Here is a 60,948-nt window from a genome sequence, read left to right as displayed (position 1 = left end):
GGCTTCAGCATGCCCAGCAGCAAGGCAAGAAGAAGAGGAAGAAAAAGAGGTTAGGACTGAAAGATGAGGAATGGGGATCCATGTTGGTAAGAGCAGGAGGGACCTGGAGCGGGGCGGGCCTCGGCTGCTAAGGAGTGGGTAAAGGAGAAACTGTGCGGAGTAAAAATCACACCACTTTTGGTTCATATAAAAAGAACCCACTTTTGATCATCTGTTTTATAGAATCAAATAATGGTGTGTAATATAAAACCGTGCCCGTCCTAATCTTCATTCTATTTGTGTTTAGAATCCCTTTAAAAAATTGTGTGGGGAGAGACGATGGATTTCCTTGTTTTAAGAAAGTACTTAAAGTACTTGTAACAGAATCACGCCGACTTCTTAGGATCTGACCGCAGCTTCCACATTCTAGTTCTTATTTAATATTTTGCCATGCCTTTTGCTCCATTCTGGAGGGGGAGTGAATTCCTCCTCAGACTGATTGATGTCTGAAAGCTTGTCTGCTTTCTAACTCACAGCTTCCCTTAATGGGGGGGCAAGAGGAGGGAGGCCATGAAGTATTTTGGCCAAAAAGATATTCACTTCCCGTTCCCGATGGGCCACTGGAGTAAAAGGATTGAGGAGGCGATGATGTTAATATGAAGCTTCAAGCAAAATCAGCTATAATCACAATACAGAATTTCTAGCTCGTGGGCAGAGTAACAGTACTCTGAACCCATGTTTTCTGTCACTCTGCAACCCTGGGGATTTGTGTCCTCAGTAACAGGGATGGTCAAACCGGGCTTAGCGGGACCACTTAGGTATCAGGCAGCTCCACGTGGGACACGATGTTTCTACGTGCAGCCCCTTGTTCTGGCATGTGTGTCTGTCTCTGTCTTGGTGCTTTCCCCTTTCTCTTTTCCAGATGATTGGTGATCAATCTATCCAGCTGCCGATATGAGAGTGGTGAGCACCTGCATTCAAGGCACCCACCATGGGGACCCACTGGATTCCCCCAAAGAGTTGGGAAGGCTCACTCATATATTCTTCTTTCTTTTTGAAGGGTGATTTTTTTAAAAAAATTATTTATTTTATTTTTATTTTCTGACTGCATTGGGTCTTTGTTGCTGCCCAGGCTTTCTCTAGTTGCCGCGAGTGGGGGCTACTCTTTGTTGCGGTGCACGGGCTTCTCACTGTTGTGACTTCTCTTGTTGTGGAGCACGGGCTCTACACTCATGGGTTCTAGAGCGCAGGCTCAGTAGTTGTGCCACATGGGCTTCGTTGCCCCGCGGCATGTGGGATCTTCCCGGACCAGGGTTTGAACCCGTGTCCCCTGCATTGGCAGGCGGATTCTTAACCACTGCACCACCAGGGAAGTCCACTATTTTCATTTCGAATTTGGGTGCTTTAGTTTGGTCCTGACTCTCCTGGTCACTGCAGGCCCTTCTTTTTTTCCAGGCTCTTGAAGGCATTTGAGTTTGTGTTGGAGTCAGCTCCTAGTTATTAAGATTAATGGGGACCGGGGAAGAAGGACGTGATACCATGTATATGGTTTTGAAATACACTGCATAGTTTTTTTTTTTTTTTTTTTTAATTTTATTTATTTATGGCTGTGTTGGGTCTTCGTTTCTGTGCGAGGGCCTTCTCTAGTTGCGGCAAGTGGGGGCCACTCTTCATCGCGGTGCGCGTGCCTCTCACTATCGCGGCCCCTCTTATTGCGGAGCACAGGCTCCAGACGCGCAGGCTCAGTAATTGTGGCTCACGGGCCTAGATGCTCCGCGGCATGTGGGATCTTCCCAGACCAGGGCTCGAACCCGTATCCCCTGCATTGGCAGGCAGATTCTCAACCACTGCACCACCAGGGAAGCCCCCACTGCATAGTTTTTTCTGTCAATTTACCTTGCTAATTAAGCTTGGCTCTGGTCGACGTTAAGGATTAGTTTATATCCCCTGAACATTCAGTGCTAGTGCTTGGAGGAAACCCAGAGGCCTACTTCCTGGCAAGGGTGGGTGAAACATTCACCCCAGAAAACCTTCTGTGGAGGTCCCTGGGCACAGGCTGTGTTCTCCAGGAGCTTTCCACTCTCCCTGTTCCTTTCTCGGCAACGGTGTGTCCAGATGGGGCAAGATGGCTTCCAGTCCCAAGGAGCCCAGTTGTCTGGCTTCAGTGTACGGTCTGGGAGCACCTAGAAACATAACCTCCCCACCACGTGCTCCTCCCCCACTTCCCGGCTGATGGGCCTTTCTTTCTCCACCTGCCACGGCAGTGCGTAGGGCTGCCCAACAGTATGGCCTTCGAGAGGGAGGGGAAAACGACGACTGGACTCTCTACTGGACTGACTACTCGGTGTCGCTGGGGCGGGTGATGGAAATCAAAAGTTACCAGGTATCTGGGTCAGAGCCGGTCCTCTGTGTAAGCGTGGCATCTACCCCGTGGAGCCCCAGTCTTATGACTGTCCCCAGGGGGAGCTCATGGGTACTCCCATGGGCCCCCTTGTTCACGACTTCCGGCTTCCTTTGCAGAAAATCAATCACTTCCCAGGGATGACTGAAATCTGCCGCAAGGACTTGCTGGCCAGGAATATGAGCCGCATGTTAAAGATATTCCCAAAAGATTTCCACTTTTTCCCTAGGACCTGGTGTCTTCCTGCTGAGTGAGTGCCCACCTGCGCCCCTTTCTCCACTCCCCACCGCCAGTTTACATTTTCCACTTGCCCCCGAGTCCCTGGTTGCTACTTTCCCTTCCCATAGGGTCTCCCATCTCTCTCTCCTCTTCAGGAAGAGAAGGAATAAAGGGTGTGTCCAAGGTTGAGAAAACACAAGGCTCTGCCTATACAATTAGATGACATTTAGGGGCTGGGTGCCTGGAGCCTGTGCCTGCAGTTGGGATGAGAATTTGTTCTGACCTTGAAAGCTGTTGATTTTGAACTTGTTCCAGCCTTTTCACTGTGCACTTTCGGAATTTTTAAGGCCCTCGAGCATTTCTGGAGGGAGTGAGGTAATCGTTAGCACCCAGGTTAGGAGCAGGGAGGGACACCTAACCTCTGACCCATGGCAGTGCCGTGGATGGCATTCAGCCTTTTCCCATCTCTGGTCTCACTATATCCACCTGGAAAATGGACATCCATTCCTGGTACCTAAAATACTCTGGACCACATCACGAGAAGCAGGAGGAATGTGAGATGATGTGAGCATGACCTGGGTACAGTCTGGTGTTTGGGACGAGGTGGGGGAGTAGAGAAGCATTGCCATCAGAATTATACTTACTCACAAAGGCCCCCCAGGAATCCCACGCTCCCGTCTCCCCCCAGTGCTTTCCCAAACCAAGCGCCCCAGGGTTCTCAGCCTTTCCTAACTTGTCTGGAACAATTTGCAGAGCTTAGCAGCAACTTCAGAGAAAATGTGTTTGCCATCGGGTTGACAGGCGTCTCCAGATTTCATGGCCACTGAGGGACATTGCAGTCATGTGACTTCTCCAATGCTCCTTTGAGTTAAAATGCAAAACAAGAAGTATAGCAAGCCTGAGATTTATAACCCTTTAAGTTGGTTTCTTTCTTCTGAATATACCTTCTTCAAACTACATTCAAAGATAGTACTTGCCCTGTCACGCTCTAACTGGAGTGGAGGTGTTACAGAGGAAAGGCTGAAGCCCAGAGCAGGGGAAGAGACTGATGGATCCAAAGTCACATCATTTGTCAGGGCCTGAGTCAGATTCAGAACTTCACACCTCTTGTCTGCAAACTCAGAGAGCCGAAGCGCTCGGATCACAGTTACCTTTGTGGGGTGTGGGGTGTGCGGCGTGGACCGGCACCGTGCCCGCATCATGTCATGTGTGAGATAGCTGTCATTGTCTTCATTGTGTAGATGATGGAACTGAGGCTTAGAGAGGTCAAGTCCTGGTAAAGGGCTACACCGCTGGTGAGTGCTGTTGCCGGGGCTGAAATCCAGGTCTGAATTCCCTCCAGAGCCCATCTTCTCTCCACTGTGTGTGCTCGACTGCCTCTCCTATAACCAGATCTCTGGGCGTCTGTCTGTCAACTCCAGGGCTTTTGTCACTTTTTTCTTTTTTTTTTAAATAAAGAGCTAGCCTTCATTTTCACTGATCCCCCCGCTAAAGGTGTCTCTCATTCTCTTCCTGCTCTGGTAGCTGGGGAGATTTGCAGAACTACAGCAGGTCAAGAAAAAATAAGGTGTACATCTGTAAGCCGGATTCGGGCTGCCAGGGCAGAGGTATATTCATCACCCGGACAGTGAAAGAAATCAAACCAGGGGAGGATATGATCTGTCAACTCTATATCTCAAAGGTACTTCCTCCTCGTGATTATTTATTTATCATCCACGGCAACCTCAGGCTGTAGCTCCGCTGGACTGGTTGTGAAAAGAGGGAAGGGAGGGTGGGGTGGGGGTGGAGCCAAGTCCTGCCTTGGACTTGGTCGGACCAAGCCTTCTGACCAGAGACGCGACATGTGCCTGGGCCAGAGCGCCCTTGCCCTTGCACTCTTGTCGATTGGTCTGGCGCTGCCATGCTGGTCCCTTGCCTCTAACAGACGGCAGCTGGGAGAGCCCCTTGGGTCTGTGGAGGCCCCACCTCCTTTGGGAGAGGGAAGTAGCCCTGGAGAGAGCATGGTAACCAGCTGTCCATGACTGGAGGTATAGCCCTTTACAGGGAGGGAGCCTTCTAGAAGATGCTTAGGAGACCTGGCTGGCATTGCAATCAATACTGCAACTGCAGGGAGAACTCTGGCAGAAGTGCGACGGTAGCAAGCCCTGCGTGGTGGCAACGTGGCCTTCATCACAGGCCTTTTTCATGTTATTTTGTCTTGTTGCCAGGAAAGCTCTTGGATTGCGGTTACTCATGCCATTTGACAGATGAGGAAACTGAGGCCTGGTGTGGTTAGTGGCTTGCACAAGGTCACATAGCCTAAATCCCCTTGTCCCCCTCCCCAACCCCAGCCCAGCCTGGCCTCTGTAACGCAGGTAACACTGGAGCTGAAGCCATGAAAACAAGACAGGGCGCTAATGGGCTTCAAGTCGGGGTTTCTCCTCTGACGCCGTGTGTCTTCTGTTCTCTCCTCCCAGCCCTTTATCATCGACGGGTTCAAGTTTGACCTGAGGATTTACGTGCTCATGACATCCTGTGACCCTCTCAGGATTTTTGTGTACAATGAAGGACTGGCGCGCTTCGCCACCACCTCCTACTCCCGCCCCTGCCCAGACAACCTGGTGAGCTCGGGGACACGCCCCCTCCCCTCCTCTCTTAGCTGGTAAAAATTCCTAGTTGCCCCTACATTCTCAAGGCATGGTGGATGTGGTTGTCACTTGCTGAACTGTGGTTTACTATGTGCCAGGGTGTATCTGTTCTTTCGTTTAGCCCTCCCAAAAGCCCTCAGAGATAGGGATTATCATCTCCAGTTTACAGATAAGGAAATTAAAATCCAGTTATAAGGGACTTGTCCGAGGTCACAGAGCTAGGAAGAGATGAGGTGGGGACTCGTGGCCTGACTGCAAAGCCACAATTCCGTGGTGCTCAAGGAAAGAAGGATGTGGGCAAGGCCCCAGCCCTCCCCCAACATCCCCAGGCCCTCAGGGCTCCTGAAGTCCCCCCTCAGCACAGCGCCACCCAACCTCAGGAGTGGGAGTTTCTTATGCTCCAGGCTGTAGGATACGCCTTCTTACTTCCTCTGTTTTGCCAGTGTAAGTAAGCCCTAAGACGCCCCCTTTCTTTTCCATCTCTTTAAGCTCCAGGGGCCATGGAAGGGCACAGAGAGGAAGTGGAAGGCTGCCCTTCCTCCTGACCCCACACACTTGTGTCTCTTTCCCCAGGACGATATCTGCATGCACCTGACTAATTATTCCATTAATAAGCACAGTTCCAATTTCCTTCGAGATGCTCACTCTGGCAGCAAGAGGTAAGGAAGCGGCTTCCCTTCTCTTTTCTTTCCCTGCTGGGCTCCGAGCTGCTCTCTGAGATTCTATCCAAACCCTGTCGGTCCCCATCAGTGTTTCCATCTTGGGTCACATGGTGTCAGAAAATATTTCTTTGCCTCTAAGCCCAGAACAGACTCCTTAGTCTCTGTCCTCTGGCTGTTAATCATTAAAAGAAGGCCACATCATAAACCCTAGGAGGTTGGGAGGAGGAGAGATAAACACGAACTGTTTCCTCAGCAGGATACACACACACACACCGAAACATACTCTTATTACAGTTGGCCCTTCTGACATTTCTAGACCAACAGATATTTATCGATTGCTGGTCTGACACCAGAGAAGGACCTGCCAGGCCTGTGGTTCCCTGGGGTGTTGCTCCAACAGAGATTCTCAAGTGATGTGTCGCGATGCCCCTGCTCTTTCTCTTGCATCAGACTTAAAGGACTGATAAACAGGCAGTCTGTTTGGCTTCAGAGCATCAGAGAAGCACAGGAAATTTCATGACTCCCTTGGTAGCAGAGTTCCAAAAAGCAAATGGAAAATCACTAGGTTAAGCCTGCTGGAAGGGGATGTGTTGGGCTGCCAGGAGGCGATCTCCCCCTTGTCGGAGGGCGCTGGCCACCTGACTTTGCCCACAGCTCCCACACTTCCTCTTTGCCCACCTGGTCTGTGGGCACCCTCTGGCCGCCTGCGCGGTTGCATGTTGAACATCGGGGCTCGGTGAGGCCTGGTTTCCAGTCCCCGCTCTGACCCACGCCAGCTGAGTCAGCTGGAGCAAGTCCCTTCACCTCTCTGAGCTTCCATTTCTTGGTCTGTAGAATAGGGCAGTGAGACGCCCTGCCCTGCCCACCTCGTAGGGTCACTCTGAGACTCAAGTGACCTGTGACAGAGCACAGATATTGCTTGTAGTTACTGTGATTTCTCCTTCGTCTAAAGGCATGTCATCAAAGGGCCCTCATCTCCCTCCTCTTACGAGAATGGACACCCCACTAACAGGCCTTGGGCCCTCAGGCTGTGATGGGGGGGCGTGTTATGTGGCGCCAGGGCTAAGGTGAGGGTGTGGAGTATTGTTCTGCTACCCTAATTCCCCCTCCCCCCTTCCCCTTCCTTCTCCTCGCCTCACTCACGGGGCCTGGCCTCATCCCTCTTCTCCATCCTCCCTCCTGCTGGAGCTGTCGGCTGCCCCCCTTCCCCTGCCCCTGCATTACCCCCCACCTGTCCCCCTGCGGTGCTCCAGGCGCATCTCTCCTCAGCTGCACCTGGATGTCTCCCCGTTGCTTCCAGCTCAGCATTTCCCAATGTCACGTGTTCTCTCACATCACTTCCACCTCAGCAGTCCAAGCTTCCCCCTCTCTAACTTCTAACCCGCAGGACTGGAGAGTTTGGTGTCATCTTAGATGTTTCCTTTTCCAGCATGTCATTGAATTCTGAAGTTTCCTCCTTCAAATGTCCCTCCATCCCTTCCTTTCCACCACACGTAGCCTCAGCCTCATCCTCGACAGCCGCACGGCCTCCTCACTCTTCTTAGCCCCAGCCGCCTCTGCTTAACCTTTCTGTACCTCCGGTTTCTCCTCTCTAAAATGACGCAATAAGGAATTCCCAGGCAGTCCAGTGGTTAGGACTCTGCAATTCCACTGCAGGGGGCCCAGGTTTGATCCCTGGTCGGGGAGCACGGCCCAAAAATAAATAAATAAAATGAATCCCGGCTGGCCAGCCTCACAAATATGCCGTAAGGACCTACTGAGATGATGGGTATGAATAGGCCTCAAAAACAATACCCCCTATGCAAGTGGGTGCTGTTATTATCACACATTCCGTATACTCATTACTTCTGCTCTCAGGTAACCAGTGTGGCTCCCAGGTGCCTAGAGCATCCAATTCAAACTCCTCTGCTTGCTGTATGCTTTGACCAGACCCCATTTCCCACTATTATTATTACTACATTAATAGTTACCATTTTATTTGTTGAGCGCTTCCTGTCTGCCAGGCACTGCTCTAAGAAATTTACATTCCTCAACCTATTTAATCCTCATAACAACACTATAAAGTTGGCGTGATATGATCACCCCGATTTTGCATATTGGGGAACAGGTGTAAAAAGGTTAAGAAACTTGCCCAAGTTCGCACAGCTGGGAAGTGGCAGAGCTGGAATTAACCCTGGAGTCTGTGCCCTTAACCACTAGCGGTACTGCCGGTGCCACCCGCTCCGTGGTGTTCTCCCAGGACACTCTTTTGCTCATTTTTGATACACAGGCCTTGCTCATTCCCACCTCTCTGCCTTTGCTCAGCTCCAACTGAAAACATGGGAGAACATCCTTGAAGGCCCTTTTGTCAAACTGAGCTTCCGTGTTGCCTTCTCTGACCTGGTTCTAGGTGCTGGTTCAGCTATATAACCACTGCAGTGTGGGTGAAACCCATCTTCTCTGTGGGCCTCTGATTCCTCACCTGTCAGATGAGAGGACTGGCTTCCATCTCTAAGGACAAGCCTATGGAATCCGAGTCTAACCACCCCCAGTAACCTCTCTGTCTCTGGACTCCCACCACCCTCACGGTCAGCATCAGCTGTAGCCCGTAACTTCTCTGTGCTTGGGGCACATGTTTTCCTTGTGTCCCCAATGGTACTTAAGTTCCTTGATGGTTAGAATGGTGCCCTGGCCTTCTAGGTGCCTCCCATGTTGCGGGGCAGAGTCCTTGCCTTTTCTCCCTCCTGTTTGCTTTCACCTTTCCTCATCTCCCTCTTCCCCATCTTTTGAGACAATCTGCTTCTCCTACTAGCCCATCCCCTACCTCAAATTCCCCCCTCCCTAGCCTGAGGCCAGCTGTACCGGCAGTAAACCCCTGCCAGGCTGCAAACTCAGTAGGAGCAATGAAGAAGAAGAGAAACTGGAAACCTGGCAGGCCTCTGGGGCAGAGACCGGGTCCTCTTCGTCTTTCAGGGTGCCTGGCACATAGCTGGTGTGTTCAATTGAATGGACTAGCCACTGGCCGTTATGAAATTGCACAATTATGTGTATTCATTGTGATGTGCCTGAGTCATCGAGAAGAGGTTATGTTATGATTCATAACGTCTGTTATAAGAAGGTAGAGGTGTGTATAATCTACTCTGGGAACATTTATTTTCCAGTTAGGCAAATTAAACACTTTTTTTTTTTTTTGCACTTGAAAGGGTTGCTTTCAAGCGATCTGGAAAATTCATGTACGTGCAACACTCCGTCCTTGACAATGGCGGGTAGAAAAGGTGTGCCTCTATATTGAGTGGCCTCTGTCCATCTGTCGTGATATAGATGCCTCTTTGGTTGTCTCATGTGTGTGCTGACTCCTCAGATGGCCCTCAGGCTTCCCAGAAGAGAAGTGCTGGTTTCTTGGGATCCCCTCATTGCATGAGTTTTGCACACACAGCAGGTCCTTAGCAAATGTGCATTGGCTCCATTGACGGGAGTCCATCTAGCTCTTTGGATGGCCCGGGTGAGCTGTGTTTCCTGTCTTCTCATCCTTCTCTTTGTTCTTCACTCCCCCGCATCGCCCGTATTTCCTCCTCCAATATTTCCACTTCCCACTTTGACTCTCTGTGCACACCTGTGTGCGTGTGAGGGGGTGTCTGTCCCCGCCATTGGGACCTGTCAGATTCGCCCTGTCTCTGTACTGCCCAGCTCAGAGCTGACCGGAGCATTTCCTCAGATGTTTCCTCACAAACCTCTCCTCATGGGGTAGATATCCTCTGATTTCTGTGATAGGGTGACCAGCCATCTAGGTTTGCCTGTGACTGAGGGGTTTCCTGGGATGTGGGACTTTCAGCTCTAAAATCAGACTGTCTGGTTTGCCCTGGGACAGTTGGTAACCCTATCTGTTGAGATGCCCTGGGGTTTCCTTTCCCCTCTGGTCAGCCCTTTAGGGGGTAAACAATGAACAAAATTTCTGTGTCTTTAGCATCCCCAGAATCCCCTCAGATAGCTGAGGTGGAACCCAGGTATCGGTGGCCTTCAAAGCCTCCCTAAGTGCTTCTAATGAACACCACAGGCTGAGAAACCATTGCCTCCAAAGCAAAACCATGATGTAGGGTGTTTTTTTTTGCGGTACGCGGGCCTCTCACTGCTGTGGCCTCTCCCGTTGCAGAGCACAGGCTCTGGACGCGCAGGCTCAGCGGCCATGGCTCACGGTCCTAGCTGCTCCGCGGCACGTGGGATCTTCCCAGACTGGGGCACGAACCCGTGTCCCCTGCATCAGCAGGCGGACTCTCAACCACTGTGCCACCACGGAAGCCCGTAGGGTGTGTTTTTAAAAAATTTTTTATTCATCCATTCAGCTTTCACCTGGGATACCGAATGCCTGCCCCAGCCCACAGGTGCTTTCTATGTTACAGTGAAAGTGCCCAGGCCAGGGCTTACATGTCAGTATATCTCTGCCCACTCCAGGACGGTGGAGGCTTGAGGAGTACGGCCCTGCGGCTCCTGCAAGGTCCTCCTGAGCCGACACAGCCCTGGTATGACCCTGGCTCCTGGGTGTCCCTCTCCACTGGCTTTGGGGCCTTATCTTCTCCAGAAGTTTCTGGTTTCCAGCATGCCATGGCCTTAGATGACCAGAGGTGGGCTGCCCTGCCTCATGGCCCGTGGGTCCCTTCCAGGAAGCTCTCCACCTTCAACGTGTACATGGAGAGCCACGGCTACAACGTGGGGCAGATCTGGAGAGAGATCGAGGACATCATCATCAAGACGCTCATCTCGGCTCACCCCATGATCAAGCATAACTACCACGCCTGCTTCCGCAATCACACACTCAACAGCGCCTGCTTTGAAATCCTGGGCTTCGACATTTTGCTGGATCACAAACTCAAGCCCTGGCTGCTGGAGGTGCGGGCTTGGGGCGAGGGGTGAAACTGACGCCTGTTACCAGGGTGAACCGGCCGGGCCCATCCTTCCGCCCTCCCGCTCAGCCAGGATGTTGTAATCCACTTCCCAAGCCACTGCCCCCCAGAGGCGCTTGCTGCCTGGGGCTTCTCCCTTTGCTGAAAAGTGGCCACCAGAGGGAGGTAGACGGCCGGGAATTAGAGAATTCCTTGTGCCTTCTCGAGGTCCACCCAGACTTAGAAGCTCTGATCTCAGACCCAGAGTGATTCTGAAGACAGCTCTACCTTTCATAACAGAGTCATCTCCCAGAAAGGGGTGGTTCTTCACCAAAGCTGGGTGGAGGATGTTCAAGATCAGACAGGAGCCACCAGGCTTGGTTCTCAGGGGCCTGGACCACTCAGTCCCAAGCACCAACGGAGAGCGGCCCGGTGTCTGTGGGCACGGGAATGGGTGGGGAGCCACTCAGTGAGTTTCTTGCCTCCCCCAGACCCATGGGGTGGTGGGAAGAGGAGGAAGAGAAGCTCCTGGGTGGCCTCCTCTCTTCCCGATTGGACCTGTGCAAGCAGCCCTTTCCCGTGGCCACTCAGGGTGCACGCCGGGAGTGGGGGTGGGAGTGGGGCTGCGGTACAAATCAGAGGTGCTGGTGACAGCTGCCAGTGACACAGCGTCAGCCCTCAGAGCGCAAGACCCAGATTTACAGATCAGATTCCTGGGGCCTTGCCTTTCCTCCATTCCCAGCCCTTATTCCCAAGTGTGGCTGGGAAGGAGAATATGGCCGTTTGGAGCTCTCACCCGAAGAGCAGAATAAGCCACCAGGAGCAGGCCTTCAGAAACTGCTGGAAACCTTCAAATGTCACACAGTGCCTCTGAACAACGCAGACTCTTCTGTGGGCAGAAATGAGTCCTCTCTGTCCTCCCACCAGTCTCCCTGTCAACCCCGGTCAGGATCCCATATGCATCACTCCCTCCCCACCTCCCAGCCTGGCCCCTTCCATCTACTCTCTGGGATGCACAGTGCACGGGACGGGGCACACGCACACCAGGTGGAGGGGAAACCAAAGACAGCCCCCCCCCGCCCCCTGCCGTGCTTCTCAGGAAGACAGGACTAAAATGAAAGCTAGTTAAACTGGAGGGGGTTCCGCTTCCTCCTTTCTTCACTGTGGCTCCAGTCTAGACCCTCTCTCCCTCTCCTTTCCACTCATCTTCGTAGCCAGGGCCCCGACCGAGGTGGGCTCGGGTGGTTCCCTGGAGGGGCCGTCCCGCCTCACGCCCTGCTTGCACCCTGCCCAGCCTCCCCAGCTGCCGTCTTGCCCTCACAGGTCAACCACTCTCCGAGCTTCTCCACTGACTCCTGGTTGGATAAAGAGGTAAAGGACAGTCTGCTGTATGACACTTTGGTCCTGATCAACCTGAGAAGCTGTGACAAAAAGAAAGTCTTGGAGGAGGAGAGACAACGGGCGCAGTTCCTGCAGCAGTGTCGTTCTCGGGAGACCAGGTACAGTAATGGGTCAATTCTAACAAATGATAATCCTGTTTGGAAAATTAATATATATTGGCAGGATGTGGCAGTTTGAACAGTTTTACTGTGGCTATTCCTTTGTTCCTAAAAATAGGAGATTAAGTTATAGACATAAATACCTGTGATGGATATGAGTTCATTAATATCATATGAAGATCCAGGGATTACCAATTCAAAAGCAAAACCATTTATCTATACAAAAAGGAAGATTTGTCCATCCTCCCCTTGCCACTGTGTGGGCAGGAGCCTCTGTCGCCCTGCTCCCTGCTGGGTAGCATTTACCTTTTAACAGAGGCCTTCCTCTGTAGAGTGAGAAAGAAGACAGGAGCCTGGCCAAGGAGTGGCTTTGTTGCTTTTCAGATCCCACGGTGGCCCGCTGCCCCCCGCATGAGCAGAGCCAGCCTGATCCTTCGGGACTGAGCTTCTGGAACCGGGGCATGGCATCTCGGTTTGGATGGCACTGTGTTTCTCAGAGCGTGTTCACGTGCACTGTCTTCCCTGGAAGGGGGATGGGTAGGCGGTAGCATGGGGTATTGTATGGTCCTAATTTTGGAGCTAAGAAGACCAAGACTCTGGAAGGAGAACTGCCTTGTACAGGTCACCTCGCTGGTCAGTGGCAGGTCTGGACACCGAGCCCGCTGGGTGGGCTGCCTTCCATTAAACTCCTGGAGAAGGAGGCAGCGTCAGCTAAGGGGCGGCCAGGGCCCTTCTCTGGATCAGTCTCCTCGTCATGACTTGGCCCTGGGTGGCTCAGGGGCTCCTGGTTTCCCTGCTGTAAAAGGGGCTTATCGTTCCTCGCTCCCTGACCTCCACCTCCCCGGGGGGCTGTGAGGAAGAGTGAGATCATCACAGCTCATAAAAGCTCATCAGGCTCATCCACGAAGCCCTCAAATTTAGCAAAACACAAGCTGTCAGTTCGCCAGAGAAGGGTAGCAGGGGCTGTGATTGGGAAGATGGTGACAGTCTGCCTCAGAACAAAGCCAAGGGGGAAATAGGCTCTACTTGTAACGGGAGAGAATTTGGTGAGCTGTCAGGAAGACCGTTCCAACCAGCTCTCAGTACCCTGTGACACTTGCTGTCCCGGGAAGGCTAGAATCTCCTTTCAGGGAAACGTTCACGCGTTCATTTATTTAGGAAATACTGACTGACCACTGTCGCGTGCAAGGCCTCCGTCTGGCCCTAGATGACATCCGTGTCCTTGGAAAGGCCATGTCCTCTCCAAGCTGGGTCCCAGGAAACCCTAACTGCAGCCCTGTGTTCTGCTTCCCAACAGGAAGGAGGAAGTCAAGGGCTTTCAGGCCGTGCTTCTAGAGAAAACTGAGAAGTATGAAAAGGAAAACTGCGGAGGCTTCCGCCTGATTTATCCCAGTGTGAATTCGGAGAAGTATGAGAAGTTTTTCCAGGACAACAACTCCCTCTTCCAGAATACAGTTGCCTCCAGGGCTCGGGAGATGTATGCCCGGTAGGAAGGCTCCTGGGGCTAGGGGAGCAGGGTGTTGGGGGAAGAGGGGTTTGCCTGACCTGAGGGGTAACCTTGGGGCAGCCTTGAAGTTGCTTTGGTCTCGCAAGGACCAGGAATCGTAAGATTCTTTGGTGTGGGATGTTGTTAAGTGGATATGGGGCTGTTTCTAGAAACTCACCCATGAGACAGGCACCCCCACCCCACTCCAGCATGCCCAGCCCCTCAGGGCTGCCTCCTGGATTCATGCAGGTGTCAAATCTAAGGACCGGAAGGGACTCATCCCATTCGGTCCATTCCCCGCCCTCCACCTCATTTCATGGAGCAGAAAAAGGATCGTACAGCAGATAACAACAGAAGAGGCTCTAGAACCCCTGTCTCCTGAGTCATGTGACTGAGTTATTTCCGTCACATCATTGGCCAGAGAGGCCCAGCATATGAAGGGGTCCAACGTGGGAGCCCCTAACTTTAGCGTCCTACCGAGACCTTCTTCCCAGCACCTGCCAGCTGTGGGATCTGGCCTACTGGGAAGTGAGGAGAGCGGTGGGGTGTGGTGAGTGGGGTGCAGCCCACCACTCCACTCTATGAGGTGGGCAGGGCAGGGTGTCTCATTGCCCTCAAGGAGAGTGTCCACATTCCCAGCCCATCCCTAACCTACATGACTGTTCCTCACTGGGCAGGCAGCTGATCCAGGAGCTGAGACTGAAACAGGAGAAAATATCCTTCCAAACGAAAGATAAGAGGGTGGAAATGCAGGGGGAATCAGCAGGCGAGCGAGTGAGAGGCAAGAGCACGCAGCACTGGCGACAGAAACAAAGGCAGGAGTCCAAGACCGCCACCAGCCCGGCCTCCAAACAAGTAAACCTGGATGGGAGGGGAGCGTGCATGCCCAGCGCCCTTCCCTGGCTGGGGCCAGTCCAGGGGGGGGTGCTGAGGAGCCCGCTACTGAGATCTCAGGCACACTGAAGGAATGGGGCCGCATGGAGAGCTGGGCCCCGGGAGGGGAGCCCGGAGGCCTTCAGAGGATCCCTCCATCCAGGCAGAGAGGACTCTCACTGGTCTGCCCTTCTTCCTTCAGCTGGAGTAAAAGCAGCTGGGAGGCTGAGCACCATCCCCATGTAGGGAGTAGGCTCTAAGACTACCTGTGGTCATGGTCCCCAACTCTAGTTTGGGTTGGAATGCTCCCCTCCAGCAGGCCAGGGGCACAGCTGAGAGAGGAGGCCACAGGGAAAAGCTTCTGGGAGGCAGGACCTCAGAACACGACATGGGGTGACTGAACACAGCTGGTGCTTCCAGCCTGCTCTCTGCTCAAAGTGTGGACCAGCCTCTAGGCTGGGGCCAGCTATCCAGTTGTCCTATCATCTGAATCTCTGGATCCCCTGCTTCTCTGCCTAGCTCTCTCTTCTGGCTCCCTGGAAAGATTCATTGACTTTTCAGTCTATCTCCTTCTCAAAGACTTACCTGAAGGGACAGGTTTAGAGCAGGTTTTTATTTTTTAAAAAAATAAGTTTGTTAGGGTCATAGACCCTTCGAGAATCTGATAAAAAGCTATGGAATCTCTTGCCATAACGTATACAAAGATACAATTTTAAAACTGCAGTTTCAAGTGGCTCAAAGGCCCCGTGAAACCATCCGTGAGCCCTTTAGGGGTCCTTGAACCCCAGGTTAAGAGCCCCCGATTAGAGAGACTTTGATTCTGATTGCTTTCCTCTCCTCCTCATCTCCTTTGCACCTACCCTCGGGGGCAGATGATCTGGAAGTGGACAGAGCTGGGTTCCCATGGGCTATACGTTTGGTTTCCTCCTTCCCAGTACCTCCAGCCATTGACACTAGAGTCCTGCACACCCGACTTGCTGTCGAGCATCAGAGACACAAAGAAAAATGAGACAGACAGCAGCCTCGAGCAGGAGGCCCCCAGGGAGGAGGCTGGCCCTGCTCCCCATGAGCCTACATCTGCGAGGCCTTACAGCTCTATTACTGACTTGAGGAATTCAAGCCTCCTCAGCTGCTCCAGGCCAGAGCTCAGTAAACCCGTCTCCGGAATCAAGGAAGCCAAGTCCACCTCTGCAGTGAACACAGTCACCAGCACTGTGGTAAGTAGAGCAGTCTGCCTTCCCTGAGGACCGAACTGGTGGTGGGGTGGGGTGGGGGGTGAGGTAGGAGTCTGGCTTTCTGGTCCCTTCTCTGCACGTACTATGGCCCTTTGAGTAAGCCACTTACCCTCTCTGGGCCTCGATTTCCCCACTTGTGAAGCCCAAGTTGTGGAATGGCATACTGTTAGGAGTCTAGACCTATACCTTTAGGGCTTTTAGAAAGGCCGTCTTATGCATCCCCTCTTTTGGGCAGGTTGCCACCTGTTGTGTTAGTTTCTGTAGGGCCGCTGTAACAAATTACCATAAAGTTGGTGGCTTGAAGCACGAATCTATTCTCTCACCGTTCTGGAGGCTAGAGATCTGAAAACAAGGTGCTGGCAGGACCACGCTCCATGTGAGGGCTCTCTAGGGAGGATCCTTCCTTGCTTCTTGCTAGATTCTGGTGGTTGCTGGCAATCCCTGGCATTCCTTGGCTTGTGGCAGCATAACTCCAATCCCTGCCCCTGTCATCACACAGACTTCTTCCTGTGCTTCTCCTCTGTGTTTCTTCACGTGGCTTTATAAGGACACCAGTCATTGGATTTAGGGCTCACCCTAATCCAATATGAGCTTATTTTAACTTGAGATCTGCAAAGATCCTATTTCCAAATAAGGTCACCTTCTGAGGCTGTGGGTGTCCATGAATTTTCGGGGGGATATTGTTGAACCCAGTCCACGACCTAAACAGTGTTTTTCAAACTCCATTGTTGTACGGACACCTTTTGAAGGAAAGAAAGCTCTTTTAGATTCCAATTGTAAACTTAAATTATTTGTATAAATATATGCAAGTATATTGCATATATTTATATGCAAGTATATTGCATATATTTATATGCAGATATAAAGTCTTTACACATATATAGCTCTTATGCAACTGCAAAACAAAACAAGTAGCACCAATAAAATTTGCATAAGATATTAATTTAATATGACAGTTGATTTTCTATTTTTCTGGAAACTAAGTTGCCACCTGAATGTAGTACCAACAACGCTAACACAGGTTCTCTTGTGTTCATCATACCTAGGCCCACCAAGAGCTATGTGATGACTCTACTATAACTACTGGAAAATCTTCCGCGTTGTTGGGTATTTGCTTGGTCCAAATGCAGTGCAGAGTAGTGCGATGTTTTTCAAATTTCTAACCATAGCCCATAGTAGAAATTCATTTTATTTCATAGTCCATCACATACACACACATACAACTGGAGAAAATTTTCTAAAACGGTGCTTAGCCACACTGCATATAGTGACTCATTCTTTTTTTTTTTTTTTTTTTTGCGGTACGTGGGCCTCTCACTGCTGCGGCCTCTCCCATTGCGGAGCACAGGCTCCGGACGCGCAGGCTAAGCGGCCATGGCTCACGGGCCCAGCCGCTCCGCGGCATGTGGGATCTTCCCAGACCGGGGCACGAACCCGTGTGCCCTGCATCGGCAGGCCGACTCTCAACCACTGCGCCGCCAGGGAAACCCTCATTCTATTCTTTTAAAAATACCCGTTACATGGGCTTCCCTGGTGGCACAGTGGTTGAGAGTCTGCCTGTCGGTCCAGGGGACACGGGTTCTAGCCCTGGTCTGAAAAGATCCCACATGCCACGGAGCAACTGGGCCCGTGAGCCACAACTGCTGAGCCTGCGCGTCTGGAGCCTGTGCTCTGCAACAAGAGAGGCCGCGACAGTGAGAGGCCCGCGCACCGCGATGAAGAGTGGCCCCCGCTCGTCACAACTAGAGAAAGCCCTCGCACAGAAACGAAGACCCAACACAGCCAATCAATCAATCAATAGAAATGCTGTAGAATTATTTAAAAAAAAAATACCATTACAGTCCACTAAGTTAATTTCCTGACCTACTGGTAGGTTTGCAACCGTGGTTTGATAAACACCGTTACAAGAGTATGCTTTGGAGCTTCATCACGTTGGATTTGGCAATGATTTCTTGGATATGACACCAACCCCACAGGCGACAGAAGCAAAAGTAGATAAGTGGGACTACATCAGACTTAAACAGTCAACAAAATGAAAAGGCAACCTGTGGAATGGGAGAAAACGTTTGCAAACCATATATCTGATAAGGGGTTAATATCCAGAATATATAAAGAACTCTTACAACTCACAATGACAACAACAACAAAACAACCCGATAAAAAATGGGTAGAGGCGGGCTTCCCTGGTGGCGCAGTGGTTGAGAGTCCACCTGCCGATGCAGGGGACACGGGTTCGTGCCCCCGTCCGGGAAGATCCCACATGCCGCGGAGAGGCTGGGCCCGTGAGCCATGGCCGCTTAGCCTGCGCGTCCGGAGCCTGTGCTTCGCAACGGGAGAGGCCACAACAGTGAGAGGCCCGCGTACTGAAAAAAAAAAAAAAAAAAAGGGTAGAGGCTTAAATAGACATTTCTCCAAAGTGAAAACAGCCAGTCACAAAAAGACGGATACTGCATGATTCCACCTATATGAGGCATCTAGAGTAGTCAAACTCTTAGAAACAAAAGGTAGAAGGGTGGTTGCCAGGGGCTGTGGAGAGGCAGAAACAAAAGGATGTTTAATGGGTATAAGTTTCAGTTTTGCAAGTTAAAAAGGTTCTAGATATGTGTTGCACAACAGTGTGCATAGAGTTAACACTACTATACTGTACACTTAAAAATGGTTATGATGGTAAGTTTTACATGATGTGGGTTTATGTGAACCACAGCTACTGAAGCCTGCGTGCCTAGAGCCTGTGCTCCGCAACAAGAGAAGCCACCGCCAGGAGAAGCCCACACACCACAACTAGGGAAAGCCCGCGTGCGGCAACGAAGACCCAACACAGCCAAAAATAAATAAAATTTTAAAATAATAATAATGAGTAAAGAGTATACTTTGGGGAATCTGGCTGCCACTGTTTAGATCCTGGGGTCTCCTTTTATTATATGTATGACTCCCATCTAGTCACTCTAATCTGCCTAAGCCTCAGTTTCCCCATCTAAAAAATGGTGTTTTCATAATAGTACCTACCAGCGGATCATCGTGAGGAGTAAACGAAAGGAGCCAAGAAAGTGGATCCACGAGTGGTGTTTATCACACAGGAGTCAGTACGCATTAGCTATTATTTTAATATAACTACTTCTTAAGACTGCCCTTGTTCTTTTTGCATTAACTTAAGGCTTAAAGCAGTACTATTGAACACTAAAGAGATTAAAAAAATAAGGCAGCTAACAACAATTCATTCTTTTTTTTCTTTTTTGGATTTCATGTTGATTTAATCAAAATCATTGGTTCAGGATGTTGTATCATACTTGGTTCATTCAAAGCCTTTGACTGGTTTGTTTATTTACTTGTCCCTTTATCCCTATGCTCACCTCCCATTCATCTATCCACCATCTTTTGTTAGTTTGTTTCCTTGTAAAGAAGGGATTTCTAACTTTTTTTATAATCTTTATTTTGTAATTTTTATTTAAAAAAAATTTTGGGTCACGCTGTGTGGCATGCAGGATCTTAGTTTTCCGAGCAGGGAATCTAACCCGCGCCCCCTGCAGTGGAAGCACGGAGTCTTAACCACTGGACCACCAGGGAAGTCCCAAGAAGGGATTTTTTTAAATACATGCATTTAAAATCTGTTTAAATGTGATTGGGTTATTTATCTCATTCTATGTCCTATTTTTTTTCTTATTGAGCCCCACTTTTTTTTCTAAAATCTTAACTGTACAATTCTGACAAATAAATACACCTGTGTAATCCATATCCCTATCACAATATAGAACTTTCTGATATTTCCCCAAAGTTCCCTCCTGCCCATTCCTAGGCAATTGCCCTCCTGCTCCCTGCATCTCTCCTCAAGGCATCCACTATCCTGACTCTGACTTTTTCCATCTTAGAGTAGTTTTGCCTATTCTAGAATTTTGTGCAAATGGAATAATATAGTATGTATTCTTTTGAGTCTGACTTCTTTAGTTCAGTATTATATCTGTGAGATCCATTCATGTTGTTGGGTGTATCAGTTGTTTGTTCTTCTTTATTGCTGAATTGTGTTCCATTGTACAAATACACTGCAGGGTTTTTTTTTATCATTCTCCTGTTGATGGACATTTGGGTTTTCCCGGTTTTTATTCTTTTATTGCTATTGTAATTAAAGCTCTTATGAACGTTCCTGTACAAGTCTTTTTGTGGACATAGTTTTCATTTCTCTTGGATAATTACCTAGAAGAAGGATTACTAGGTCAAAGGGTAGATCTATGTATAACTTTATAAGAAACTCCAAAGTCTTTATTTAAAGTGATTGTATCTTTTGTACATTTCAGCCAACAATGAATGAAAGTACCAATTGCTCCACATTTGTTAACATTTGGTGCTATCTGTCTTTTAAATTTTAGCCACTCTAATGACTATGCTGTGATTTCTTATTGCGGTTTTAATTTGCATTTCTCTGATGATTAAGCATGTCAAGCACTTTGTCAAATGCTTATTGGTCATTCTTGTATGTTTCTTTATGGAGAGTCTGTTCAAGTTTTTGCCTTCCTCCCTTTTAAGAAATGGGATTATTTATGTTTTTACTGTTGTGTTGTAGGAATGCTTTATATAGTCTGGAAACTTACCTATTCTTTTTCTTGATAGTGTTTTTTGATTAGTGAAAAAACTTAATTTTGACGAAGCTTATCAATTTTTCTTTTATGGTTTTTGCTTTCTGTGTCCTATATAAGAAATTTTCATGCACTCTCAGGTCACAAAGATATTCTCCTAGGTTTTTTCTAAAAGCTTTATAGCTTTAGCTTTGTGTATAGTTCCATGATCTGTTTCAAATTAACTTTTGAGTGTGCTAGGTGATGGGCACTAGGATTTTTTCCCCATATGCACATCTAGTTACTACACTATTTATTGAAAGACTTTCCTTTCTCATTGAATTGCTTGGGTGCCTTATAAATTCTAGTAAGGATTTTTGTTGTTGATTCTGTAGGATTTTCAACAAACAAGTATGTCATCTTCAAATAAAGATGGGTTTTACTTCCTTCTTTCCAATCTTTATGCCTTTTATTTCTTTTTCTTACCTTATTGCCTGGCTGGGATTTCTAGTACAGTGTTGAACAGGAGTGGAGAGAACAGATATCCTTGCCCTGTTTCCAGTCTTAAAGGGGAAACATTCCAGTCTTTTATCATTAAGTATGGTGTTAGCTGTAGGGTTTTTGTAGATATTCTTTACTAGGTTGAAGATGTTCGCTTCTATTCCTAGTTTGCTGAGAGTTGTTTTTAATCATGAATGGATAATGAATTTTGTCAAGTGCTTTTTCGGTATCAGTTGATAGTATCATATAGTTTTTCTACTTTAGACTGTTAATATGGTGGATTACATTGATTATTATTATTTTTTTTTTTTGGCCGCACCTCGTGACGTGCAGGATCTTAGTTTGTGGATCGGGGATCAAACCCATGCGCCCTGCAGTGAAAGCACAGAGGACTGCCAGGGAAGTCCCATCATTGATTAATTTTTGATCTTTAGCCAGTCTTACATTCCTGGAATAAACCCCACTTAACCATGATGTATTGTTCTTTTTATGCATTGCTGGATTCAACTTAATAATGTTTTGTTGAGGATTTTTTTTTTTTTTTTTGCGGTATGCGGGCCTCTCACTGTTGTGGCCTCTCCCGTTGCGGAGCACAGGCTCCGGACGCGCAGGCTCAGCGGCCATGGCTCAGGGGCCCAGCCGCTCTGCGGCATGTGGGATCTTCCCGGACCGGGGCACAAACCCGTGTCCCCTGCATCGGCAGGTGGACTCTCAACCACTGCGCCACCAGGGAAGCCCTGTTGAGGATTTTTATGTCTGTGTTCATAAAAGATGTTAGTTTATAAGGTTTTATTTCTTCTTTTACTTTTTTTCTTTTTTTTTTTTTTTTGGTCTGTTAGCTCCATAAAATAAATTGGGAAGTGTTCCCTCCTCTTCTGTTTTCTGGAAGAGATAGTGTAGAATTGTCATTATTTCTTATTTAAATATTCAGTTAGAGTTCTCCAGTAAAATTATCTTGGCCTGGAGATTTCTTTTCTGGAATATTTTAAACTACAGTTCAATTTCTTTAATGTTATGTATTTTATTTTGAGTGAGTTTTGGTGGTTTGTGGTTTTTGAGGTATCGGTCCAATTTATCTAAGTTGTTGGATTTATATGTGAAGAGTTGTTTATAGTACGTCCCTATTATCCTTGTAATGTCTGCAGAGTTTGTAGTGATACCCTCTCTTTCATTCCTGATATGGGTAATTTGTTTGTTCTTTCACTCTCTTTTTTTTCTTGGTAAGTGTTGCTAGGAGTTTATCAGTTAATTCTTTTCGAAAAACTGGGTTTTTGTTTCATTTTTTTTTCTATTATTTTCCAATTTTTTATTTCACTGATTTCTGCCCTTATTAATACTTATGTTCTGCTTGCTTTGGATTATTTTTCTTTTCTTTTTTCTAATTTCTTACAGGGGAAGCTTAGAATGTTGATTAAGACCTTCTTCCCTAATATAAACATTTAATGCTATAAATTCCTAAGAACAACTTTAGCTAGATACCACAAATTTTGATATGTTTTCATTTTCATTTAGTCCAAAATATTTTATAATTTCACTTGAGATTTTCTTTATGACCCATGGGTTATTTAGAAATGTAGGGTTTTTTTAATTTAAAAAATTTTATTTTTATTGAAGTATAGTTGCTGTACAATATTATATAAATTACAGGTATACAATATAGTGATTCACAGTTTTTAAAGGTTATACTCCATTTATTTTATGTAAAATATTGGCTTTATTCCCCATGTTGTGCAATATATCCTTGTAGCTTATTTTGTACCTAATAGTTTGTACTTCTTAATCCCCTACCCCTATATTGCCCCTCACCCCTTCCCTCTCCCCACTGGTAGCCACTAGTTTATTCACTATATCTGTGAATCTGCTTCTTTTTTTTTATATCCACTAGTGGGTTGTATTTTTTAGAGTCTACATATGAGTGATATCGTACAGTATTTGTCTTTCTCTGTCTGACTTATTTCACTTAGCCGAATGTCCTCTAAGTCCATCCATGTTACTGCAAGTGGCAAAATTTCGTTTTTTATAGCTAAGTAATATTCCATTGTAAATATAGACCACATCTTCTTTATCCATTCGTCTGTTGATGATGGATACTTAGGTTGCTTCCATATCTTGGCAATTGAGAAATGTGTTGTTTAATTTTCAGTTGTTGGGAGATTTTCCTGGTGTTTTTCTGTTGCTGCTTTCTACTTTAATTCCATATCGTCAGAGAACATACTTTATATGATTTCAGTTCTTTTAAATTTGTTAGAGTTTATGTTATAACTCAGAATATGGTCTCTTTTGGAGAATGTTTCACGTGCACTTCAGAAGAATGTCTATTTTCCTGCTGTTGCGTAGTGAGTCAATTAGATCTGTTTGGTTGCTGATGTCGTTCAGTCCTTCTATATTCTTATTAATTTTCTGTACACTTAGTTCTGTTAATCACTGAGTTCTATTAATTACCGAAACCCACCTCAGGATTTCATCATGGACATGGGGGTACAGAGAGCGGAGAAAAGAAAAGACGAAAAAAAGGTCTTTGAGCCACAGCTATAGGGCTTCTCGTAGAGCTTTCTCTGTCTACTCCCCAGTAGCCACTTTTGAGTTTTGAGTTGCCTTGAGTTCAGGTCAGAGGATACTGGAGGAAAAACAGTAGACTCACTGCTCTCTTGCTGGTACTTTAAATTCTCATCTTCCTCAATCTGCCTGCTACTGTTTACTTTTCAGAATTGTCGGATAGCTACTCTATGCATGCATTCTGTGCAGGTTTTATAGGAACAGTCAGTGGGAGAGACAGATGCAGTATGCTTAATCCATCTCAGCTAGAACCAAGACTACTGTCCCTTCTCATTGTTTCAAATTTCCTTATCCCTTTGATGTCTGCATGATCCGTAGTGATATCCCCTCTTTCATGGATGATAAAAGCAATTTGTTTCCTCTTTTTTTAATCTTGATCTTACTATGGGCTTATCCATTTTATTAAGTAAAGAACCAGCTTTAAGCTTTGTTAATTTTCTCTATGGTTTATTTTCTATTTCATTGCTTTCCAGTATTATCTTTATTACTTCCTTTTTATTCTACTAGCTTTTAGTTTAATTCGGTCACCATTTTCCAGCCTTTTAAAGTAGAAAGTTAGATTATTTATTGTAAGCCTTTCTTCCTTTCTAATATGTGTTTAGCACTATAAATTTCCCTGTAAACACTAGTTTATCTGCATATGTTGCATTTTTATTATCATTGTTTGAAATATTTCCTAATTTCCTTGTGATTTCATTTTTGTTCCATGGGTGATCTAGAAGTATATTGTTTAATTTTTTAATATTTAGGGATTTTCTAGATATCTTATGGTTATTAATTTCTGATTTAATTCCTTTGCGATTAGTAGAAATGCTTTGTTAAAATTTATCAAGACTTATTTTACGGCCCAGCAAATGATTTATCTTGATGAATGTTTCATGTGCACTTGGAAAGAATGTGTGTTCTACAGTTGCTGAGTATAGTGTTCTGTGAATCAATTAGATCACGCTGGTTGACAGCGTCACTCAGATTTTCCATATCTAGACTGATTTAGTTTCTACTTTTTATATCAGTTGCTGAGAGATGGATGGTAACATCTCAACCCCAATTGTGGATTTGTGTATTTCTACCTTTTGTTCTGTCAGTTTTTGTTTCATGTGTTTTGAAGCTCTTTTATTAGGTACACATTTATAATTATTTTGTCTTTTTGATGTAGTGACCCTTTTATCATCATGAAATGATAAAATCTTCTTTATCCCAGGTAGTACTCCCTGTCCTAGAATTTATTTTGTTTGATATTAATATAACCACTCCAGCTGGTTGTGGTTAGTGTTTGCATGGTATATCTTTTTTAAAAACATTCTTTTAATTTCAACTCACTTTTCTCATTATATTTAAAGGATTTCTCTTATATACAGACATAAGTGGGTCTTGCTTTCTTATCCAGTGTGACAACATCTGCCTTATAATTGGAGTACTCCATTTTCATTTAATGTAGTTATTAATACAATTTAGGGCTGAAATTCTGTTTGTTTTCTATACATATTTTCTGTTTCTGCTTTTTCCCCGTGTTCCTCCTTTTCTGCTTTCTTTTGGATTAATCAAAAAGTGTTTGTTAGTTTTAATTTCTCCGTCATCTTTTTAGTTATAAGTTTTTGCCTTTTTGTGGGGGGTGTTATTCTATGGATTGCAATATTCATCTTCAGCTTGTCAGAATCTACTTAGAGGTAACGTTGTACTTAATTTTAAATATGGCAAACTTATTCTCTCTTTTGTACTAACATACACTACTAGTATTTATTGTAGTGCACATCTGTATACTGGTGATGAATTTTCTGTTTTTGTTTATCTGAAAATGTCTTTATTTAAAAGCCTTCATTTTGAAGGAGATTTTTGTTGGACCTAGAATTCTGGGTTAACATTATTCTTGAAGCACTTTCAAAATGCTGTTCCAGTTCTTCTGATCTTCTTCTTTTTCTTTTTTAATGAGAAATTAACTGTATTCATATCATTGTCCCATGTATGTAATGTGACATTTTTCTCTGGCTGCTCTCTTTACCTCTGAATTTCAGCAATTTGAAATGCAATATGATGTAGTTTTATTTGTATTTATCCTATTTAGGATTCTTGAGCTTGTTGGTTTTGTATATTGATGTCTTCCACCAAATTTGAGCAGTTTCTCTCCATTATGTCTTCATATATCTTTCCTGCCTTATTTTGTTCCTCTCTGTTGTATTTTCTGTCTCTATCAGGACTCTAGGTAGCTCATATAAATAGAATCATACAATATTTGTACTTCTGTGTCTGGTTTATTTCACTTAGAATAATGTGTTCAAAGTTCATTTATGTTGTAGCGTGTATCAGAATTTCCTTCCTTTTTGAGGCTAAATAATATTCCATTGTGTGTATACACCACATTTTTTTTTTTTTTTTTTTGCGGTATGCGGGCATCTCACCACTGTGGCCTCTCCCGTTGCGGAGCACAGGCTCCGGACGTGCAGGCTCAGCGGCCATGGCTCACGGGCCCAGCCGCTCCGCATCATGTGGGATCTTCCCGGATGGGGGCACGAACCCGTGTCCCCTGCATCGGCAGGCGGACTCTCAACCACTGCGCCACCAGGGAAGCCCATACACCACATTTTTTTTATCCATTCATTTTTTGGTGGACATTTGGGTTGTGTCCACTTTTGGCTATTGTGAATAATGTTGCTGGGAACCTTGGTGTACTTGTTTAAAAGGAGCAATCTAATAACTTATTTAGCATATATAGCTAGGAGCAGAATTGCTGGGTCACAGGATATTTGCAATCTTATCTAACCAAGTATTTCTAGATGGTTCACCAGAATGGCTGGACCAGCCTACATTCTCAACAGCAGTTCATGAGACACCCCCGCCCTTCCCACCAACACTGATATCCAGCTTTCTAATTTTTGCCAGTCTAATAGCTGTGAAGTAATACCTATTTCTCTGATTACCAGTCTCCAGGGTTTAAAATCTATCTCATGTTTAGAAAACCATAATTCAAAAAGAGTCATGTGCCAAAATGTTCATTGCAGCACTATTTACAATAGCCAGGACATGGAAGAAACCTAAGTGTCCATCAACAGATGAATGGATAAAGAAGATGTGGCACATATTTACAATGGAATATTACTCAGCCATAAAGAGAAACGAAATTGAGTTATTTGTAGTGAGGTGGATGGACCTAGAGTCTGTCATACAGAGTGAAGTAAGTCAGAAAGAGAAAAAAATACTGTATGCTAACACATATATATGGAATCTAAGAAAAAAAAAAAGGTCATGAAGAACCTAGGGGTAAGATGGGAATAAAGACACAGACCTACTAGAGAATGGACTTGAGGATATGGGGAGGGGGAAGGGTAAGCTGGGACAAAGTGAGAGAGTGGCATGGACATATATACACTACCAAACGTAAAATAGATAGCTAGTGGGAAGCAGCCGCATAGCACAGGGAGATCAGCTCGGTGGTTTGTGACCACCTAGAGGGGTGAGATAGGGAGGGTGGGAGGGAGGGAGACGCAAGAGGGAAGAGAGATGGGAACATACGTATATGTGTGACTGATTCACTTTGTTATAAAGCAGAAACTAACACACCATTGTAAAGCAATTATGCTCCAATAAAGATGTTAAAAATAATAATAATAAATAAAATTGATCTCATGTTTAAAGACCTTCAGAGGAAGCTCTGTGGACACTCCCCACCATCTTCTGCCCTAGTGTTTAACCAGTTCATGGTTAAGAAACTGTTCTAACCAAAATCTTTCTTGCTCCTCATGAACTCAGCTCTTCGTCTGTTTGTTTTAATTAAAAATGGCATAGGAGGGAGCCCTTTGCTTTCCACAATCTCATTTTGGACCATTTTCTTTTTCAGCCTCTAACCTCAGTAGAAACCTTCCCAGAATTCACCACCCAGGTCTCAGACACCCCCCAGTCTCTGCTAGGGGTGACCATGGAAACCAGCTCTGAGTGCAGTAGCTCAGAGATGGACAGGGGGGCCTCCTTCAAATGCAAGCAGCAGCAGATGCCTTGGCACCTCATCCAGGAAAAATTATCAAACAATTCTCTGCCTACGAAATCCCAGAGCTTCTCAAGGAGTCTGAACCCAAGCTGGACTTTGCTAAAGAATGGCATGAAGAAGCAGCATCCCGTGTCAGAGCTGTTCGCCAGGGTTCCACTGAGGGAGAAGCTGTCCTTGTTCCCAGCTCACTACAGCCCAAAGCTGGTGCTGAGTGACAAGTCACGTGAGTGCCAGTGTACAGGGATGTGCGAAGAGCTTAGGGGATGGAGAAACCAACAGAACCTGTCCTAATCTTGGGGAGTGCCCCATCTGAGGGGGGCTGTATTCCCTGCCTTCAGGGAGACCCCAGTCTGATGGTGGAGACATAGTTTTTGTTCTTAGGGAGTCTCTAGTCTTATTGGGAAAGCAAAACAATGATAAAAGTAGAGCTATGTCTAAGTACCCTCTTCAATCTTTCCTGTTCTCATTCAGATGAGGCCCACTCAACTGAGCCTGTACAAGTTGGGCGTGTTAAGTTTGAAAAAAAAAAAAAAAAAACAGGGAAGAGAAACTGTTTGGAGGAAAGGCACAGTGGCTGATTCTGATGCAGCAGCTTCCGCCAATTTTCAGTGGGAGACCCTAGTGGGAGGTGGCCTTCGCCAGGAATTTGTGCTGAGTCCAGCAGCACAGACGGATGATGCCAATGCCTTTGCCTTTCCAGAAAACCCCTTCCTGCCCCGGGAGTGCTGCTTCTGCGGCCGAAGCTCTGGCGAGAAGAAGCAACTGGATGTGCCCTCCCTCCTCCTCTTGCAGAATCCTCACAGCCATGCTGTTTCCCTGAAGGACCTGCTGGTGGTTGCCACTGCAGCCCGACTGGATCCGAGGCCTGGCAGAAGCCATACAGGTGCTGTGCGAGACCGGTGTACACAGGATCAGGAAGCGTACAGCCACTGCCTGACCTCTGGCCAAAGAGGATGTGAGAGGAACTAGGTAGGCCCACCCATATTCCCTTCATGTGTCTGGTGCACTGGCAGGCACTGTACATATACTTCTAGAACGTTGGGTAGGTAGGTGGACTGATAGATCCATAAATACATACAGGTAAGTAGACAATTGAGACTTAACCTCAGTCAAAATGTGACCCCCTTGCAATGTATATTTCTGCTATGACTGATCCGGCCCCGCTACTTTAGGTACTCTTAGCCTTGTCTTCCACTCATGGGTGAAATTGAGACAGTCGCTGATGTCGGTCCCGTAAGTAGAACCAGGCCAACCGTGAGGGGTTGATTTCCACACCTTTCGTGCTCTGCCAGCCTGGCCTAGGTCCAGGTCACTTGCCCTGAGAGCTGGCCCTGTGATGGAGCGTACTGAGGGCACGGAACACCAGGATGGTGGCGTCTGAGAAGATCTGGAAACAAAGACCCTTAAGCTTTGATTCCACTGTGTAAAAGGACCAAAGAGATAGCAAGGGAGCCCTCTGTCAGAAAGTTAGTGCTTCTAAAGGAAGGGGATATGTAAAAACTTAGGAGAACTCTACAACGTAGTATTGCCTGTGGTGGAGGGATCTGTGCTGCTCGGCGGATTATGGAAGGAGATACATTTTAATCACCTCCCTCACTCCTGCCAGCCACCTAAAGCAGACTGTGACCAGACAGTCTGCCCTGACCCCCTCGTGACCTGGAGCTCACACTGCAGAAGGGCTGGCGAGTGAACATCAGCCCATAGGGATCACTTTGGGTGCTCATAAAAATGCATATTCCAAGGCCTGCTCCTGGAAATTCTTATTCAGTAGGTCCTACTGGGGCCCAGGAATCTGCATTTTAAGAAGCTCCTCTAGGTGATTCTGTTGGTCCTCTTACCACCATCAGAGAAAAACTGGGCCTGGTGTTTCCCAAACTTCCCAGATGACATGAATCACATGGGGCTCCTTGTTAAGCCTGTCGTTTCCAAGGCCACACCTCTGGACATCCTGACACAAGAGATTTGGGACAGGCCACTGAGAATTTGCCTGTCAAGGAAGTATCTCAGGTGTGGTAGTGAACACTGTCCTGTGTTTAGACCCAGGTCTGGGCAGAGGAACCTGTGACGGCCAGGCCTGACCTGTGGGCCTGTGATAGGAACAAAACTCCCCAGTCCTGATGGGGCTCAAACCTACCCCCACTGTCTTCGGTTCGTAATTTTCCAGAATTTTAAGTTATTTATGCTCCTACTTTTAAAAAGGGGGATCATGTAGCAGATTACAATAAAAACTTGTATTTAATATGACTGTTAAAATGAAGTTATAATGATCAGAAGCCACACAGGGAAAGGGAAGAGAGAATTATATTGAAAGGATGTGATAAAGTGCTTCCCGTAATGACCATTGAATTTGGCTCTAGACAGAAAAAGCCAAACATAGCATTCTGTTTTGGACTTTGTGGTCTCCCCAGTCAGAATAGAGACTCCTTAAGGACATGGACTATGCCTCCACCATGGCACTGGGGTCTCTCTGAAGGCAGGGGCTTCATCCTCCCACCCCCACCCCACACTGAGCTCTTGGACATCCCTGTACACACTGGCACTCACATGACCGGTCACTCAGCATCAGCTCTGGGTTGTAGTGAGCTGGGAACAAGGACAGCTTCCCCCTCAGTGGAACCTTGGCGAACAGCTCTGACACGGGATGCTGCTTCTTCATGCCGTTCTTTAGCAAAGTCAGCTTGGGTTCAGATTCCATGAGAAGCTCTGGGATTTTGTAGGCAGAGAAGGTTTCGATATTTTCATATCGAAAATATGAGTAAAGATAAGTTTACTCATCTAGTAAATAGGTGATTCTTTAGGGGAGACTTCCTTCCCTGCCTCTAATTTCTAAGAGCAGTTTGTCATGTGGTCGTTTGCTATTATAGACTTACTACCATCCATGGTGGATAATGGCTGAAGGTATTGACATGTTTTCTAATAAATATTAATGATGGTAAAATTTACCCCTTTTTTGGTAGTGCACTCTCTAGGCGCCAGCACTCCTCTAAATATATATATATTATCTAATTTAATTCTAATCATAACTGTACACTTTAGAAAAGAAAAAACTGGGGCTCAAAGAGCATAAGGCTTAACATTCAGGAGGTTCCACGGTGGTGGAGGAAGGATTTGAGTCAGACGTTGCCGATTCCCAGCCCTCAAGCTCTTAAAGCTACACTATTGTTCTTTCAAATGGCATTTTTAATATTAGGCTTCAGTTAGAGCTGAGGGAATAATAAATGGCTCTTTCGTGAAGGCATTTCTGTAGGAAGTAGTGATGGCCAAGGCCAAGCAGGGCTTCCTAGAATACCATGGGGTGTCACCAGATCTCAGAGCTGGTCCTCTGCTTTTGGATCAAATAATGGCTTCTAAAAATTCCCAACTAGCCGGATTGCAAAGGACTGACACATACAAGTCTGATTATGTACAGCAGAATGCCTGTCAACACACTGATTTACAAATGGAGCAGGATGTGGTGTGAGAATAGGACTTCTGCATAATAAATAATGGTTGAATGAAAGAGGGAAAGAGCAGAACAGAAGTCCAAATTATGGATCATGGGCTTTCTTGGTAGGTGTAATAATAAAATCTCCCACATCAAGTTTATGTACCGTATCTCATATAATCCTCAGGTCAGTGCTGTGAGTTTGGCAAGGCAGACATTATTCCTTTATCCTCAAATTGCAGATGAAGAGAATCAAGGTTCGGGGACATTAAATGATTTGCCCAAACTCACATGAGTGGTGGGCTCTGGACAACATAGCCTGATATTTCTTCCCCTTTACCACTCTGCCATGAACTTAGATCGCATCCTGACCCATCCTGAGGAATGGACCCCTGACAATTTCCTCCATTTTTCTGCTTAAATCTCTATGATCTCATCATCCTTTCTTGGGATCCACTTTCATAGTGAGTGGGCCACTTATTTAGGGGATAAATAGGCCATTTTGTAGGATTTTAAGGATGATTTAAAGCTTGCTAAAGCAGGGTGCCGGGCACCCTACTGAATAAGTAGCTGCAATGATGATGATGATGATGTTGATGGTGATGATGATACTGTGCTCATGGTGTTGAGCCCAGCACTCTGGACACTTGCTTCTGGTGTACTAAAAGCTTTGCATACAGTATCTCAATCCTCAAAGCAGCCCTTTGTGGTAAGTACTGTTGTTATTCTCTTTTTTCAAATGAGGAGACCAAGGTTTAGAGAAGTTAAGTAACGTGCCCAAGGGCACATAGATACCAAGAGCTAATAAGTTTGTACTCTGAACTGCTACCACTTGTTGTCTGTGGCCAGCTTTTAAATGATCCATATCAAATGTTTGGGGCTGTAAGGATACAGGAAGATGAATGTTGTATAGGAGATCAGCTCGGTGCTTTGTGACCACCTAGAGGGGTGGGATAGGGAGGGTGGGAGGGAGACGCAAGAGGGAGGCGATATGGGGATATACGTATACGTATAGCTGATACACTTTGTTATACATCGGAAACTAACACAACATTGTAAAGCGATTATACTCCAACAAAGATGTTAAAAAAAAATAAAGTTTCCGGTTACTGTGGATGTGAATCACCTGAGTGCCTCCTGACCCATTAGATAGGAATGATGACGATGAGTTAATTGGCTGGAATATTCTAGAAGCCATTTTAAAGGAAAATATAAGAAAAATCTTTTTTTCTTTTCTCTTTCCAGAATCAGACTGGATCTCTGCCACTGTGTCCCTTTCCTCCTCTTACTCCCAGGAAATGATTTGTTTCTTCCTACTGTGTCTACAATGCCCATAGAAGCAACTGAGTTTTATTTCCTCATCTAGACATCCTGGTCTTATGACTACCACCCATTAGCACCCTGAGGCTAATAGCCTTGACTTTTGTGCCCCCCCACCACCCCACCACCCCCCCCATTAGCTTACAGTGCTGGAGGACCATGACTTCTGGGAGTTACTGGTGCTGCCCAGGACACACCCCAGTTGCCCCACTAGTGACATTCCTGTGGGTCCCGCATAGAGCACTGTCATCCAGAACACTCCCAAGGACAGAGCAACACGAAGGGAGAAGAGCTGCAGAGAAGGACTCACAATTTCCAGGAGCCCAAAGCCCTCAGGGCACCAACAGGCCAGTGTCAGTTTGTCTTCAACTCCAGAGAGAAAAGACAGAAGGCTAAGCTTGATGGAGAACTCTGAGCCCTGAGTAAGGGAGTTGAGGCGGTTGTAACTTCATCAGGTAAAGCCCAGACCTCCTCCTATGCCAGCACGTCAGTGTGCAAACATCTTCTGCCTATCTCCCTTACCAGCCTAACTCAAATTGCTGATGAAGACAGAGGTGAGGTGAGAGTACCCTGTCTGCAGGTGTTTCTCCCACTGACCTGCATAAATGATGCATCTTCCCCTCGAGTGTGCGTTAATCAAATAAACTGCCATGCTCCATGCCAGGATGAGCCGCCTGAACCAGAGTGAGAATGGGAAGGGGCGGGTGGGAGAGAGTTCTGAGCGCCTCTCATTAAGAGAGCCCCAAATATGTCAGGAGGCTCTGAAGAATTCTTTTGGATGAGTGGTCTTCAATAAGCCATGTCCTCCTTGCTGGGAGCCCGCAGCCTGAGGTGGCCCTTTTGGGGGCACCATGGCTGCCATGTCTCTGGCTAGCATAGGGCCTGGCTAGACTCGAGGCGTAACATCTCAGTTTGTCCGCCAGTTCATTCTCTACCCTCTCCAGGAATGTGAGCCAGGAGTTTTGCCTCACTTGCTCTTCCTGAGTTAGATCTCTGGGATGAGCTTTAGAGGAGGAGTATGGAGCAGAAGAGGAGGGAGAAGGGTGAGGTCTGAAGTCAAGCATCTGCTTTGCAATGTTGACTCGCTTTGCTTGATGGATTCCCAATGGGATGAATTTCTGGCCTCAAGGATGTCAGGGGATTCTGAGATTACCCTTCAGGCAAAAGACTTTAATTATCCAAGATATTGAAGGGAGAAGTTAGGCTCTAGCCATTTGTGTCCAGCTGTGAAACACACACAAAGACACACCACCTTTATCCCGACCTAGGCCTGATTATCAAGGACTCCTGGTAGAGGGTTCTTTTTAGTAGTAATTCAAGGCCCACCTGAATACCAGAAGAAGGAAGCCCTGGTTACCACTGGGCAGGCTAGTAAAAGCTTAACTGTCACCTCACCCCCTTTCCCCAGCCCTTTCCTGATGCCACTGTCACTATCAGATTGCCATAGGTCATAGTCTGGCCCAGACAAAAGATGTAAGACTTGCTGAAATGGGGCTTCCTGGAAGCTCTGTATCTTTCCCCTTTTCTCCCTAGTCACCAGCCCCAGCTACTCAAGGTTCCTGAGCTGATAAAAAGGAAGTCTCTTAATAAGGTGAAGTCAGAATTATTTGTCTTTCTAAGGGACAATTTTGATCCTAGAGACAGGGTCGGCTTCCTGGGCATGCAGTCTGTGCAATCACCCAGGGCTCCACACTAGGAAGGGCCTTGCGTTTGGTTTAATGCTCTGCCGTTACCATCTTGAAATGCTGAATAAGTTTTCAGTGAGGAGTCCTGTATTTTCATTTGGCACTGGGTCCACCAAATTAGGTAGCTGGTCCTGCCTATAGAGACTGTAACGGCTCTGAGTTGTCCAATGAGAAGGCAAAACAGTAGTCTGCCTGTCTAGCCCCACCCGCCTCCTGCCTGGGGCTATGCAGAGCAGCTGTCTGCTGAACGCTCATGGGGGACAAAAGACGCTTGTGGTGGTCCTTGCCTCCATGGAGTGCACAGTCGGGTAAGACAGGTCCACGGAGAACTAGCCTGAGTTAAGTGCCGCTGAAAAAGAACATCGGTGGATGAGAAGGAAACGCTCTCACACCCAGCTGCGAGGATCAAGTCTGCTTCAATAGAAGAGGTGATACTTGAGGTGACAGAAAAAGATAAATGGACTGTTTTTTATTAAAAAGATTTTTAATGTAAGAAAGTTTTCCATTTCAGCGATGATTTATTTGCCTTTGCATGAAGTTTTGTATAAAAATTTAAGTTCAAAAAAATTTAGGTTCAAATCCCTTTCTCCTACAAATTTTTTTTTTAGGACTTAGGGGGCGTGGGTTCAACCCCTGGTTGGGGGAGTTCTGCATGCCGCGCATGTGTGGCAAAAAACAAAGCAAAACATTTTTAAAAAATTGATGTATATAGTTGACATACAATATTATATCAGTTTCAGGGGTACAACATAGTGATTCAGTGTCTACACACATTATGAATTGACCACCACCATAAATGTAGTAACCATCTGTCACCAAACAAAGTTATTACAATATTATTAACTACACACCCTATGCTGTACATTACATCCCTGTGATTTATTTATTTTATAGCTGGAAGTTTGATTCTCTTAATCCCCTTCACCTATTTAGCCCAACTTCCTCCCCTCTGGTGAACACCAGCATGAGTCTGTTTCTGTTTTATTTTGTTTGTTCATTTGTTTTGTGTTTTAGTCTACATATAAGCGAAAAAAATTGGTATTTGTCTTTGACTTATTTCACTTAGCATAATACTCTCTAGAATAGGGAGGGTGGGAGGGAGGGAGACACAAGAGGGAAGAGATACGGGAACATATGTATAACTGATTCACTTTGTTATAAAGCAGAAACTAACACACCGTTGTAAAGCAATTATACTCCAATAAAGATGTAAAAATAATAATAATACTCTCTAGAACTATCCATGCTGTCACAAATGGCGAGATTTCGTTCCTTTTTATGGCTAGGTGATATTCCGTTGTGTATGTATACCACATCTTCTTCATCCATTTATCTATCGATGGACACGTAGGTTGCTTCCATGACTGTCCTATTGTAAATAATGCTGCAATGAACATAGGGGTGCATATATCTTTTCTAATTAGTGCTTTCATTTTCTTTGTATAAATACTCAGAAGTGGAATTTCTGGATCATATGGTAGTTTTACTTTTCTTTTTTTTTTTTTTTTTTGCGGTACGCGGGCCTCTCACTGCCGTGGCCTCTCCCATTGCGGAGCACAGGCTCCGGATGCGCAGGCTCAGCGGCCATGGCTCACAGGGCCAGCCGCTCCGCGGCATGTGGGATCCTCTCGGACCGGGGCACGAACCCGCGTCCCCTGCATCGGCAGGCGGACTCTCAACCACTGCGCCACCAGGGAAGCCCTACTTCTAATTTTTTCAGTGACCTCTGCACTGTTCTCCATGGTGGCTGCACCAATTTATGTTCCCATCAACAGTGCACGAGGATTCCCTTTTCTCCACATCCTCACCAACACTTGCTATTTGTCATCTTTTTGATAGTAGGGATCCCGACAGGTGTGAGGTGATCTCTCATTGTGGTTTTTCTTTGCATTTCCCCGATGATTAGTGATGCTGAACATCTTTTCATTTGTCGGCCATCTGTGTGTCTTTTTTGGAAAAATGGCTATTCAGGTCCTCTGCTCATTGTTTTAAATTGGATTGTTTGGCTTTAAAAAAAATTCCTATTGAGTTGTGTGCTATTTCTTTATATATGTTGGATATTAACCCCTTACCGGATATATCATCTACACATATCTTCTCCCTATAAATAGGATTTTTTAAAGTGTATATGAGGTGTGGGACTGAGGTATAAAGTCCTGGAAGAAAATAAAAACAACCCTGAAAATGAGTAAGAAGTAAGGTCTAAAAAAAAAAAAAAAGAAGAAGAAGTAAGGTCTAGTCCAATTTGGCTGGATCAGAAAGGAAAAATTGGGAGATGACGATAGAAAGATAGTTTAAAAGAAGACATTGGAGACCCAGGTGCTCTTTGTTTATGTTGTCGTTATTGTACCCTTCGTGATGGTGGACCTGTTTGTGTGGCTGTCTCTCCACTGCACTGTACCGTGTCTTTACTTCTTTGTATCCCCTGCTTTCAGCCTGGTGCTTAGGACATAATTGGATTCGGTAAATACTTGCTGAATGAATTGATATCGTGAAGAGTCTAAAATGTTATCCTGGGAGGTGTTGACCTAATTCAGTGGGCAGTGGGAAATCACTGAAGGTTTTTGAATGGAAGAGAGACTTTATTAAGTGTTAGAAAGGTGAATCTCATAGTAGATGGTAGAATGGAGGATTGGCAAGGGAAGAGAACGAAGGTGGGAGAGAGATTAGGAGGCTCATTACCATGACCCAGATTTCGAGCCCTTGCAGCCCCTATCAGGATGGCTGACTGTGGGAAAGAAAGGGAGACAGGTGAGAAAAACATTGTCGAGCTTGGACATAGCAGCTGAATGAATGCAGGGGAAAAGGAAAAGAGAACAAGAAAGATGGCTTCAAACGAACCGAGTCCCTCGAAAGAGAACAGGAATTTTGGGAGAAGGAGCTTTGGGGGAGGAGATCAGGGTCATTGTTTCATAAAGCAGGTGGATGAGTTTCTGTCTCCAGATGGATTTAAAAGAGCAGCACTGAAGGAAACGTTTCCAAATACAAAAGTGATTTCCTAAAGACAAAATTGTTAAATGTAGCCATGTTGGACTGGGTAGGTCCTCCAGGCTCAGAACTGGGTAGGTTCTCCCGGCAGCTTAAAAGATCTTTGTGCCCCCACCCATCACACGAAAGTGGTCAGTCTGGCTGGGGTGAGGGGGGCTGTTAACCTGGATTTAGAAAGCTCCCTCAGAGCGTCCAGAGAACAGCCAAGTTTGGGAACCACTTACCTGGCTCATCCCACTGGACGGCCCCAGCCCACCTCAAACAGGCTGGGTAGCTCTCCCTAGCCTTAAAAGAGCCATTTCAGATTCCAGTTTTCCCTCCGCCCTGGCAGGGAGTGTGAGGCAGGCAGACTGGCAGCTGTTCCAGCGTCCTCCCCCACCCATACTGACTGATTACATGAGCCCAATGTAATCATTCACAACCCTTGTCTTCACAGCTGGCATATCACTTAGCTTAATTACAGCACACAGTGGCATTTCAACTGGAGGAATCTAAAAAGGCAATAAAACGGGTTTTGCAAATTGTTAGGAAGGCAATGAAGACCTTGAAACTGCAATTTACTAAGCATTGCTTTCAATTATTTTGCATTCTCCAGCCATGACTCTTGTTATTAACCAGCAGCCTGGGAAAGCGGATCAGGCCATGTGTCCTGTGGAGGGTATCTCACGTCTCCTGAGAACGCGCTGTGTGCTGGAGAGGTGGTGAGAAGCTCCGGGAGCTGCCTTGAGGTGGGAGGGGATTGTCCTGAGCATGTGTTTCTCCCACCAGGCACCTACTAATCCTACTTCCGCCATGACTCTCCCGAACCATGGGCCCTGACTGGTCTGGGGTGGTCTTCATCAAGCCCCCTCTTCCTCTTTATTCCTGAATATCTACTGTCCCCAAAAAGCATGAGGAAAGAAAGCAAAATCTAGGATTTAATTTTAAAAATCTAGATTTGGTGCTTGGTGTCTTCAGCTCTCTGTCTGACTTCTTTTGCTGACTTATTTCCCGGCTCCTCTTAATTCTTGAGTATGTACTACTTGGGCAGCCATTTTATTTTATTTTTTGAATTTTATTTTATTCTTTTATACAGTAGGTTCTTATTAGTTATCCATTTTATACATATTAGTGGATACATGTCAAAACTAATCTCCCAGTTCATCCCACCACCGCCACCCCCCGCCACTTTCCCCCCTTGGTGTCCATACGTTTGTTCTCTACATGTGTGTTTATATTTCTGCCCTGCAAACCGGTTCATCTGTACCATTTTTCTAGGTTCCACATATATGCGTTAATATACAATATTTGTTTTTCTCTTTCTGACTTACTTCACTCTGTATGACAGTCTCTAGATCCATCCACGTCTCTACAAATGACCCAATTCCATTCCTTTTTATGGCTGAGTAATATTCCATTCTATATATGTACCACATCTCCTTTATCCATTCATCAGCCATTTTAAAGGGAAAGACTATGGTGTCTCTCTAACACCCTGCTTCCCCAAGCCTAGGAGTCTTAGTGATGATAATAAAAAGGGACCCTGCCCATCTGAGAAAGGGGCGGAAGCAGCAGGAAGTCCAAGCAGGCACTGAGGTTCCCTTGCTATGAGCAACATTGGTCAGCATGATAACTGGGAGCAGAATGCCTGCTGCCTCCTCAGTCATGCCAGGCGGGAGAGCAAACACCCAAATCCTGCTAGCAAACCAAGCAGGGTCATCACAACGTGGCCAAAGCAAACAGGAGCTGAGGCAGCCCGCTGTGATAGACTCTCACTTCCCCTTGGATCTGGTAGAGGGTGAGACTGAGGCAGCCAAACCCAGGTGTCAGGGCATCAAGTAGCCATGGGGACACTCATATCCATCCCCAGGATGGGGCACAACCTGGACCCTTGCTCTCCTTGCCATGATCCCCTTTGAATTTGGCACAGGCCAAGGAAAGTCTGATAATGATCAAGCATGTTCACATGTATTACTTTGTTCTTCACAGCAGTCTTGTAGATCAGTATTATCCCCATCTTGCAGATGAGAAAACTGAGGCTAGGCGACATCAAAGACAAAGAGCCTGGACTTTGTCTCAGGGCCTCTGACTCAGTGTCTGCTGCACTTCTCATCCCCTCTGCCTTTCCACCCCAAACTCTCCCATGTCAGTTCCCAGTCCCATCACTGGCAGAGCTCCCAGACTCTAAGCAGGACTTGAGTTCTTTCTTTCCATTTCTGAGAAAGTGAGCAGCCGCTCAAAGGAGGGAGAGGGGGTTCTTTTTGTTTTTATACCAGGAAAGAGTCTGTCTGCCACACCCACCAACACAAACGGAGGCCCAGTGAGATGAATTTGTTTACAGATATTTTCAGTTATTTGGATATTTCAATAGTGTTTCTGACCCCCACCCCTTATTTAAACAGGAAAGATCTGAATCAAGATCTCTGGTTTTCATGTTAAAATTTGGTTGTGTTTGGACATCGACTGAATAGACCCTCTTCTGACTTGCAGCCTCTTGGTGTCTCTAGGGCCCAATGAAAATTCATATCCCTTGCCACCTGGTTGGGAAATTTATATTTCACGGAGAGTTGCACAGTAGCTATATTCATATCTAATGGAGGCACTGGGCTCCTATTGAGAAAAGAAAAGCCAGCTGTTGGGATGGCTGTTTCCTTCTGGGTCCCCATTCCTCAACAGATTCCCTGGTTATTTGAAATTTCCTGATTATTTTTCCAACATGACTGTTTGAGGGGAAGGAGGGACAGGAGGAAGAAAGAGAAATCGTTCATTGGACTCGGACCCTGTAACCAGTCCTTTTCCCCCTAACATTTTCATTTGCTCTTCTTCTGGGAACCCTGCAGGGAAAAGCCACTGTCAGAAGGGGTCCGGGAAAGTGGAGGTGGAGGGCGTGATTGGAGCAAGTCCTCCATCCCCTTCTCTGGAGAGAAGACTTAGAAGGCAGAGTGGGGCTGGGGGTCCCCAGGAGAGAGCGAGGTCTGTGCGGAGCTGGTTTGGAGCTTCTGTTGGAGAAGGTGCGGCCCCGGAAAGGCGCATCAGGGCGAATTTGCCGGTAACTGGAGATTAGGACACGCGGAGTAAAAACCTCGCTCCCCACCACCCAGACCCGAAGCGCGGTTGCAAGCAACCCAAGCAGTACGACTGATTTGGGGCGCTGAGCCCCGCACTCCCCAGCGGGGAAAAATCGCGGGTGGACCATTACTCCCAGCCTGCTTCCCCGACACCGAGCCTCACGCGCGCTGTCCGGCCGAGCGCATCAGGGCTCCGGCGCCGGACCGGGCGGGCAAAAGGGCTCCCCGCAGAGAAGCCAGGCCTTCGCCCCAGCGGGGTCGGAGGAGGATCTGTCGGGGCCGGAAGCACGACAGAGGTTGGGGGAACTGTGCCTGAGCTCCCGCTGAAAACGCTCATGGCAGGGCCGGAAAGCCGGTTACCAGGCGCTTCCCTTTCGCTCCTCTCCCGGCTTCGCCCCACAAAGCCGGAGAAGTAAAGTCGACTCCCCAGAGGCGTGAAATTGGCTTCCTCCGGTACGGACTTGAGAATCCGAATCAGTACGCATCGCTGCTGTTTATTTAACAAATATGATGTTCCGGACCCTGGGGCAAAGCACATAACGAGCTTTATTATTCCCCAAACCACCTGATAAGGGGGCTACTATCCTCATTTACAGATGAGAAAACTGAGCCTGAGAAGCAGAGTAAACCAATACGTGTCAGATTCAAGATTGAACAGTCCATGTCTCCAAAGCCAGGGGAGACCTTGGACTCCTGGACCACCACTGCTTGAACTTACACTTCAGGCTTGGAATTAGTTTCTAGTGTTTAGATCTCGTGCTCCCACGCAGGGAACAGAGCTTGGACATTCCAGCGTGGTCACCTCCGTTCCGTTGCTGCTCCCATAAGGACTCCCAGGAACACAGGGTGGGAATGGGCAACCTCAACCTCAGAACTGGGCTTAGTTACATGCAAGTTATACTCTAGAGAAGTTTCAAGGAAGGTCTTCTGATGTCCTAAACCCAAGAAGAGCTTTCAGCCCGGCTGTTCTCCTGACTTATTTTCAGCCTCGGAGTAAAACACAGACTGTTAGGGGTGTCTCTGCCCATGGTAGCTGTGATTTACTAGCATCTGTCTCTTCCCAGAGCCATTGGTTCTCTTGGTGTGGTGGGCTACAGCCTGGACACCAGAAGAAAGGGAACTGAGCTCTCTCCCTTTCCCTCCCTCCCTCCTTTCCTTCCTTCCTTCCTCTCTGGGGGCTGTGGAGAAGAGTGGAGTTGGATGTTACTTTTCCTTTAATTCACTTCTCAGTCATTCTAGTCACTCGGCTGGGACTAGACAGAGGGCGAGTGGCTCAGGGTTTTTCTGGGACTCATGTAATTGGGGCCTTAGCAAGGTCTGAGAGGAAGCTGAGGCTGGTGGGATATTTTTGCTGACACAAAGTCCTCGGCTATACCGTGTTGATATGATTCCAGCATCAACACTGTAGCTGTTAGTATCATCCCTCTTTTACAGACGAGAAGGTTATGCTCAGGGAGATGAAGACTCTTGCTGAAGCTGGTGGGGAGAGGGATCCGGGTCTGTGCTGGATCTGTTTGACCTCACAGCTTCTCCCTACTCCGCCCATGGCCCAAGAATGACTTTGAATTGAGAGTCAAAACAGGCTCCCTCCACATCATCTTCAACATTAAAAATGATAGTCATAGTAACTATGTTCTTAAAGTTTAGTGACCAAGTCCCTCCCCAAACAGTGAGGATTTCCTCTTGTTGGGTATGTGCCCTTAACCTTTCACAGATGCCCAGTGTCCCTTCAAAAGGATGTCCTTTGAGGGATGGGAATCCAGCTGGTACCTGCCAGCTCTTTCCTGCTCCCCCCATCCCCCAAGGCTGGAACCATTTTCAAAGTCCCACTTCGGAGGCCCTAGAGAACCAATTCTTTTTTTTTCTGATCACGTTAATTTATCAGTGGACCCTCACTTTTTTTTTTAACATCTTTATTGGGGTATAATTGCTTTACAATGGTGTGTTAGTTTTTGCTTTATAACAAAGTGGATCAGTTATACATATACGTATGTTTCCATATCTCTTCCCTCTTGCGTCTCCCTCCCTCCCACCCTCTCTATCCCACCCCTCCAGGCAGTCACAAAGCACCGAGCCGATATCCCTGTGCCATGCGGCTGCTTCCCACTAGCTATCTACCTTACGTTTGTTGGTGTATATATGTCCATGCCAATTCTTTATCTAGCTGGAGAGAAACAATGCCCCCATGGGATGCTCCTTCTTCGGCCTCGAGCAGGCAGCCAGGCTACCCTCAAGAAAGGCCGCCACTGGATTCTTGGCAGGAGAAAGAGAGAGAGGACCTCAGAAACTTCCCTCGTCTCAGTCTCTCTCTTTCCTCCCTCCCTCTCCCAGCCACCCCCTCGCTTTCTTGTCCCACCAATTTTCAAAGTGGAGAGGATGTTTACCCTCTGGAGTGTGGCCGGGATGGCGCTGAGGTCAGAAGCCTGATTCACCGCAGGGAGGCACACGAGCCCGGCCCCCAGCCAACGGCCCCGAGCTCGGCAGAGGGTGAGGAAATCCAGCCTTGGAAACCCCACACAGCCCTGCCAATGACTTGCGTCTGTGACTCCCCAGCCTCCCAGGCATCCCTCTAGCGACCCGGCCCTTCCTCCCAAGCCCGCCTGCTAAGCCCGGATGCTCGCTCAAGCGTGGGAGGACTCCGAGGGGCGCTCCCAGCCCCAGTCGCTGTCAGAATTGAGGGCTCTAGAGAGGACGTTCTCATAATCCACCCCACCTCACCCACAGTTTACTTTGAGACTTTCCTGGCTTGTCTGGTGCATCCCTGTCCAATGGCTAGAGATTTCTGCTCACCTCCCCCCACCTACCCCACCCCCCAACCTAGCTGAGCGACTCTTCTTTGCCCTTGGAGAGAAGGAGCCAGGAGGCGGGGTAAACTCACGAACTTGCACCGTTCCAAAGGCCAGGGGTTGGGGATTCAAAGGGTTTGGAAGTGAATCTCAGGATGCGGGGAGGAAGGGGTAGCAGCCTCCCAGCTCTTCTAGTCCATGACCTCCGAGGAATGGCTTCCCGCTTCAGAACCCAGAAGGGGTTGATATTTCACCAGCTACCCCGTTCCTCCCACCTGGAGGCTCCGGGATGGACTGTCCCCTAGCCCAGCCAGCCGCCACGTCCCGAGTGGGGTCAGCGTCCTCACCTGTGCAGCTCCACCCCGGGCCCTGTCTGCCTGAGCATGTCGCCTCGGCCCCCGCCTGACCCCGACCCACTGATAAGTCCCCAGACGGCCAAACATCGTTAACTTCTTTGCCTTTCTAGACTTCTCTGCCTGTCCTTTCCACGAGCCCGGCTGAGGGCTCAGCTGGTGAGTCTGCACTTCCCCCAGGGGCTGGACTCCGGTGCACCACGCTTTTGGCCTTTCCCCCCACATCCCCTCCCCCATCCTCATGCTTCAGGACCCGGAGCCAGCTTTCTGTGAAACACGGTTGGTCTAAAATAGGGTTCCTTCACCCTCTGTCTTGCCACAAGTCCCCTTGTCTGTTAGATTCTGTCTCAGAAGAGCTCCAGGGAACAGTAAAAATTAAGACAAAGAAAGGAGAAATTGATGTCAGAGTGTCAATAACGATTTCAGAAACTGAAGCTTAAAACCCCTCTCAGCTCCACCTTGAACTTGGGCGGGGGGGGGGCAGTGAAAAGGATTGGACTGTCCACTGGGACTACATAACCACCAGATAATGTTCTTGCTTTCTCAGTTTCCTTTGCTTTTTGAAATTTTGCTCACACACACACGAAAAGGGAATTACGCTAATAGGAGACCGTCTGCATCAAAACAACCAGCTGCTGGGAAACATCAGGATGCTGGTGGTTTCCCCCTGGTATCACAGGAGCGTGGACAAAGCCCGTGTGGGTCATGGCCCCAGGTTCGCAGACCCTCTGTCCAGGGTGGAGGGAGCCACCGTTACAAAGCTGGGTCTTCTCGCCGCAGCTGCGTGCTTCAAGCACCCCGACTGCCACCAGCGACACCGGTTCTGCCCTCAAATCCTTCCCTAGATCTCTTCTCTTCACTCCTCCAGAGGAAGAGATGGCTACTGGAAAAAGACCCCAGGAAGACAGGCTCTGGCCAAAGAAGAAGTGTGGGGTTGTGGGGAAGTGGCACCCACAGGGAGGGGCAGAAGTGTCCCGAGGGTGGGGATGGGGAACTCTTCTTCCTGGAGCTGAGCACTTAAACCCAAGTATGTGGCTTACACTAATTCCAGCAAATATTTGGATAATTGGATCATTTCCTCACCTGAAATAATGCAATAAGGGGACCAAGAAGTTAAACGTCCTTTGATCAGAAATCAGGTAAGAAAGCCCCTCACGCCTCTTCTGGGAAAGAGGTCTTTTGACTGAAAAATAAATAGATAATGTCATTATCTAATTTTTTAAAAAAACCTTTAAAATTCGATTTACCAAATCCATACCTCAATTCTGACAATTCTGACGGGATAAAACTTTATAACAAAATCTTGGGGAAGGCATATCTTGTTTTCAAATCTGAAACACTGCCCCGAGGCATTTGACTACCTTGAAATTCCCCCCAATTCCAGGTTGTTAGTCTGGGTCACAAAGCGCTCAGTGTCAGCGCGCGTCCTCTCCTCCTTGGGTAGATCCGGCTCCTGACGAAGGAACTCTGCAGGGCCCGAATTCTCTCTTGACCTTTTCTCTACAGAGCTGCCTAACGTTTTTTGCCCAGGTTCTTTCCACTGCCCAGGTAGGATAAAGACGCAAACCATTCTGCCTTCCAAAGAGTTCCTGAAAGTGGTGGGAATGCGCGGCTGAAGGTCCCCTCACCCCGCCCAGCAAAGCGCTGGCAAAGGCTCGTTGGTCCACCAGCGGAATATCCGGTGCGGTAGAAAGAGGCTCTGTTTGCGACCTGGGATCGCGGAGCCACGCCTGGAGTTTTGGGAGGCAGGATGCGGGGAGGTCGGCTCGTTGCCGGGATCCCGCGGTTGATGGGCGCCTCTGCGGAGAGCGAGATGCGGCCTCTGCAGCACCTCCGATCCCTCCGACTCCTCGCTTGCCTCCCTCGTTCCCCAACTTCATCCCCGCCGACCCTCCCGACCCCACGCAGTCCTGGCCGTCCCAGATGTCTTCTGGGGAAAACTAAGCGCGTGGTGATCACTAAGTTCCGAGTTTCCAGAGAACCAGAGGCCAAGACGACAGACGCCCCCCCCAACCCCCGCCGTCCAGAGTGGAAGGGCCAAATCTCCAAAGGCCCATCTGCCAGGTGTCTGGAGGAACCGTATCTTAGACCCCACCCCAATTTTCTAGTGATTTCTAAGTTCTTGGGTGAGAGTCTGTGACCTGTTGAGGGATTTGCCCTGGGCTGAGGCTTCGAGGGAAGGAGACAGAGGGGGAGCCAGGCCTGAGGTCTTAGTTCTGTAGCGCTGAAGCCGTTTCCATCAGAGTCCAACCTGGGACTTTTCTTTGTCTTCTAATCTTAAGGAGAGTCAGAGGAGATGAGGAAATGATTAAGAAAAAACAATTCTATCCCCACTTTCCAATAAAAATGGAATTCTGCAAGAGAAAATCCAAATGGGCACTAGTCTGAAATCTACACTCTATTCCTTCCAGAAAAAAAAAAATGTCAGGAAAACTCTAATACATATAAACTCCAAATCCTCAGTCACAAGTGTAATCATAGGGACAAAAACCACAACCTCACATTTTAGTAAAATATCGTAAAAAACAAATTAGTAGGAAACTAGATTAACAAAAAACAATAGAAAAATGGGAGGACAAGAAAAGACAGTTCTCTGAAAAAGGACGTACAAATTGCTTTAACACTGTGAAGCAATGTTCAACCTCTATGAATATTAAAAATTCACAAAGCCTCAAAGATATCAAATACCTCCCATTTCTAAGAATATCTCATACCGATACACTTGCATATATACACAGAGTGGTGTATTTTGGTGCAATAGCAGAAAAAAGAAAAAAGGAAGAGAAAATTGGGAACAATCTATATCTATCAGTAGTAGCCTGGTTAAATAAATTGTGGCACATTCATACAATAAAATGGAATCATTAAAAAGACATTAGTAAAGACATAAAAACATCATTAACACTTAAAAAAAAGACAAAATGCAAAGCTATGTGTATGGTATGGTGCCTTTTGTGTTAAAGGTATTTGTAAGGATACAGAGGACTCTGAGAACAGTGGTTGCTTCTGGGAGGAACGGAGGTCAGAAGAGACAGAGAACTTTTCAATCTATGTCCTTTTGTAACCTTGGAATTCTACTTTTAGCATACATTACCTAATTTTTAAAAAGATAGATTAAAATCTGGTATTTATTATGTTAGTAGTATTCATTTTTAATTTTATAGATAATAAAATTTATTATGGAAAAATTGAAAACAGAAAAATTAAAAACGAATTACATTTCTGCTTATGAGGTCTGATCCACACAGTCTTTGTAACAACTAAAATGTAGACTTCTCTCAGAATTAGAATAAAAATCAGGCCGTTGACTTATTCGTTTTAAAAAATAAAAACTAAGGGTTTTTTTTTTGGTTGTTTTTGTCTTTTTTTTTTTTTCTGAAGCAAGTTTTCAGAGTTTAACTCGGTGAGAACTATGCTACAGCAGGCACTTAGCTGGTAGTCCGAGTAAAAAGATTTATTTGGCAGGGTGGGGGCGGGGGCAGTAGGAATTAACTTTTAGCTCCCAGACCAGGTCTATACATCTGCGATCTCCGACCGAAGAGTGAAAAGGGGACATTGTTTGCACCACTCAGAGCAAAAATTAAGCCAAACTGTAGCCGTTCATCAAGTTGAAACATATGTACTGTTGCGGGACTTCCCGCCTTCTCCCTGTCGGCTCGGCTCTGTAGATCTTCCGTCCATTTCGCCCAGGGACCGGCCGAGGCGCTCTTGGAGATGCTGTTTCGGCGGCCACTTGGCGGGGAGTCGGCGGGCGACTTGAGCTGGGGCTGCCCTGGGGCATCTGGGGATGGAGACCGAGCAGAGGTAGAGGCACCTCCCCTGATGGGAGTAAATGCTCCTGGAGGGAAATGCCTCCCTCTGCGCCCCTCGCGGCCTCCCCAGTCCCTGGCTTCCCAACCCACCTTGACCGCCGGACCGCTTCGGGCAATCTCAGCGGGTTGGGCCGGCTACCGCGCGTCGTTCTAAAGAAAGTCGGCCCTTTAGGCCAGGTATCCTAGGATACGGTGAGGAAGCCAGCGGGCCTGAAGTTCTCCCGATCCCTGCATAGAGCTGGGGGCCGGGGGTGAGTTGGGGGACATGGGGCGAGAGCCAGGCGGCTTCTGGGGCGCCTGTGGGTCCGCTGCTCCCACCCGCTTCGGTTGAGGTGGCTTTTGGCACTTGCTCTCCGTGTCACTGGAGCGACCAGCGACCGACTCCAATCCATGCAGGAGAAACATGAGTCTGTGGCCCAAATCCTCCCCTGTCTAGACCAGTGCCTCAGCTCTCTTCCCAGCCTCCCTCAATAAAACATAGGGAAACTGAGGCCCAGGAAGATTCAAGACATTTGCTGGAATTGGGTCAAGAAGGAGATCTTGGGGACGGTTTCTTGGCCAGCAGGATATCTGGCAAACCCAGAGGATGAATTGTGTGAGGCGGAACAGACAAGTAAGGGAGGTCCGAGCTGGGGGTCAGGAGAGGGGTTGCTGGAGGACATTGAGATCCCACACTCCCGGAGCCCCTCACGAAGAGCCCTGGGGAGGGAGATTTTGATTTAAAAGACAGCAAGGCAACCCCCCACACCCCGTGTCTCCTCAAAGAGCAGCTGCTCAGAGGCTGAAATGGTCCAGACGTCATGGGAATTATAAACTGACTGGATTTACCCCCAAACCATGAATTTCCTTCATTTCCTCCCTTCCTGGGGATTCTGCTACCCATTTTCAGCCCTCTCCAAGGAAACTTCTAAATGAAGGAAAGATCGCCGTCAGCCCAGCAGGGCCCTTGGAATCTTGCTCCTCTGTCACATTCTCCCCCATCTGACTGGCGTGGCTAAAATGGGGGTGGTGGTGGCTTGGAATCTGAGTATTTGCCTAAATGCTCCAGCCTTCTTTATGTAAATACGGCTGTGGCTCTGTCACACCAGGCAAGAGGAGATGACCAAGAATAAGACTAATAATAAAAATAAAATTAAAACTCATTGGCTTTTTGGGACTTGAAAATTCTGGTTGGGCCTCTGGTCCTGCTTCTGGCCTATAACCTGATCAAGGAAATAAAATTGAAGTTGATAAAACTTCGAGATCATTCAAGGTTGTTTTGTTTATACGCAACAAACCAAAGCACTTCCTTTCCAATATTGAATCAGTAAAGGTGAGAGATTTTCCCCCATGGGAGTTGTGGGAGAGAGTGCAATCCTAGATTGGAGCAGAAGGGGCCTGACCACCTCCCTTCAGGAGTTAACAGCTCAGGGAAAGCTGTTTGGTTGAAGAAAAGACAAACAATGGCTCTGGCTGATTTCTCCTGGAACTGGCTGAGCTGCCTGGGCATTTTGGCATCTTAGAAGGCCAACCTAGCGGGTGCTGAACTAGGATATCTGTACCTGTGTCAACACAGGTTATGGAAGATCCCAGCCCCCGCTGCTTTCCTGTCCAGCTCACTAGGACTTCCCCTCTGTTCTGCATGCACTGAAATTTCCTAATTTCTTTGCTCCAATTTCGATCCCTATTCTTTTCTCTCTATATGCTCCCATCCAGCTCTCTATCCGTCTCTCTGTCATAGACTGCATCCATTTTTCTAGGGGCTTTCCGCTGAATTCATTCACTCCTGGTGAAAAAATTAACAGGTCACTGGTTAATTGGCTCACATGTTCGGTCAGAGCATCTGTGTGATGATGCAACTGCTGTCTGTGGTTCTGTCAGACTGATTCTGTCAGTCTGTCCACAGGCGGAGCTTGTGGGTACTGTTTTGGATGTATGATGGACTGGACAAGTTGTCTTCGTGGGGAGGGTGACCCACCTACCTATGCTTATTAAATTCCCACATACTTTGAAACGATATCAAAATTTCTTTCCTCCTGAAACTGAAAATATGAGTGAGCCAGAGAGGGAAGGCAATTTTATTTCGTTTCAGTTTGGAGTCTCCTTGTCTTGGCTATGTCTGGAAAAAAAATTCCAGGCTGAGATTCCAGCTGAGACAGACTTTCCTCTCCATTTGGAAAGACCCCACTTCAGGGATCAGCCAGGACAGATTTCTGGGGTCTGCAGGGAGCTGAGGGGTGTTTGAAATCCAGCCTCCCTTTTCCTAAAAAAAAAAAATAAATTCTGGCACCCAAATCAAGGAAGGAAATTAAAGGAGGCAAAAGGGAAAAGAAAACAAGCTGGGGGAGGCCTCTCTTGGCTCCCATCTGGCTCGGTACAGGTCCCCTGGCAGAGCCTCCAAGCTCAACTCAGGGGCCAGACTAAGACTAAGAGAAAACACATCACCCTGCTCTTCTTTTTAAATCTCCCCCTCTTTTCTTCCCCCCTAAAGACCCCCACTCTTCCCTAGGGCAGGAACCCAGACACAGTGCCAGAATCCCCCACCTCTTCTTGGTTGAATTCTGGGTGGGGGGGCTTTAAATCGACCTTGGACCCCCGTCCCTCTACTCCCCTCCCTGCCTCCCACTAGCACTGCCTTGATCTGGGGAAGGAGCTTAGCAAACACGTATCACTGCTCAGAGCAGCCAGACTGCTCCCCCCACCCACTATACCTCCAGACTCTCTTTAAATGAACACGTTCAGCTCCCCAACCCTACTCAAAAAAGTCTAAAAAATGTAGCCTCCCTGATGCTATGGACCAGCCCTGCAGTGCTAACGGCTCTATGGGGATCCCACACTCGTTCTGGGAAGGAGCCTGTTTTGTAGGTGTGGGGCCTGGGGTAAAGGGCTTTTAAGTTAAACAGAAAGGAGTGTAAATCCTAGACAAGAGCAATTCTGTGCTTGCACAGCAGAGACCTCATGATAGGCGGCAAACATGAATCTTGGATGATAAACACTGAATTTCAGAGGCCCCAGCAGTAGGAGGACCAGCAGATGCCAGGTTAGCTGAAGCAAAATTCAGCTTACGTTTCTATTCTGCAATGAGATGGCTTCCCGTGTCCTTTGCAGACATTGCAAAACAAGTGACTAATATACATAAATGTGCATGTGTGCACGTGTACACAAAACACCAGATTTTCTAGGAAAGAAACTCTGTCAAATCAGCAGTTGGAGAAACAAGACTCAATCTCTTAGTACCGCTGTCCGACTTTAGCTCTTTAAGCTAAAGTCACACTTTAATTTCACCCCAAGACCTTCTAAGGATAAATATGAGTTTGGTGTAAGTCTCTGGAGAGGACCACAAACAGCCTGTTACTCTGAATGGATTATGTGAGATTCAGTTTACGAGGGCAAATTGCATTTCACACATGAGTCACCTTGAATAACCCAATAATTAATTAAAACCATGTTCTGCAGGGGATAATTTATTGCATTCACCAGCTTTTTATGAGCTAAGTGTAGTTTGGAAATGAAAAATGTGAGGGCTCTTCAATGATGTTTGCACTGCATTCTGCACTGGCTCATGGAGATTCCCTCTCACCAGATCCCAGAGAGCAAAGTCGGGCGGGGGGGGACTTCAGCTTGGAAGGCTAGAGCCCATTTATTGCAGCTGAGTTGGACCCTCTTCAGCTCCTGTAACCAGGGCCCGGCCAGTGTTTCCTGGACTTCCTCTTGGAGATGAGCTGGGGCTTTGGGGTGGCTGAGGCACCAAAGCTGGGAGCCCTGGAAAGAGGGAAGTGGTGTGGGCAGTGGGGAAAGGGTTCAGGGATGAAACAAAATCCTAGCTCCAGGCTCCTTGGCAGTTCCTGGGAGAGAAAAGTCAGCATCATGGTACACTTCTCCATGCCAGGAGGTCACAGCTTCTCCGGTTGGGCACCACCAAGCCCAGATCTCTTCTTAGTTTGGAGGTGGGGGAACATTGCTGTATGTGTATGGAAGTGCTTCTCCATAGACGTGGGACCAGAACAAGCTTGTAGGCTGGTTCCTCTTCCCCCAGTAGAAATCCTCACATTCTCCTCGGACACACCAACTATGAGAGAAACAACCTATTGGTTATATGTATGTTGTAATCTTTATACAGAATCTCCACTTCCCTCATCTTTATTGTCTCCAAGAAGCCCTGTGTGGAAGGCTGGGCAGAGACAATCACTCCCACTTTACAGATGAGGAGACTGAGGGTTGGAGAGAGATGGCCAGCCCAAGGACACACAGCTGGCAACATGTGCCAGAGCAGGGAGAGACGTTCAAGCTCCCCATGTCAATAATGCCCTAGGGGCAGGAAAGAGTAACATATGGCAAAGCTAGTCTGGCCACTGCACCTTGGAAACAGACCATGCTCTTTGGTTCCCTTGGGAAGCATGGAGGCCTCTGGGGGCACCCCCAAGGAAGGGACTGGACAGTCCTGCCACAGTGGCAGTAATCTTGCCTCTAGATCTGAAGCTGTGTATCAGTCTCCGACACTCCTCAAAACCTGGATAATCCAAAGACTCATCAGAGGATTCCATTCTTGGCTGCCTGGGAATGGGAGAGGGAGGGAGGTCCCCCATTCCAAGGGCAATAAGGGAACCAAAGGGGGGCAGAATATGGCCTGTGGGGAGAGGGGCATTGCCTGGCCCAGCTCCATTTTCTTTGGGAGGCGGTACAGGAAACTGTGCAGCTCTCCTGTCCACAGCCAGTTGCCCTAGACAGTGGAGCAGAAACCTGTAAGAATAAGTTGTTTGGTCTAACATAGAACAGTAATCTTTTTTGAAGATGACCAATACCTTTGGGAATATGGTTGACCCAGGTTTTTTTTTTTAATCTATTTATTTTAATTAATTTATTTTTGCCTGCATTGCATCTTCGTTGCTGAGCTCTGGCTTTCTCTAGTTGTGGCGAGCAGGGGCTACTCTTCATTGCGGTGCGCGGGCTTCTCATTGTGGTGGCTTCTCCTGTTTCAGAGCATGGGCTCTAGGCACTTGGGCTTCAGTAGTTGTAGTACTCAGGCTCAGTAGTTGTGGCTCGCGGGCTCTAGAGCACAAGCTCAGCAGTTGTGGCGCACGGGCTTAGTTGCTCTGCGGCACGTGGGATCTTCCCGGACCAGGACTTGAACCCGTGTCCCCTGCATTGGCAGGCGGATTCTTAACCACTGCACGACCAGGGAAGTCCCTGACCTAGGTTTTCAAATAAACAAATGGTATGAAAAAAAGGAGACAAGGAGACAAGTAGACTGCCATAAGAATTCTGAGACATATCAACCGAATGTAATGTGTGACTTTATTTAGATTATGATTTGAGTAAACTAATTGTAAAAAGACAAATTTTGAGACAACTGAGGAAACTGAAACATGGATAGTATTAAGAGGTTATTGTTAATTTTGTTATGTGTGATAATCACATGAAGGTTCTATTGAAAAAAGAAAGAAAATAAAAAGAAAGAAAGAAGTCCTTGTCTGTTAAGGATTCATACCAAAGAATTTTTGGATGAAATGATGTCTGGGACATGCTTTAAAATACTCCAGAAAAAAACTGAAATAAGATTCGTTTTGAGTTGTTAATTGTTGACACTGAATGATGAGTTTAAGGGGTTATTATACTCTTCTGTATGTGTGAAATTTATTTTTTATTTTTACTGTTTACTCTTCTGTATATGTGAAATTTGCCACTAGAAAACAAATCAATAAGGCTGTCGATCCACATCCCAGAAAAACCACACACGCACACACACAAACACACACACCAACTTTCACCCTCAATGTCAAGGGGTGAGCCTTTGAGAACCTCACGGAATCAAGTTCAGAATCTTCAGGCTCACCAAACACCCATTTTTCCCCAGGGAGAGAGCAGGATTGGAAAGTGTTTTAGCAGCAGACTGATCCCATCGTTTTTCTCTGCAGTGCTATGGGTGTGGGCAATGGGGCCAACGAACACTGAGGAGTTTGAGTCTCAGGCGATTCAGCTATAGGTGAATATTCCAGGCATAGCTCCCTCCTTGGTCTTATGGACTAGGCTCCGAAGTGAGACAGGGTGGTGGGAGAGGGGTAGGCATAAGCGGGCTGAGCTCAGTCCCTAACTTTGTAGTTTTAGAAGTCACGGGGAATACATAGAAAAATGACTGCGTGTTCCTGAAATTTGTATAATATTGTACATCAACTATGCCTCAATTTAAAAAAATGCGTGTGTGTTAAAGGATTCCTTTATTTTGGAGTCAGTATTTTATTTGTCCCCAATCCCTTTATTTCCTCCTTTTTCCTTTTATAACTTCCCAAATACCTCAAGTCTGTGTGTATCAGTTTGTACTTTTAAATGGGATTTATTTCCATTTTAAAAATTGGAAACGACTTGGTGTTTGAATAGGGAAGAGAAAGTGAAATGGTCAAAGCCTGGATTTGGTGCCCAAAAGACCCATGTTGGAGTCCAGGCTTCATTATTTATTAGCCTCTTGAAGTTGGACAAATTAATCTCCTAAACCTCAGTTTTCTTATCTACAAAAACGAGAATAACAATTGCCCTCCACCCAGTTCTATTGCTGTGGGGATTAAATGAAAAGTACATACAGAGCGCTTACACTCCCTGGCACACCCGCACATGAGTGACGACGATGATGAGGATCCTAAAGGAGACTCCCCAAGAAGCAACGTTGCCCCCAGGAGGGACAACGCGCAGGGAGGTAGGGGCGCGAGGTCCTGGCCAAAGCGGCGTCCAGGGAGGCTGCGTCGCAAACCCGGGTCGGGCAGGCGGCCGCGCGTGTCTCCCCGACGCTCTAAGCGGGTTTTGGTCCAGCGAGAGCTTCCATCTTGAGGTAGAACCTCTGCCTGAGGGTGAGGGATCCCTGGAGGGCAAGGTGCACCTAAGTCTCTGGGTGGAAGGGAGGTCTGGCTCCCATGCTCTCCAGCTGTGCCTTTGAGGTTAGAGACCTCAGCCGCCAACGGGGCCGTTTTGCCAGGCGCGGGCGAGTAGACAAACCTCAGCTGGGTCCGCCGCGTTACTGAAAAATCTGCCGGACCAAGTGTTTACACACGGCACGGAAGGGAATTAAGGCTCTTGGACAAAAGCGGGAAAGTCCTTAGGCTGCCCCTCGTCTTGGTGGAGAGCTGTTGGCTTCCCTTGGGAGCCGCCTAGCCCGCCTAACACGCACGGGTCTCAGGCCACGAAGGGCCCCCCGGGGACGAGGTCCACGGTCCATCTGCACCTCCCCTGGTCCAAGGCTTGGCCTGCATCCCTGGGACAGGTGATTCCTGAGCTAGAAAAACCATGCAGATGGGGCGGGCGAGCAGGGGATAAATGCGGCAGAAACCAAAGGTAGGCTAGTGGGGGGGATTGCAATCCAAGGACGGAGAGCACCCCCAATCCCCGTCTGCATCACCTCCATACACACAGGCAGCTGCACATCTGGGTTGGGCCTGTGCTGGATCCTGGGGGATATGGAGGGACTGGAGGGGATGGAAAGATATGGTCTGCTTCCCATGGCTCTTCCTCAGGCCCCCATCTGGGCCTCTGAGGCTGAGCCCTGTTGCTCTGGAAAGTTTCCAGACTGACCTCAGGAATAAGAAACTGGAGCCCTGGTCTTGCCTAGAGGAGCTGGAACAGCCAGACCAGCAGTCCCTCAACCTGGGACGGGTTGCCCTTGTGACCAAGCTTTGGCCCCGTAGGACCTGCTAGACAGGGAGCTGAGACTTGAAAACCACCCTGAACTTGCGAAGCTTCTACGTACCCAAAAGTCCCCTGTCTGCCTGGAGGAGGCACGAGAGGGGTACTCAGGGCATCATTGGACGTTCCAACATCACATCCAGCTGCCATAGCCGTCTAACTTCAGTGCTCATCCCTCCTCCTGCCCCCACTGTGGCAGCGCAGAGTTGCCTGGACCCACAGAACTGGCTATCAGTTTCCTGAGGTCAAGTCGTTCTGATTTAGGCAAGACAGCTTCTTTTCCTTCCTTCTTTTCCTTAGCATCTGCCACTACTTGAGCACATAGCTGGCTAGAACTGAATGATCTCTAAGGATCCTCCAGTTCCAAATGCCAACTGACTAGTTTGGGTAACTAGGGGATTTGAGGCTTCCTAAACTTCTAGATCCTTATTCTAAACTTCTAGATCCTTAACTCCTGATTTACCTTCTACACCTGGAGCTTCTAAGATTGGAATCTCCTCTCAAGCCCTACTGTGGCCATCTAAGCAATGTGAGGGGAGAGCAAAGATTTTCATGTCTCTGGGGAAAAATTTCTGGCATCTGGGGACAATAACAGCCACAATCCCTTCCAATCATGGATAAAGCTGTGGACTCTATGGAGGCCAAATATTTTTTAAAATAAATTTATTTATTTTTGGCTGCATTGGGTCTTTGTTGCTGCGCGGCTTTCTCTAGTTGCGTCAAGCAGGGGCTACTCTTTGATGTGCAGCTCGGGCTCTAGGTGCACAGGCTTCAGTACTTGTGGCTCGTGGGCTCTAGAGCGCAGGCTCAGTAATTGTGGCCCATGGGCTTAGTTGCTGCGGCATGTGGGATCTTCCCAGACCAGGGCTCGAACCTGTGTCCCCTGCATTGGCAGGCGGATTCTTAACCACTGCGCCACCAGGGAAGCCCAAGGCCAAATATTTTTAAAAAAAATTTTTTAGTGGGTGATTTTCCCATTTAAAGTAAAAGACACTTCGTCTACCCTCTCAGAACTCTTAGAAAACCTCTGAAGGGGGCTAGAGGGGAAGAAGCACTAGTTTAAGCCCAAGTGACCTAGAGCTGAGCAGATTATGAGCCCGGAGCTCTGCACCAATCCCAACTCTCACTTTGGTGGAGTTCCTTATGTGTGGCCCAATCTCACCTCTGGACGTTTAGGGTAACAGTGTAGACGGTTGGACAGATTCCTCCAGCCCCATAGGTGTCAGGTTCTGGGATAAGTGGCCAGTCCAGAACCTTGGGGGTATGAATGAGATGGGCTTTCCTCCAGGTCAGAGTCCTCAGATGGTAACAAGGAGCTACTCAATGTTCATCTCAGGCTGAGGCTGGGATTCAGAAAGGCAGAGGGCATATGTGTGTGTATGTGTGTGTGTGTGTGTACAGCCAGACACTCTTGGAGGCAGAAGGGTTATTTTCAAGGCTTTCTTGAATTCTCAGAAGGTAGTGTTTTGTGGCATCTTTCCCTCCCATCTTGGTTATGCTCCTTCAAAGACAGGAACTCATGAGCACCATGGACAGGACATGTCTTAGAAGGCATGGATTACGGGCCATTTTCCTCTGCTCCATTGTGTGTGCGTGTGTGCGAAATGCTTGCCTTTCTCTTCTCCCAACTTTGTTTCTTGAAACAGATAACTCAGTGAGGGGAACAGGGAAAAGCTTTTGCTATGGTGGTGGTGGAGGGAAGAGGGCCACAGGATGGTCTAGTCCTGGGCCATTGGAAGGGTCTCAGATCTCTCAGCAAGGGGAATGAGGGAATCAGAGCAAGAAATCAAATCTCTCAAACTGTACTTTCCCCTAAACCTCAAAACTACAGCTCCAGTTCAGGCCAAATAAGCAGGTTTGGGACTGGAGGGGCCAGGGCCTCGTTGCTGACATTCCTCTTGATTTCAGGAGTGAAAACTTAGCAGAGTCTACACGTGAGTAGCCAGAATTTATCCTGATAATTATCACCTACATCCACATTCCCTGAGGGAAAAAACAAGGTGGAGAAGGGGGGGGGCAGGTTGTGACTCAGATCGCTTTCTTGAATTTGCAGGTACGTTTGTTGATATATTCCCCCATTCCTGAGCCCCATGCAGGATCCCAGGGGCTGGAACAAAGGAAGCTGAGTCTCCCAGGGACCCTGGAAGCTGCTGCAAACCCCAAAGACGTTGGCCGTGGGCTCTCACTTGAGGATCCCGCCTTTATGAGTGGGATTTGAGGATCCGCTCCCGAGTGTGTGTAGCGGGTGAGAAGGCTGGAGGGCTCGGGGACCTACAGGGTGAGGGTGGAGGAGGTGATCTCCTGCACCAGTTTTGTCCCATTTAATGGGCTACTGCGGAGTTTACACCCTAGGGCTGATCGTCCCATAACGGTTGCCTCTCAGAGGCCAGGTCGAGGGGCTGGGTTCCCTCAAGGACCTAAAACCTGCGCCCCGCCCTCTAGACCTGCGCGGAATAATCAGCGGCGAGCCTAGAGGCCTCTTGCTGGCTCTCGCCACGATTTTCCTCCACACTGAGGCCTTCAACCTCCAGGAGCACTCCCTTCCCTCCTCCCCGCCTGCCCTGCGCCACTCTTGTGCCCAAAGTGAACACTGATGCGGACTTAAAGAGCAGCTGGTCCAACGCTTCCCTTCTTACACACGGCAGATAGGAAAACGGAGGCACAGAGAGGGGAGATGACTTTTGCCCACCACTCCGAGCTAGATCAAAACCTTGCCTGAACCTTGCGCCCCTCAGGACGGCCCTCTAGGCCCAACATTCCTAACGGCTGGGGCCGGATGCGCCTGGGCTTCTCTGGATTGGGGCTGCGGGCGCGTGATCGAGGTCGCCCTCCCAGTAAAGCGCACAGTCCGAAGGGGGGCTGGGGTCTCTGGGCCAGCGGGCCTTCCAACCCGGCATGCGCACACGTGGCAGGCCAGGAGCAGCCGGCTGTTCAGCGCCTAGCAGCTTTACTCCCATCCCTTCGCACTCCCCGCCTCCCTCCCTCGGTGTTGGACCCCCCCGCTCACGTTCCCCGGCTCACCGCTTCTCCGGTTTCTCGGCGCCATCAGGACGGTGGCGGCGGCCATGTGGCTGGCACTAGCTTCTCCCCTTAGCAGACCCTCTTCGATCGCCCCTCAGATCCACTTGCTGGGTGGCGGAGGCCACGATCGGCTCTAATTTATGGACTAATAGCTGGATCCCTCAGCCTCCGCCTCCGAAGCACTTAGGTTCGTCCTGAGAGGGTCCTAAGCCCAAGGATGTCGCAGGGCTGCCCGGGCAAGAGGGACGCGGAGGTGAGAGTGGCCTCCTCCTGACCAGTCAGGCCTCCACTCTCTGGTTCTTGTAGCTCCCAGACTCCGCTGTCATTTTGTCCAAAAGGTTTTCCTCTGAGGCCTGTCCAGGTCCCGCCTGACTTCTTTTCAGGGAGAAGGGCCCGGGTCGCCTGTCATCCCCAGTCGGGCCTGGCCGTTCTCGCCGCTGGCGGGCTCGGGCTGGCGACGCCGCTCCAGGAGCGCCCGGCGAGGCCGCCCCGCCAAGGGCAGGCTCCGGCCGCGGGGAGCTGTGGGCAGGCCCCGTGCAGAGAAGAACAATGGAAAATTGAGAGGGCCGGGAAAGGGGGTAGAGAAAAGTAAGAAGGGAAATAAGAGAGAAAAAACAGGAAAAAAAATAAAGAACTAGACGAGAGGAAAAGACAGAAAAGGAGGAGGGAAGGAAAAAGGAGAAAACGAAAGAAAGAAAAGTGAGAGGAGGAAGAAGCAAATAAAAGGAAAACAGTGTAAGTGACAGAGAGGGAGAAAGGAACCAAGGGGAAAATAAAGGTAAACGGGGGTGGAGGGGGGTGGGGAGAAAATAAGCAGTAAAGACGAGAAGAAAGAAAGAAAACAAGACGGCCCGAAAGGCAAGATAATCAAAATTAAAGGAAAGAAAGGCAGAAAGAAAAATATAAAAAGAAAAGAAAGATTCCAAAAGACAAAAGACAGATGAGAGAACATACAGCCAGAAAGAAAAGGAACGGAAGAAAAGCCCAAAGAAAGGAGAGCACCGCATCAGGCCATTTTCCTGAAACCGAGAGAAGTAAGCGACCTCCTCAAGCAGTTCGGCCAGGCCCGCGCACTCCGGCAGGCCAGCGGAGCCCCAACCTTTCCAGAAAAAGAAGCGTTGCCGCTGCAAATAAATTCTCATTTTTCATCACGACCTCCCTGAAGGCCGCGGTCGTCGCGACCACGTACGTTCTTCCAGGTGGGAGGACGACGGCACCGGGCGCTCGCTTTGCTTTACAAAAAATAAACCATAATTTAACAAATGCCCCAAGCGGGGCTGGTGGGCTTCTCTCGCCCCCTCCCCCTCGTCGGCGGTCCCGAGCCCGGGAGGGGCGGGAGCTGACAAGGAGGTGCCAAGTCCCCGTGGCCGGAACCCCCGGGGGCGAGGCGGCCGCGCTCAAAGGCCTGGCTGTAAAGGTCACAGGCGGTCTGTGGGGCCGCGCTGAATGGGCTCCCGGAGGTAAACAGACTCTTAACTTTCAACTTGGCCTTGACCTTCCTGGAGGTGTCTGGCCGGTATGTAAAGGAGCAGCTGAGGCTTTCAACGCGTTTGGCTGGGTCAGTAAAGGGGGTTGGGATTCGGGGGAGGCTCAGGGGTCCTGAGGGTCTGCCTGGAGGCTCCCAGCAGGACACAAAGGAGTCTGTGGGGCTGGGGGAAGGGCTGGCGCAGCCCAGGCCGACGGGGAGGTCAGGACGCCTGGGTCGTCCTAAACTTCAGCCCTGAACTCTTGTAGAGCCCAGGGAGGATACGGAGGCACTGAGCCTCAGGTTCTCTATGTGGGAACCGCAGGCTTTGCTCGAGGCTGAAAGAGGCAAGTGAGAAGTGACCAATACTCTTTAGAGAAAGTGCCCTTTTCTTTTCAAATAAAAACAGGTGCCTTGTAGTTCATTAGAAACAGATACACATACAGAAACAGAAATAGAGCTCATTTATTCAGTTTAGAAAATGTTTTCATGTGCAAAATCTCATTTAATCTTCACAGCTTTCCCGTGATGTAGAAATTATTATGCCTTTGAGGAGACGGATAATTTTTACAGATGAGGAGGCAATCTTACCTTATCTGACTCCAGTTGAGGTCTATGATAGATCACAGATTGTTGCAAATACATAAACATGTACAGAAAATGGGAGCACATGCTCATATGTTAATAATATGATATCCAGAACTGTTCCCTGGTATCTACTAGATGCTAAATAAATTGGGGAGGAGGGCTTCCCCGGTGGCACAGTGGTTAAGAATCCGCCTGCCAATGCAGGGGTCACAGGTTCAAACCTTGGTCTGGGAAGATCCCACATGCCGAAGAACAACTAAGCCTGAGCGCCACAACTACTGAGCCTGCGCTCTAGAGCCCGCGCCACAACTACTGAGCCCACATGCCTAGAGCCGGTGCTCCCCAACAAGAGAAGCCACCGCGATAAGACTGCGCACCGCAATGAAGAGTAGCCCCCCGCTCACTGCAACTAGAGGAAAGCCCGTACGCAGCAACGAAGACCCAACGCGGCCAAAAATAAATAAATATATTTATTTTAAAAAGTGCCTCAAAGATATTTAAAAAATAAATAAATTGTAGAGTAAAACAAAAACAACACCCCCATAGTATTTACTTGTATTGAAATGTATCTGTTTACATAGGGGTCTCCAGCACAGCTGGTGAGCTTCTCCAGGGCAAGGCTTGAGTTGGTCACCTCTGCATTCCACAATGATGCAGAGTTACATGCATTTAGCTGCTTATTTCCATGGATGCAGATAAGAACACTAATATCCAAAAAGCACAGTTGCAGGCAGTGTTGCTATGAATCTTTAAATTTTTGTATTCAATTCTTTTTCCTTCTAAAAAATAGATAGGCTAATGTCAAGCGAAGAAATAGCCAGTGTACGTCTTCAATTTTTTCACAGTGAACACACCCGTGTAAGTGTCATATAGATTGAGATTGAGAACATTTCCAGCCCCCAAAAAGGCTTCCTTACATCACCTCCCTGTCAGGAGCTCCCCTCCCCAGGGTGATCTCTTCTGACCTCTATCACCATAGATGGATTTTGGCTATCCTTGAACTGCATAGAAATAGAATCATACAAAAGTTACTCTTTTCTGTCTGGCTTCTTTCACCCACCTATCTGTGCGATTTATGTTGTGTGTAGCAGTCTTGTTTTTTAAATTGATGTTTAGTGCTCCATTCTTTAATTATAGTACAATTTATTTGCCCGTTCTACTATTGATGGACATTGGGTTGTTTCTATTTTTGAGCTATAATAAATAAAGCTGTTTTGGACACTTCAGTACATGCCTATTGATGGACATAAACATTCATTTCTGTTGGGTATATTCCCAGAAATGGAATTGATTGGTCTATTTTTAAAATTTAGGGATCTATTCATGCCCGTGCTGTCATCTACCAAGCAAAAACTAGTAAAAAAAATTCTTAGTCTTTAGGTAAAAATCCTG

General features: G+C 47.7%; 1 protein-coding gene across 1 annotated transcript; it reads left to right on the top strand.

Moving 5' to 3' along the window:
• Positions 1–2,263: 2,263 nt before the first annotated feature.
• On the top strand, positions 2,264–28,389 carry TTLL6 (tubulin tyrosine ligase like 6). The gene is made up of 12 exons (XM_059996846.1): positions 2,264–2,362; positions 2,500–2,630; positions 4,124–4,280; positions 5,056–5,199; positions 5,800–5,885; positions 10,526–10,751; positions 12,068–12,243; positions 13,541–13,729; positions 14,407–14,584; positions 15,538–15,819; positions 27,274–27,643; positions 28,121–28,389. The coding sequence occupies exons 1-12, from the start codon at positions 2,342–2,344 to the stop codon at positions 28,387–28,389; spliced, it is 2,229 nt and encodes a 742-aa protein (XP_059852829.1). The 5' UTR covers positions 2,264–2,341.
• Positions 28,390–60,948: the final 32,559 nt, after the last annotated feature.

This window comes from Delphinus delphis, chromosome 19, assembly GCF_949987515.2.
Source record: "Delphinus delphis chromosome 19, mDelDel1.2, whole genome shotgun sequence".
NCBI lineage: Eukaryota > Metazoa > Chordata > Mammalia > Artiodactyla > Delphinidae > Delphinus > Delphinus delphis.
Note: the sequence above shows the minus strand (reverse complement) of the source record. Positions and strands in the feature narration are given on the sequence as shown.

Bases quoted from the DNA above. Each gene is read 5' to 3' on its own strand.
- TTLL6 (XM_059996846.1), top strand. From the start codon at position 2,342: ATGGAAATCAAAAGTTACCAG. The intron at 5,200-5,799 runs GTGAGCTCGGGG...CTCTTTCCCCAG, and splicing joins GCCCCTGCCCAGACAACCTG to GACGATATCTGCATGCACCT. The intron at 15,820-27,273 runs GTAAGTAGAGCA...TTTCTTTTTCAG, and splicing joins ACACAGTCACCAGCACTGTG to CCTCTAACCTCAGTAGAAAC.